Genomic DNA, 61245 nt, shown 5'->3' on the forward strand with positions numbered 1-61245 from the left:
CAAGCCTAGAAGCAAGAAACATTAAAGTGTCTCACGAAATTTTGTATAGTCACGTATTTTTTTTTAAATTCTTTTTCGTGATCGTATAACGAATTCCTGTTTTCATGCGATTATCACGTATTGGTTACTCAACTGTTTGCCTATTTTCTTACCATTGTCGCTTCGGTTTAGATTTACATAAAATTACAATCCTACCCAAACCCAACTCTAACCCTAACGCCAGGCGACATTTAAAATAAATCTGAAGTGACTTTCTAATGCAAGCACCACATCTAACCCTAAAAATAGCAAAAATACTGTGGTGATAGCGCAGTGGATAAGACACTCGCCTTTGGTGCTTGGAGTCATTACAATTGGGCAATACCCTAATATGACTTTTACAATCACTGAGTCTCTCAAGATGCATTCATCTGTAATAAAAACTACAGAATCGATAGAAATGGAATACAGAAGCAAAATAGGAATTGATAAATATTTGAAATAATATAATTCAAATGCAGTATCACTGTTTATTAATCAAACATTGACAATTATAATATTGGCTATTTAGAAAACCTTTCATCCATCACAATTTGTCAAATTTATTTTGTTAACAGTTGTTATCAGTGTTCAAACAGACATTTGATTATCTTTAACATTCAGAACAAAATACATCAAATATAAAACATAATTGCAAGGCTAAACAGAAGTCTAAAAAACACTTGAAATGGTTTAACCCATAGGCCTTAATAGGCAAAGCCTCTTAAAGGGTGGGTGGATTCACTACGGTGGTTCAGGCTGTAGAAACACAGAAATGACTAAGAAACGCTAACAGCAAAACTGTGTATTTCTTGTCAATTACCACCCTTCTGCAACTTTTACCAATGACAAAAATAAGCGCAGTTATGATAGCAAAATATGTGGCAGAGCATTAGAATATAAATATATTTTACTGCAGTCGGTAGCGTTTAAGAATTAACATTAAATCACACTAAACAACAGATTTGTACTGACTTAATTACACTGTAAAAAAAATCAGTAGAAATTGCAGCTGGGTTGCCAGCAACTCACCGCAGATCCAAATCCATGTCACTCACTGGCAACACTTTGTTCAAAGTTAAACGAACATTTAAAATTTACAAGTCTTTGTCTTTACAGAGTAAAACTAAAAAAGCATCAAGCAAAACATTCTGGGAAACAAAATCTGAAGCAAAAAACAGAAAAAGGTTGATGATGATTTCTGGTTCCCAGAATGCTTTGCATACGGCTGTTATTGTGTATTTTTATTCTGTAAAGATAAAGACTTATTAATATTTCAAATGTATTTAACTTTAAACAAACTCTTGCCAGTAAATAACATAAATTTAAATCTACGGTAAATTACCGGCAACCCAGCTGCAACAACATTGTAATTTCTACGAATTTTTTTTACAGTGTACAATTGAAATGGTTACATTATAAATGCATTAAAAAAGTAAATAAAACCTAGTAAAATTAACTGTTTCACTAACACTTTAGTACACTTATTGATTATTAACTGTGACTTTTGCCTCAGTAAACTCCCAATTCACTCCTAATTAAAAGCTGATAGTTGTTAGGCGGTTAGGTTTAGGTATTGGATTGGGTTAAGGGATGTACAATATGGTATGCAGAACAAGGCATTAATATGTTCTTTATAAGCACTTATAAACAGACAATATGTAAACTAATAAGAAACTAGTTAAAAGTGAGAATTTGTCCCTATACTAAAGTGTTACCACTGTTTCCAATGTGTATAAGATAATACCTGATAGTATAGAGAAGAGAGAAAAAAGAAAGTTTAGAAAAAAGAGAGGCACTATTGAGAACTGGAGTCTTGGCCTAATGGTCCAGAGCTCAGGTAAAGAAGAAAAGCATAAAGAGAATGAGCCAAGTCCAAGAGTACTACTTTTTTAAGTTTTGACTTGTGATAAGTTGACCCTATTCCTTAACATACAAATATATGTTGATATGATATGATATAATTTTTACAGCATCAATAGCTATCAAAAAGCTTAACAAGTACCATAATAAATTGATAAAAAAATATAAAGAAAATGAATGCTATAGTTAAACTACAAAATGATAAACTACCAAACAAGAGAATTCTTTTCCATATTCCTTGAGTAGTGCAGTTCTTCTCTCATTCAGACAGCTGATTTGAAAGTTTCTCAAGATCTTCAATCTCTCTGGAAACATCTATAAAAGAACATATTATATATTACTGCATGAACATATCTGAATACTTTGTGGATTTGGATAAAAGAGTTACAATAATTCTTTATATGTATACAGTACTTTTGCCACAATCTACACTCTTTGGTGGATTTCTCTTAACTACCATTGGGAAATCTTCGCCTAAGGATGATACAACATCCACCACACTGTAGTAGAGTAACAGTTTATTAAATGTGAATTGAAAAAGGCCATAGCCGGCAGAAGTTCCTGTGGTGGTTACCCAACGACAAGTCATGAGAAACACTCAGTGATTTTATAATGACAAAGAGTCAGACCTTGGTTTAACCTAAATAGAATTCCTTTATAGGATCATGAGGCATTAGGACTCTTACAGACCACATGGTGAGCATCACCTGCTGGCCTTATAAAGGGCTCATTATAGTTCTGCGTAAGTTCTACAGCGTAGCCTCGAGGGTTAGGCTACGTGACGGTTTTTATTTATACTTCTGCATCATCCTCCGCGCCGAGTGCACTTAAACGTGCAAACTGCTAGTAGGCAGTATCCATGCGTGTACAGTAAAACAGCCAAAGAAGGCGGCGCTTGGCCAGTAACCCTTAAGCAGCAGCAGTTACAATTTTGCAAAGGGTGCACTTTAGGCTACGCAGAGTTACGTTTAGCCTAAGCACAGCCTACAGAATAGATACAGCGTAGAACCTATGCACGACTATAAATCACACTTAAAGGTATAGCGGAAGATTTTCTCTTTGCGGGTGGATCACCAAGATTGGTCATCCCAGTCGTCAATCATTCTGGTGATATGGTGATATGTTGACATAAGGCGTGCTCGTACGTGCTTGTCCCTAGGTTCGCTTTCTGCACATGCGCACTTTCAGGTGTATATGTGTGGTGGGCTACGGTTTCAGCCATTCATTAAGCCATTCATTGAATTCTCATCAGGGTTGTTTTTTCGAAATGTCTGAGGGTAGCAAGAGAATAAGTGTCTATGAATTGTATGACAAAAAGAGAAAGGCCTCTGAAGAAAGAAACAAGACCAGAGGGTTTCAGTCCCGGCGCCATGGGCGGGCTTTAGGGGGCCGGGCCCGCCCTGTGAGTCACTAGTGCCCGCCCTGGACAAGCCTGCGGTCTCCCTTCACCTGTTCACCAGCTCCATGTCCCACCAACCAGTCCTTGCTTTACACCTTTTTTATCAATAGGCTACTGTTATTAATTAAAAGTTATTGTTTTGTATATATATATAACTCCTGAATAAAAATAAAAATGTGTTTGGTCTGATTTAAAAAAGAAAATATTTTAAATGTATTTAATTGGTTTGTCGGTAGTGAGCGTGGAAATGTTTGGTTGTTTGCTAAGCAAAGCGCCACCGCTAACGTTAAGACACGATTGAGTGCTGCCTGCAGTGAGACTGATACGTTATTGTTCTGCTGTTATCTTTCGACTATTTTCATTGCTGAAACAACAAAAACAGTCAACACTGCGTCTAAAATGTAAGTGGCTTAATATTAATTACTTGTTTAGTGAACTGTCATGAAATCTGTCAGATTTCAACGGTGATGTGTGATGCTGCTTAACTGTATCATGTTATTAAAAACTACACATTTTTACCGCAGTATGTTTAACCCACTTTGTTAACTCAGTGTTAACTCACGTTTGCTGCACTTATTTGTTTAACTAAGCGTTATTACATTATGCACTTTCGGTCGCCAATGATACTAAAGGATGCAGAATCATTATCGTGTTTTGGTGATTATTTTAATCAGACTAGGCCAGTGATTCCCAACCGGGGGTACGTGTACCCCAGGGGGTACGTGAAGAGTTTCCAGGGGGTACGCGAAAAGATTTAGATTTTGCTTTGATCTCATTTACTTTTAATAAAAATGTCTTTCGTTTGTCCAGTCATTTATATAAGATTGATTTTTGTGAGGAAAGCATTGTAAAAAGGACAACTTTAGGCCTAAATGTAATTTAAATCTTATCATTAATATTATACGCCGTCGTGAGTAAATGCGCTGCATGCTCCATAACGCAATAGCGATGTCTAACTCAAGAACGATTTGCGTGTGATTTACTACAAAGGGGCAAATAAAATACACAGGCACAATAATGACATAAGCATATTTCCATAATGACCACTGCAATCTACTAAGAGCAGCGCAAATTAGTACAGAAACCTCGGCAGGACATCGCAATGAAAATGCGGACTGCGGAGTGTGAAATTCCACCCAAATAAAAGCACTTGGAGGACGCAAGATGAAGGGTTAAAGAAGTTTTGAAAAACCTGATTTGACTTCTTCTCGTGACTTCTCCTCCTCTTTTCTTCAGCAAATTAAACATAGCATAGGTTTGGCAAAACTATATATTTTTTATATTTGTAAAAAAGTATGTTCCTCTGGCAAAATTTAATACTCTCCTCCCATTGCTTCTAAAAGGAAAACTTCTACAAATGCATATGCAATAAGGTCGCAAAAATAACACCCTTTCAGAGCTAAATATCTACTGCGTGTCTTTAGTAAGTTCAGTCGGCTTTTAACGGCAAAATTATGGTTTGCGCAGCTGGAGCTGTTAGTTAAAGGGGTCATATAATGACATTTTTTTAATTTGTAAAATAAGTCTTTGGCATTCCCAGAGTCCGTATGTGAAGTTAGTAGTTATATGGGACCGGTATATGTCAAAATTTGATTGATTTATGACCCCCTTTGACAGGGGGCGGGACTATCAATCAAAAGCTGTACAATCTGTCTAGGTTTGAGAATCGTATATCAAGGGCTTTAGACAGCGAGTATCCTGTGCGTGTTTTACGATGTGTCAATCAGCTCGTTGTTTTCCTGTGTGTGTGTTTTGTGTCGGGCCTATGCTGTCATGTTTGTTGCTGTCAGGAATGGGGTTTGTGGTTTTGGACTGCGTGGTTTCGCGGGCGGACCTGTGCTGTCGGCGATCTCTCTCTCTCTCTCTCTCTCTCTCTCGCCCCCACTGCGCGTCTCAATACAGCCTGTCACACAGCGATGTGTGTTGTTGAATCTAAAGTTTTGTAACATCAAAAGTTTCTTTAAAGTCGTGCAAGAATCAAATATATATATATATATATATATATATATATATATATATATAGATATTAGATGTATCTGGTTAAACTTAAAGCCGATATTTTCTATCGAACTATTTTCTTTAGTTTCTGATCAGACACAATGTTTCTGATGCTGATATTATATCAGTGTGTTTGTGTGGGGGTCGTGTGATGTAATCTTTGAAAGTTTATGACCGAACCTTTATTGGGGAGCGACAAGAGATCTCCGGGATCAGTTTGGATGGAGCAGTGCTGGTATACTCAAACCTGGTGGTACGTATATGTGTTTTACTGGGGTCATTCCAACATATTGTGTGATTATTTAAAAACTAAAAATTCGATCTCTGGCCTTGCAGCGAAATTGTGTAAACTGGTGTTAACTATTCCTGGTAAATCGCTGAGAAGAGTGGAATGAACAAAAAAAAAAGACTGATCAAACAGGCCGGTACCTTGGAACCTCCCGCTGCGTAGGACAAAGAGACGCCGAGTGACTCGTGCCGACCGGTGTGTATTTATTTAATCCTGTTACATGTGTTTTAAACAAGATGTTTTATTTTAATATTTTCTAATATCAGATGTTATCTGTTAACAGTTTGGATATCGACGGCAAAGTTTGGATATCGTTGCAAGATCTAGAGCGGATCTCCACGGTACGCTTATACTGCATTAGAAAAAGTTTTAAACAAATATGGCTTATTTAGATATTTTTATAATAATATGTTTTATCTGTTTACAGTTTAGGATACAGACCACAACGCTTTGGACGTGTCTTTAAAAAAGAGAAAAATCAGAGACTTTATGGACTTGACTTCGAACATTTTAAACATTTTGTGACATATTGGATTTAAAACATTTCGGATACTGGATACCTGTGTTGATTTGTCCACAGAGCTGGTCGCTTTTTAAAATCACATGGGTAAGTGACTATTATAAATTGTTTTACTGTGGTTTTAAACTTGTGTTCTTAATACATTGTTTTATTTTTCATCGTTTATATAATCCGTTTTTATACTCATTTTGGCTTAGAGTTTTTCATTGTTTTAAATATATTGTTTGTTTTTGATATTTTATACTCGTTATATTTTTTGGTATAGTTTTATTGTGTTTACGTTGTTTGATTATTTGAATATTTTGGGTTTTCACTGTGATTCCGAATATTGTGGTAAATGGCCCAAAAACGTTATTCTGACTCTGGCTGTGACCAGGCGAATAAAATTATAAGGCGCAATGAATCCACGTTTGATATAGTTGATTATGAATTGGGAATGCAAATACTGATAGAAACTGTCAGAGCTATGAATGGAAATCAAAGTAATGTAGACGGATTCGCAGACTTGATAAGTATGGTCGATCCCCGTTCACAGCCCCCTCCAGAGCCGAGTATGGTCTTAGATCCTGATGTTTTAAATACGCATCAGGTTTTTGAGATTCCAGAAGCTGGATTTATAAATCAGCAGATTGAACCTGGGGTTTCAGATACTGCTTTTATCAATAATCAAATTGAACCAGAGGCTCCAGTCGCTGATCTAAACGATCAGCAGGTTCTCGATGGGGCATCCGAGAATTTACATGTTCAACACGGTGGTGAGGGGTCGGACGACCCCCACCACAATTCTGAATTGGATGATATGGGGTTAACGCCCGAAGATGTTGAGAGACTTGTGAGAGACGGGGGTGAATTTAATGGTTATACCGTCGTTCCTCGTACAAGATTTAACAGTGTGGAAATACTTAGGAGTTTAAATCTGAGGTCAATAGCTTCTACAGATATGGCATCGTACGTGCTATTTTTGGATGGTGTTCTGAATGAAATAGTCTCTCTATCTAGAATATTTGCGGGCGATGGGGGAATAATACATGTATTACTAAGTGGAGAAACTTTAACATCCGACGTTAATGCGCTGCTTACGCCAGCCAACGATTATAGCGTCTCTGCCTTCACAGATCAACTTGAAAATATCATGCAAAGCAACGCAGACGTGCGGGTTGATGACAATCTAATGTTAAAGGTGTCTATTGTCAGAAGCAAAAATGGTGGTGTCGGTGATCGCAGGAAATTCCGTGATCTAGCACACAGCGATGTTATAAAAAGAAATAGAATGAATCTTTTTTGCCCCGCTAATATGTCTGACAAGCTATGCTTTGCACTTTGTCTGGCACACTTTTTGAATCCCCAAAAAACAGACCCTGAATTAGTGCCCATAGCTGCTTCCATTCAAAATGCCGCTGGATTTTCAATCCAAGACATGATACGCTTTAATGACGTCGCATTGTTTGAGAGATTGTTAAACATCAAAATTGTAGTTTTCCACAGATCAAGCACCGGTGCATTGGAAAAATACATGACCAAAGATAAGCCCCACTACAAGACGGTGTTTCTCTATCTGTCCGATAGTCATTATTTCATGATAAAAAATTTGAGGGCTTTTATCGGGTGTAAGTACGTCTGCGACTATTGCTACAATGGTTTTTCTAATAAAAGGAATCATAGATGCATTTACGCATGTGACATATGCAATGCCCCCGACTGCTACAAACACCCCGCGAAGACGATACACTGTGGTGATTGTTTGAGGTACTGCAAATCAGAATACTGTTATGAGATGCATAAAAAACCAGCACTGAGTCAGCAGTTTGCCCAGTGTGACGTGACCAAATACTGTCCGACATGTAATCGATGCTATTACATTAGCGGTGATAAACCAAAACCGCACAAATGCATGCCGGAGAAGTGCCTGCATTGTGGCATGGAGATGATACCCGATGGGGATCATCAATGTTTTATTCAGCCCTTAAGGCTCGAGAAACCCAGTGAGAAATATATCTTCTATGATTTCGAGACTCGTTACGAGGGTGGTAAGCATGTTGCAAACTTTGTTTGCGCCATCACTTTTGCGGGTGAAGAATTCACAGCAGAGGGACCCGACTGCGTCGCACAACTCGTACAGAGATTCAGACACCCTAGGTACACCAACTACACATGGATAGCCCACAACGCTTCTGGCTTTGACAATTTTATACTTTTGGAATATTTCACAAAGGTGGGGCTCACTCTTAAAATCACGATGCAAGGATGTCGTTTGATATTAATGTTTGACGAAAGCTACAAGCAAAGATTTCTCGATAGCTTCTCATTCCTCCCAATGCGTCTAGCCAAAACTGCATCTGCCATGAATCTGACCTGTGCAGAAAAGGGCTATTTTCCACATCACTTTAACCGGGTGGAGAATGAAAACTACATAGGTCCATATCCGGACAAAAAAATGTACGGATATGACACAATGTCAGAGAAGGAGAGGGAACAGTTTGATGAATGGTACAAGACCGTAGAGGGTGAAGTCTTTGACTTTAAAAAAGAGCTGGCTCTTTACGGCAAGAACGATGTTGTTTTGTTGAGAGAGGCATGCATGAAATATCGTGATGAGTTTATACAATGCACAGCACTTGACCCCTTCAGATACACAACTCTGGCATCGTGCTGCATGGCAGTGTACAAGACCCATTATCTGGAGAGAGACACACTAGCGTTGACGCACAACGGTGCCTACCTGACTAAAAACAAAGCCTATTCAAACGCCTCCATCGAATGGCTTGAATATGTCAGCCATTCACGAAGCGTCGATGTCCAGCATGCGTTAAATCGTGGCGAGATGTCGTTCGGGTCCTACCATGTCGATGGTGCGTTCCAAAAGGATGGTAAAATTCATATTTTAGAATATTTAGGGTGTTTGTGGCACAGTCACTCTTGCAAATTTAAAGAATATGACATTCATCCTGTGACAAAATTGACGCACGCTGTACACAGAAGACAGCATGAGGCCAAAATGGAGGTTTTGGAGAAGGCGTATGGGTTGAATGTCGAGGTGATGTGGGAGTGTGAATGGAACGCTGCTAAGCGGACTGATCCTGACGTAATCGCCTTTATGGCCACTTACACGCACCCCGAGAGACTGAAACCCCGCGACGCTCTATTTGGCGGTCGTACTAACGCGTACAAACTCTATCATAAAGCCGCTGAAGGTGAGAAAATCAGATATGTTGATTTTACAAGTCTGTACCCCTTCTGTCAGGCCAAGAAGTGTTACCCGATAGGGCATCCACAGATAATTTTAAAGGACTTTGAACCCCTTGAAAATTATTACGGACTTATCAAAGCATCAGTGTTACCCCCAAGAAAACTGCTGCACCCTGTGCTCCCATACAGGGCCAATAATAAACTGAATTTCCCTCTCTGCGCAACCTGCTGTGAGGAGCAGAATCAGACGACCCCCTGCGATCACACAGATGAGAAGCGAATGCTTTCAGGGTGTTGGGTCAGTCTCGAGCTGTTAAAGGCTATCGAGAAGGGTTACGTCGTGACAAAAGTGGATGAAGTGTGGCATTTTCCCCAATCCTCAGAGACCTTGTTTTGTGAATATGTCAAAACATTTTTACAATACAAGCAAGAGGCCAGTGGGTACCCCGCACACGTAGTGACAGATCAGGACAAAGAGGCGTACATTGCTGATTACTTTGAGAAAGAGGGTATACAAATGAATCCTGATAAGATAAGCCTTAACCCCGCGAGGCGTTCTATCAATAAGTTGTTGCTAAACAGCTTGTGGGGTCGTTTTTCTATGCGAGAAAATCTCCCCAACACTGTGTTGCTCTCAGATCCGGAAGAGTTTACGAGATACATTTTTGGCATGGCGTACGAGATTAAACACTTTTCGTTTGTGTCAGACAAGGTAGCTCTAGTGCAATGGATCCATCCGGACGGCAAAGGCGCGCGCACGCGTGACATAAACATATTTCTTGGCGCCTTTACTACAGCCCACGCGCGTCTAGAATTGTATGATCTTATGGACAGGCTCAATGAGCGTGTGCTTTACAGCGATACAGACAGCGTGATTTTCACGTCTAAAGACGGCGACTGGGATCCTCCGTTGGGGCCGTATCTAGGTAATTTGACTGATGAAATTGGGGATGATGATTTTGCGGTCGAGTTTGTGTCGTGCGGGCCAAAAACATACGCCTACCGCACCGCAAAGGGGCGCACGGTCCTAAAGGCCAAAGGCATTGTGCAAAATTATACAAACTCCCAAATTATCACATTAGACACACTGGTTGATCTTGTCCGTGATTATGTTAATGAGGGTGATCCTGACAGACACGTGCTAGCCTCTGCTGACAGCATTGTGAGGAATAAAAGACACCTCACGCTCCACAACAAAACAGTTGTGAAGAAGTTTAAGCTCGTATACAACAAGCGAGTAATAAACAAAAAAGAATTGACAACGTTTCCGTATGGATTTTGATAACGTTTTTGGGCATAAAGGTGTACGGGATGCTAAAGGCCATGACTTTAGGCTACAGCATCCCTTCTCTTTAATTGTAGCAGGACCATCCAACAGTGGGAAATCAATCTTTGTTAAGATGTTGTTGGAAAATGCTGTAAATTTGATTTCTGAAAAGATTGAGAATATTGTAATTATATATGAATGTTGGCAAAAAATGTATGAAGAAATATCAAAAATGTACCAAATTAAATTCATTGAAGGGATACCGCAGACTCTGAATGACGATCATTTGTTTCCTGTTAATAAAACATCTCTGCTAATTCTAGACGATGTCATGCGTGATGCTTCTGGAAACATTGAAGTGGAAAAGGCATTCACTCAGTATGTACACCACAGAAACTTGAGCGTTATTTATATTGTACAGAATTTATTTTGCCAGGGAAAGTCGAGCAGGACAATAGCTTTGAACACAAATTATCTAATTCTTTTTAAAAACCCCAGAGACACAAATCAGGTCATGGTTCTAGCCAGACAGATGTACCCCGGAGAAACAAAATATTTTATGGAGGCTTACAAAGACGCCACCAGTCAGCCTTTTGGTTATCTTATGATTGACTATAAAGCCAAAACACCGGAGCTGTATCGTCTCAGAACAGATTTGCTTTCACCGTATCCAGTGGTGTACGTCCGGAAAAGAAAACAGAGAACGTGAAAATGTCTGATAGACTTTGTAGAAACCTCCCTCTTTTAAAACTTCTATTAAAATCAACACCCAAACAGAGACGCGTTATTCTACAATCTGCTACGGATGATCTCGTGGTGGCATTGTGCGAACTAGCTCTTAATTTATTACACGGTCATATACCCCTAAAACATGTACAATACCAAAAATTGAAAAAGAAGAAACGTGAGCTAAAAATCGTTGCGGACAAGAAGATTAGTGTCGGAAGAAAGAGACGTTTGATAAACCAGCAGGGGGGTTTCCTTCTTCCCCTCCTAAGGGTCGCTATCCCTTTTATTACAAGCCTGATTGCCTCTAGATAAAACCAGAGAATGGAATTTGCGGAGAAAATGTATCTAGTACCGCAGCACCAGCTGGATAAACTAAAGACCGAATCGCCTCGCGAGTCTATTCAACAGAGCGTCGAGAGCGATATGGATGAATCTATACGAAATATTTTGCACAGAAATGATTTGGATGTTTATGAAAAAGCAAAGTTGTACTCGAACGCCTTACAGAGATTTTTAACAATCGCCAAACACAGAGACCGGGAAGTCAACACTTTAACATTAAGCCTTCCCCCATCTGATCACACAGATAAGGAACAAACTACTTTGGATGTTAAGGATAATGCCGCAGACGATGTTGTGGCTGATGTGTTAAACAACGCACCGCAAAAAAGTTTAAAAAACATCAGGTACATTTTAGATAAAATGTCTAAAGCTAAAGATGTAACTTCATGGACAGGTTCAGGGGAATTTGTGTTTAGGGGAAGTCCTATACACGGGTCCCATTTGTTTGATTTGGTGAAAAGCGTTACCGCATCGCATAAGATCAGAGACGAACACAGACCTGTAGGTTGGTCAGAGTTTTTAGAGGCGATCTCGTTGTTGAATTTGCCTTATTCTATACTACCAAACCATGCCGTTAGACAGGCTGTTCAGTCTTTTAAATCGGGGACATCACCTGGTGTGTCGGCTCATTATGGAAAAAGTAAAAAACGCAGATCTCGGGCTCGGGCAGCCATTCTGCCGGATGAACCCCTGTTTAAATCACCCAAACTAGATTATAACAAATGGTTACGTTTCTAATGTTTTACATTGTTGTTGTTGTTGTTGTTGTTGTTGTTGTTGTTGTTGTTGAATGGTTGTATTCATAAATAAAAAAAAAATTCTGAAGAATCTTGTCTTGACTAATAGTGTTTTTATTGATTAAACAAAAACATTACACAAACATGTCACCCGTTTGCACACACTGAACACATTTAAACATATTTTTATAACAATCAGAGGGTTTTAGTTTTTTCACAAAACACGATACCATATTATCGTTTTTAATCAGATCATCTGTATACTTTTTTAAAACATTTTCATATTCACGATCCATGCACATATGATACAGGAAAAAAACACAATGCTGACCACAGGTATCTGCTGAGAAGTCTTGTACTTGCTTGGCAGAGTATTGCATCGTTACAGAATTGAGATTTAAAAAGTCATTGATTTGATGGGGAAAACGGTAATGATCCGGTCTGTTGCCAAAACTGTCAAAAAAACAACCCACACCGTATTTGTTTATGTAAATAGCTAACCAGTGTTCCCCGGGGAGTCCGGACGGGTGGGTGTTGATTATGACCATGGCCGGCAATGTTCTTAAAGGGTCGACTGGTAAATGGTCACACGGCACCACTCCTAGGAAATGTGTGTTGCATGAAATTTTATCCATCAGGCTCGTTAGTTGCAAGGTGTTCATGATTAATAGTAATCAATCATAACCTGCCGACGATTAGATATTTCCAGAATTGAATCATAAATCGCATACACTATCAGCGTTATCGTATTTTGGAGAGGCTGCCTAAAACGAAGTTCTAATCTGATATTGCCGGATTTGACTAGTGACACGTGACGCCCGCATTCTTCATCTGGTGTGAGGTTGAACGCGTAGAGTGTATATCCGTGCAGAAAGGCCTCTCTATCGATAGACAGAGCTTGATTTTTCAAATGTTTTCCCGAAGCCAATGCTAGTTGGTAAAACTCCCTTACAGCAGAACCGCTGCCAAAGTCAGGCTGGAAAGGCTTTGAAGGTGTCTGAACGCCGTCTGTATAGACCGCTAAGAATTCCAGGTCGTAGTTTTTAAATGCAAATGGGTTTTTATTATAAGCGCCTGTAAAGGCGTCATTATCAACCATCGCCAGAACGATGGATTTGGGTAGGGTTCCTAAAAATAAGTTTTCTTGGTTACATACGCGGGAACCAGCGGGTATGGAGAAGTTTTTCAAACACACTCTGTCGATGGGGTATTTTGCTGTTGCTGATAACAGAGCCTGAGCGTGGCCCAGCCTCACAGCTGGTGACACTGATACTTTTTTAACAAACAGAGATGCTGAAACAATGTTTATTCTGTAGTTTACATTATCGTTTCTCATCAAACAAAACTCATCTTTGGCCCTAGTCATACGGATTTTAACATCTACTCCGTTAAGCAACAATTTTTCTTGAAAGAATATATCGCTGTGAATGGGTCCTAATAGCTCTACGATATTGCTGGACTCTGTAAAGGCAGCTCTCTTTGTTAGACCTCTATTTCCGGCAGCTGGATCTGTCGCATCCATATGCCCCGGAGAATCTTTATAATATAGTCCAGAGGAGAACGTCGTCTCGAGAGCGTCTGTTCCATAGTTTAACAGACACTCTATGATGCAACGATAAGGATGCGTGCTGGAACTCTGCGAAATTAATCGGTCCCCGAGCGACACGTCCGTTTGGGCAAACAAACTTCCAATAGGATAATTCACTAACCCAACAGGCGCTCCGGCGGCAATGTCCGTACCGTTAGGATTAGTAATTTTCACCCTCAAAAACAGCAATGTGTTATTTAAATCGATATAATCCTCCCCGGTTCCTGCTATAAAAAATTCCAACGGGGCTGTGTCTGATAGCGCGGATAAAGGAGGTATTTCTACATATGTATTTTTTTCAATAGATGTCTGAGTCAGAGGTACCGTGAATAAATCCAGTTCGGATTTAATACACTCTTCTGACATATTGTGTAGCAGAGCCATGATCTAGAAGATTGTTTTAACTCTCTTTGCCGGTGGTTTTTTTTGCTGGTACCTTGCGCTTACGCTTTGCAACTGATGATTTCTTGACTGTACCATGTGCTTTCTTTGGTTTGTGGCCACTCCTTTTGGCGCCCGGCGGCCTATACGTGCGTTTGCGAGACATAACCATCAAACCCGAACCGTCTTGATCATGGTTGTTGAAAGAGCCTGACATCGTATTGCTAACGACATCACTAAATATGTTTTTCGCAGCAGATTTAAGATGCGGTTTGGCTATGTTAAAACCACGCTTCAACAAGGGTATAGCGAATCTAAACAGTCCTCTGAAAAGACCTCCCAGCCCATTGCCGTACATGACCCCACCACCCGCATACCCAGGCAGTCCATTTCCAGCCTGGTTTGTATAATATGTCACGTAGCGCTCGGGGTTTGCGTTATAATTATTATTAAAATAAGCCATTACTGAATATTAAAAGGATGACTGCTTCACGGGTCTAAAATGTAGTTTAACACACACTTTACCGTAAGAAAACGCAACGTCTTTGTTTTGATCGTCCTTTACTTCAATAGCAATTTCTGTGATAACGGACTTGTTTGTAGGTACGTAATGAGGTTTGTCGTATCTAATACTGACGATGTTGTTGTTTTCACCAGTTATATGTACACATCCTAGGAGCGGTACATATGCATCACCTACTGCCTGATATTCGATAATGTCAGTATAGATATAGAGCGTATAGAAACCACCGTTTATGTCTGCCTGATACGGCGCTCTCGTCACAACATCCTTTATAGGCTCAGGAGGGGCAGGGGCTCGCATTGCTATCCCTATAGGCACATTAGGTCGCAGTCCTAAAATGACAGCCAACTTGCCGCTAAACATTAACGAGATACCGGGCGGTGCTTTTAAAAATACCTTGTTTCTTATGTTATCATACCCCATGAATCCGTTAGGGTTTAGAGCCTTATTTATTTCACTAACCACCGATGTGACATTTTCATAATATCCAGCTTTTATAAAGTGTCGCTTGGTGTCGTTGAAAATATTGGACGCTCCTACTTCTGTATTTAAATCAAAAAATGCGTCTTCGGTACTAAATGTGTACCATGTTCTAGGATATTCAATTTCAACAATCCCCACCTCCCATTTGCCCCTCAGGTTTATAGGATTGCCTAACACGGTCCTATAATTTGAGATAGTATTGTTGGTGTAGACACCAGAAGATGCGTTGCATGGTAATGTAACATAAAAGCCACCCTCACCCATGTCTATTTTTTATTGGACTGCCTTTATTCTACGTGAGTTCCCCCTTTTTAAGGATTCTGTATATCGACCACATCTTTTTCTTCGACCCAACTATTAAATTTATCAGGCCATCCGAGCCATTTCACTAAAACCAGTATTTTTTTGCCACGTTTTTTCTTGTCTAAGATTTTTTCTACCTTAAATGGTTTGTTTTCACACACAGATATTTTTTGTAATTCTTGTTCGTAAAACCGACCATCGATAACATCGTTGTCATAATCATGTAGTTTGTAGACCGGCGGATCCCTGGGTATACACTCTGCGATTGTAAAATACTCTTCTGTGTAATTCTGTTCATAACCTTTCGCGAATGGACCCCTAACTTTGGAGATTCTAACAACATCACCGATCTTGTATTTAAAACACGCGGGTTTGTCTCGTCGCACTCCTGCAGGTCCATACAGATTTTCAAACACAACGTGTTCAATATCTTTGTTGACATCCACGGGTCTCATCTTAATACTCCTGTGATAACTGGTGTTGTAGCCCCGCGTGATATCTTGTAACACGTCAATATATCTCCTGGAGTTTGTGGCTGTTAAAAAACGCCACATCAAGTTTTTGAGGCTACGATTAAACCTTTCAACCACAGAAGCTTTTAAATCCGATGCGACGGCAAAATGATGAATATTATATTTTTTAACAACTTCTTGAAAATGTTTGTTAAAAAATTATTTCCCCTGATCCGTCTGTATTTTTTGAGGCACCCGGCCTTCCCCAAGTATTGACTCAAAAGCCTTAGCGACCTCAAGGCCGCTTTTGTTCTTTAAGACCCGAGTCCATGCATATTTACTAAACACATCTATGCATGTGAGTAAAAATTTTGTGTCGTCATTTTCCTTGGAATATGCAGACATATCGACCAAATCAGCTTGAAACTGCATGTCTATCCCATAAACAATCACTCTGTTTCTTTTGAATTTAAGAGGAGCCTGTCTATGTAACGTGTAGGCATCCTGTGAGGAGACCCATTCTGAAACTTCCTCATCATTTAAACGTACATCGTAATCTTTTAAAACAGCTTGTTTTAAACGATTTTTACCACCTAAGGACCCCGGGTTGGAGGGTGTGTAATAAACCTTACTCATGAGTTCTGCCGACATGATGTCGTCTCATCAGACCACAAATAAGTAATGCGTGAGATTTGGGTAAATAGTCTTTTTTATTTTCACACAACAACGATAATACAGAAAGCCATTACAGGGTGTCTAAATACCATAAAAAGTGTATACATGAAACAATTTTTTTATCAATCATATATTCAGCAGCTGTTGCGACAACTTCACACACATTAAATTGTGGATTCTTTAAAATCACAGCAATGCATAAATCAATTACATATGTAGACATTGTGATTACATCTCCTATGTAAAAATCATCATGACTTTTATACATCAAATCTAGAGTTTTTTTAATAAAAATACAAGGTTGCTCTTCGGCATTAACACACATCTGGACCATGGTATCCCATGACGTAGCAATATCTCGCACATCAGACATTTGTTGTTTGAGACTGGTCACACGTTTGCTGCTTTCACAAGCATCAGGTTTGAAATCAGAGTCAGTTTCTAGAGATATCACGCTACATAAGAGATTAACCAGTTCATGTTTATAATGGTTTTTAAACATATTTTTAATCAGTCCGGTAAAGCACAGGTTCCCCATTTGAAAGGCGATGTCAATTCAAACTCAGCAGATTTTACTCCAGGAGTCCACACAATCGTTGACAAGTTTTTCACAATTATCGTCTACTAGCTCATCTGTGATTTCTTTCAGCTTAGACACAACGTAAGGCTCAGACCTTAATTCACACAGAATAGCGTCCACAGCACCTTGGATCCTCATGGGATGAGATTTCAGGCCGATCTGGTTCAGAGCTTGTACGATGATGTGTTTAAACTCCGGTTTAAACAACGTACTGGTGAGATCTTCATAATTAAATTCAAAGTAATAGGGCGTGGGTTCGTAAAGGCATCCGTGTTGTATTTGGCTTGGGTGGTTCACCTTGCAGCCGTAGCATTCACGTTTCATCTTTGCCCCGACGGCGCTTCCCAGAACGGACGCAACAATGGCCTTTATTAGCTTAAAGCCAGCGACGCCGATACAGCCGTCCACGCCGTCCTCTGATGCTCCGTGCGCGGCTGCGGCGATGTTACAGCTACGCGTAGTGAGGAAAGTCAGGTTGTGATACCCCAGTTCTTTGCAGAACTCATCCAACCAGCTGTTAATAGCCACGGTGTCTTCAGCACTTGGCGGGGGAGCATCCATGGTATCGGGTGTATCTATGACGGTGTGGTAAGGAGTTTCAGAGTCTTGAGACATGTTGAATCAATGTGTCTGGGGTCTGTGGTCCGGGGTCTTTTAATGTTTGTAGTAAGTGGGCGGAGACGGCATCTCGCCGGTCCCCGCCATGCTTCCACGGGGGTCAAACAATTTAACCCTTACGGCATTGTATTGGTCACGCATCTTGCACCATCTAAACATTTTGTCAATGTGTGCAAAAACATCTCCAAGCACACAAACATCGCGCCACTGGAAAATGAATTGCAGATCGTAGTGGTTGTTGTGCTCATCCTCCGGGATAGGCCATGTATACTCAGAAATCTTTGATACGTCTCTACAGGTGAAAATGTAGACACAATCATCAAGTTTCTTTTTACACTGGTTGGCGACAACACGATAGTGCATCCCCCGGGTCACACCATTCCACTCACCAACGTACAACGGTCGATCACAAAACTCTTGCACATCTTTCCAGATACGTTTGTAGAACAAGGACCAGTCTTTAGCAGGGAGAAAAAGGCATGGATCTCCGTATGTTTGTTTCTCACCAGACTCCACACTGTAAAGCTTTACAGTGCGCAATTTCTTGTCAAACTCGTAGTACCCCAAACGCTTGTCCGCCATTAGAAATTCATATTTAACCATGTCTTCCGAATCATGTAAAAACTCTGTCAAACGCACACGATGCCCCACACCCCTCTTGGGCGCAAAAGTCACATCTTCATCCATCTCCATACCAGAAGCCGGAGGGGTATTAAATGCGCCAGCCATTGTTTAACGGTTAAGACAGAACCAAAGTCTTTTCATTCACTGAAAACCTATAACCTGTTTTAAACAAGCCTATCTTATAACACCCATTTATACAACACACACACACACGCTGTGTGACGCGCTGGGGCGAGACGCGCCGTGGGAGCGAGAGAGAGAGAGATCGCTGACAGCACAGGACCGCTTGTGAAACTACGCAGTCTAAAACTATAAACTTTATTTTTGACAGCAATAAACATGACAGCATAGGCTTGACATAAAACACACACACACACACAGGAAAACAACGAGCTGATTGACACATCGTAAAACACGCACAGGATACTCGCTGTCTAAGGCACAACATACGACAGTCCAGAAACTGGACAGATTGTACAGCTTTTGATTGATAGTCCCGCCCCCTGTCAATGGGGGTCATAAATCAATCAAATTTTGACATATACCGGTCCCATATAACTACTGAAGTTTTATCTCAAAACACCATACAGATAATTAATTATAGCATGTCAAAGTTGACATTTTGTAGGCCTGAGCAAAAATTTGCAATTTTTGTGTGTGTCTTTTAAAATGTAAATGAGCTGATTAAATGCAAACACTGATGATGGTGGTTTGTTGAAATAAACTTCATATGTGCTTCATTATTCAGTGATTTTTACTTTAATGTTTAAAATTAATTAGTTAATTAATATGACTAATTATTTGTCTTTAAAACACAACTTTGGTTTAGTTTCGATGAAGGGGTACTTGAGCCTTACTGATAGGGCTGTGGGGGTACTTAGGGATAAAAAGGTTGGGAACCACTGGACTAGGCTACTTGTTCGGTCGAGCAAGTAAAATTCTTTTTCACTTGGCCTTTATAAAAAATCCACTTGCCTCTGATATTAAGCGGACAAGCGTTGAAGTCGAGCACTGCGATGTGTTTTTTTTTGTGTTTAGACTGCTTCAGTAGGCTTATAGGTCCAATCTTTACGACTCCTCTGTTGTATTGCGTTAATGGAGAGGTGTGTTAGTTATTCCTCGCTTTTTTGTCCATTTAATTCATAATTAATGATATCATGCATTTCACCCCATGGCGTCAACACTCGACGACACTCGACCATGCGTCAATATGTTGACCTTTCGCGTCATTTTTTGACGAACTGGGGACTTCAATACTATTACGTCCGTTGCATTCTCTTTTCCTATTTTCTTACCATTTTCGCGTCGGTTTAGGGTTAGATTTACATAATGACATCCCTACCCAAACCTAACTCTAACCCCAATGCTAGGTGAGAACTGTTTAATTTCGCGTACACTGTTTAATTTTGCGTAATCTAACCCTAAACCGACGCGAAAATGGTAGAATGCAACGGACGTAATAGTATTGAAGTCCCCAGTTCGTCAAAAAATGACGCGAAAGGTATACCCTCCGCGTCAACATATTGACGCATGGTCAAGTGTCGTCAAATATTGACGCCATGGGGTGAGACTGTGTTACGCAGTGAGGTTGATATCATTTGTGCCCCCCCTGAAAAATTAAATGCCCGTCCGTGAATTTGTGTCTGACGCCGGGTCTGGAGTGTTTTTGGGAGAATATTTCACACGCTGGCGTGCGCTAAAAGCACAGGTTGGGCTTCCCACGCAAAGTTTCTACTCGACAGGTAAAGTTTGGCATGCTATTTGGAGAAATCCTTTTAAAATCACTGCCAGTAAAAGTTGATGTAAGCTATGATTAGCGATGCTAGCCCTGGCACAAGTCACGAACTGTGGCGACACGGTAAACATGCCAAAAGCAACTTGTAAACAGAGCGAAGAGAAGAACAAGGCTCGTGCATGCTCTCTCTCGTGCTCATGTTTAATAGGCGTTCCGTCTCTGGAGCAGGTAGAGTGTTGCGCATGTGAGTTTAAAAAAAAGTGTAGGGGCGGTTCTTTTAAAAAATTCAGGAGAATCTTCCGCTTTACCTTTAACACTTTAGCTTTTCCAGGAAGTCTCCTATCAAAGTATTGTCCATGCCCATCTCTGCATTGCTTTCATAACAGAGTATGTAATTCAAAACAATACATTTCTCGATTGATAATTGGTTTAGTAAAGCTTCTTACCCAAAAAAGTTGTGTTGGTTGTGAGAAGAAAGAGCTCAATTGATTGGTTCAGCTCAGATTCCATGTAATCTTTTATGTACAGCTTCAGAAAGAAAAAAAAAACATTTTTATTATTTATAGATAAGCTGACCAGGTCTGAGGTTACACTCTTAAAAATAAAGGTGCTTCATGATACAGAAGAACCATTCTTAGCTGAATAGTTCCACTAAGGACCTTTAACATCAGAAGAACATTTTGTTTAGAAAAGTAGTGATAAAAGTTTCATTTAGATTATAAAAATGTATAATAAATGGTTCTTCTTTTGCTAAGGTTCTTTGAGGAACCAAAATGGTTCTTTTATGGCATCAGTAAAGAATCTTTTAAACAGCTTTATTTTTCAGTAGTCTATTTTTTAGATAGCTATCACTCTTAATATAATGCACAAACAAATATATATAAGATATAGCAAGTGAATAAATACCTTCAAGGTTCTGAATTTTTTAAGCACTTCCTCTTTAACTTTACTGAACATTTCTTCTTTTAATGACTCAATTGTTTCTGTGAGAATCTTCTGCATTTTCATGAATGATCCTTTTCCTTTTACATTTGCTGCTTCTAAAATATATAACGCCAATATAAAAACAATACAAATACTAAGATAAAAAATACACAATAAATTACTTAAGCTGTTTTTTTGCAGGCGGGTTCATGTATTGTATTAAAGTATTATGTGTATAAAGAGAAAAAGGTCACAATGCCTGGAACTGTGGGAATTAAAAAACAATAGGAACTGTTGACATTCTTAAAACAGATTTTTTATTAATAAATTATTACTTTATTGTGTATAAATTAACTTCATAAAATGTATTTAATTTAATGCATTTAATTCGTTCAAGGTGAATGTAAGTACTCTTTTATTAATTTATTCATTTATTCATTTAAATGCTGACTTACTTCCATAGCAAGGAGTCATTTTTGTCTGGATAGTAGTTTCGATTAAGGCGTACATTTCCTTCTTTTTCTTAAGGATTTCTCTGCTGCATGATGCCTTCAGTTTGGTTTCCTTTCAGAGGATTGAGGTGGGTAAAGAAATAAAAAACATTTGAGAAATAGTAACTTAAACATGAATTCTGCTTGACCATGAGTTCTGTTATGTGCAGCCTATATTTATTTGGCTGTTTAATCTATTTCATTGAAATAATGCCATAAGGACATGATGTGTGATGGGTATCTGGATTTACCTGAGTTTTGATGAAGTTTTGAATATGATGAAACATTGAAGATCTGGGGTATGTTTTGTTCCTTTGGATTATACTGAATTTATCAAGATGTTCTTGGATTGATTTTTCAGTTTTTTCATTGACACTAAAGACAGAAAAAGTTTGGTTTGAGTACTGTGTATGTTTATCTCATTAAAATGTAAAGTTGTTTAGTTGTTCAGTAACACTTCCTAATGTAGTATTCCAAGATTCAAATGTATATTATAGAGATAAAAACATAGTAGTAACATTCTCATGGCATCAAAAAAACACTTACGGAAATATAATAGAGAACTCTTCATTTATGTTTTTTTTCATGGGACGGGCCAAACAATTGTTGAGATCTAGGATTACTTCCCGGTTTTTTGATTTATAGCTGCCATTATTCTTGCACAAAGCTTGAAGGATTTTATGATATCCTCTATTATCTGTTGTCTTTTAAATCACAACATGACAGTTACAAAACCTATAGAAGATATTGTGAATTTAAATGTCAAAAATGAAGATATATTAATTACACTTACACGTTCAATCACTTCTGTCCTTGCATTCTCAAGAGATTGTTGCACTGACTCTAATACACCATTTGAAAGACATTGATCCAAATTATTTTGAATGATAACAAACTGACAATCCAACTCATTCAGTGCCTCATTCAGATTCTTCTTCAGGTCATCAAGGAATTCTGCTTTTTTCTGAACCTAAAAAGCACATCCAAATATCCTCAGTAGATGACATTAAATTACTAAAACACAGTAAATGATACATGTCTTTTGTGCAATAATTCAGACTCTAGATACCACTGCTTCATCTGTACTTGGTAGGAAACTTTGTATCAAGGACAAAACTCCCTTGGCTTCATTGATATAATCTCTGTCCAGTTCTTGGTTGATGCTCTTGTTATGATTCTTCAAAACATCCTGCAGCTTTGGGATTTCTGCAATTAATTTACAACATTTAAATATTATTTCTTTTTGAAGTATTTTACTGTAGCAGTCTACTTGTATAATAATGCTTTACCTGTGTCAGGTTTTTGCACAACTGGATTCTGCTCGAAGAAAGCCTTGGAGCTTACAGTAAAAACATCCATGCTGAATTTCTCCATCAGTTTCTTTCAAAATTATATTTTAATGGTAAATATGAGATCATATTTCACAGAAATATAATCAAATAATGGTAACATCAGTATTACTTTGAGTCCAGGATTCAAATCTTCAAATTTGTCTTTCATTTTGTTCTTGGTATAGACATTTCTGTGAAGTATGCAGTCTGCTACCGAAATCTGAAAAGATAATCCGCAAACAATGAATTAGAATAAGCCAGAAAATATATAATAAATCAAGAAGAACTAACACTGATCACCATAATGGTGACTTTAAAACCAAAGTTAATAAATAACTCCACAAGTTAGATGTAAAATGCAATTTTAGGTTTCAAACAGAGATGGTGATAGAGAGGACAAAGTCACAGATAGCAGCTTTTAACACTGCTTCAGATTTTAACACTAAGAAGTGTGGACCTAAATAAACACTTAACATTTTTAATTTAACATTGGGGATTTTCATTTGTTCAGAATGATTGGTACTTTGGTAACACACACAATATTTGTTTACATGAGTTAATGCATTAGCATGAACTATGAATGAACCATTCTGTACAACATTTATTAATCTTAACTAATGTTAATTTCACCATACATTTTTTTAAGTCAAAAGTTACTGTTAACATAAGTTAATGCATAATAAGCTAACATGAACAACTGTATTGGCATAAACTAAAACTAACAAAGAGTAATAAATGCTAAAAAATTATATTGTTTATTGTACAAATGTCAGAAAAATTACAAACAATAATCAAGAAATATACTGTATAAGAAAAGAAAAAAATATTTTATGGTTCTACATATAACATACCGTGTCAGGAAGCCGTGCTGATCTAAAAAAAAAAAGAGTTTAAAATCTGAAAATTTTATCCTATGCAATTTTATTTTCTATCATTATTTTTATTGATTTGTATTTCATAACACTAACCTGCAATAGGCTTTTGGATTAATGTCATCAGTCATGGTACAGATGAAGTTTATGCTTTTGCATTCTCCTCCAGGTCCCAGCTCTTCAATGCAGTGCTTTAACATCTCCCATGGACCTTTATCAGTAGTGGCTCGATTGATGACACTTACAACCCAGACAGAAGAGCAATCTCTTAGTTTCTACAGGATTAAAATAAAAACATTTCAATGAAAACATTCACTTCTCAAGTTCTCACCTAACATCTTTTTGTTTACGTCATATTTTATTACAAATGAAATGTGTTATCTTAAATTGGGTGAATTGAAATGAAAAAAGTAGAAAGTAAAATTAATTAGTAAAATTAATTAGTTTTTATTAATCGGTAAAAACATTAAATGGACATAACACATGAATACACATAATTGTATACCATGAGATCATGAAGTAAAAAATTGAATATGATATTAGTTAGAGCATTAGCTAACATGAAGTTTATGGGCAACATATTTTAAATGATTTATTAATCTTTGTTAATCATAATGCTAACAAATAAAATGCATAAATGTATAAATGTAAATGTGAATTTGGATTGTTTTCACTGTGTTGTCAGCTTATATGCAATTTATAAACACAACAAAACATATACTGTTGTATCATTGTAATATTTTTTTAAATAGTGTATTGTTAAAAATATTTTATTAGATGAAAAATTGTGTGGTATTTACAGATCTCCAGAGGTCATCTCTGATCTTGTTGCAGTCTCCACTACCAGGAAGATCAATCAGGACAATGTGCTCCAAGAGTTCACGACAGTTTGGAATCTGAATTTTTACGCTTTTCACAAGCGGCCAGTACCAACCACCAGGACTTGATTCACTATGTTGTATGAAGCATGCAACTTCATCTGCAAATTCAGAGGCCTGTTGAGTAAACACTATTGATTTAAACATGCCTTCATTACATTGCAAAGTTATGTTTACTTTTTGTACATTTTGCAGATTCAGAAATATTTACTTAGATTTCTAAAACTTACATTCAATTTTGAGATGGTTATGTTATTGTTGGTCAAAAGGTTATCAATTTCAACACATATATCCATGATAATGAGCTCTTCTAATGTTTTCTTATGTGCATCTTCTCCATACAGTGCAGTGAGCTTTTCTACAGCACATATCCTCATATTATCATCCCTGTCCTCACTGTCATCCGACAAAACACTGACAAGATCTTGAAGTTCTTTCTCCCATTCCTGCAAATAAACAATGCACCAAAACATTATGCTTTTCTGTTATAGCAGTCTTATTAAAAGAGAAACCAAGATGAACACTGATACAATATACTGAACAACATAAACCTCTTGAGAAATGAATTCGATCTCTGCTGTGTAGTTGGAGTCACTCAGATTTGCTTCCACCTGAGACACAACAGCTGTGCATGCACCAAAATTGCCCGAGGGAAGTAGATCCTCTTTACCCAGGATTGAACTTAATAGAGTGCTCTTTCCTTCTCCTGATTTCCCAAAAATCCCAATAGTTGTTTTTTTCCTGTTTTCAAAAGATATCTTTGAAATGGCCTCTCTGTGCATAATGAGAGAGATAATTAGATGATTATCAAAAAAGCAAGTCATATGAAGAAATATATTTAGTAAGTACTTACACAATGTAGGATTTTAATGTAACCATAGATTGGTCAGTGATCTCTGTTGTTTCAATGCTAGCATTGACACGTTTCATTATCTGCTCTGTTTTCTTCACGATGCCCATATCTGTGTTTAATGAATGAAAACTGTGACTTTAGTGATACTTTTAAAATGAACTGCACAATACATTTTTACATAACATAATTCAAGACACCTTTACAAGGGAGACAAGTGACAAGCCATTATTTAGGAATTTATCTGGAATTACAAATCCTTGGGAACATTTGGGATAGTAGGATGTATTTATCAAACACAAATATTAGCAGTCACTGTTGCTGACATTTTTTCTTGCCTTTTTTCTCAGTTGCTTTGTAAGATAAGATCCATATTTGCAAGACTGTATACAAATCATAAAGTAAACTATTATTTCTCAGCACTAGTTTATTTTAACTTACAGCCAAATACCATATTGCAGGGATTCCCAAAGTGTGGTACGCGCACCCCCAGGGGTACGCAAGCTGCCACCAGGGGGTGCGCGAGAGGAAAAATGTAATGGCGGTCTGTTTCTTTAAGTGGGATTTTTCCATACAATAAATAAATAAAAAAATGAACAGTAAACAGTAAATTTCCTTTGTAATCGCTTTTATTTTAAATTAAAACTTTATTAGTTTTTGAAAGAAACGTAGAAGCCAGCTGCTGTCTTTTTCTACGCACTGCTCTTCTGTTATGCACTGCAGCCGCTATGTGCGTGCTAACTCATTTCATTCATTCCATATATATTATAAATATGCTTAACTGGCTAAAATCAGGAAAACTGTCAAGTGGGATTTCTTATGATAAAGTTGTTAGTCACGAAGGAGGAGAGGGACCAAAAGAGAGAGACTTTTTTATGGCAAAAATAGAAATAATGAAATGTGACGAGACATGGGAGCGTTTAATGCACAGGATACGCGAGCAATGTGTTCCCTATCAAAAGCTTTACTCGATGCTGCGCTGCTAAGCGCTATGGGGAAACGTCTTTATCGTTGACCAGCTGAATATAGTGTGCAAACACGTCAATGAAATTGACCCGGAGGTATATAGCCTCGGTTGATGACGACATCACAGCGTACCCCATGCGAGGCTATAAAATAGATGAGCAACAGCTGTGTCATCAGGTCTTTTTATTTTCAGACCAACTACTGAATGAGTGTGTGCTACACTGAAATGCAAATCTCTCTCTTACCTTTTGAACTTCACTTGAGATCTTTGTTAGGAGTCAGATTCCAACAAGATAGAGTGCAGACTTTCTCTCTTTCCGATTTTAAAGGAGTTTAAGTTAAGGAAAATATGAGTAAGAAGAGTCACGAGCAGTCTAAGTCGTGTTTGTTTTCGCTTTATGGCGAAGGACGACACACACACTTAACTGTTTTGTGTGTTTGGGGGAGGAGCATGCGGTCATGGCTTTGTACAGTCTGATGAGTGCGAGCATTGTGAATCATTCACAATATAAATGATTCGTGCTCGCCGTGATTATTTCTGACCGCAACCTTAAATTAAGTTATATTTCTTCACGTGATTCCGAAGCGCACTCCGGTGTTTCTTCGGGTTATGTGGGGGTAATTATAATAATGACGTTGATGATATCTCTCTCGGTTCTGCGGAGTTTCATAAACCAGCCTCCGAGCGTTTCTCGCGCGATGAAAGTCGGTCGAGGAGCTTCTCGAGGTGGTAACACGCGCCAGGTTGCAAATTGATTGTCCTCGCGAGCCAGAGAACCCCAAACAAAGCAAACTAGCGGATAGGTTTCTATAGTGACAAAGGGAGAGGACGTAACATGAGCCTCTCTCTTTCTTTGAGGATCTCCATGGTGAATTAAATAAATCATGGGAAAGACCATACTCATTGCGTGCTTCATGCCCACGGCGTCAATTTACGACTATCGTGGGTACGAAGACGCGCGGATATACCGAAATGCCACAGGTGGAAGAGACGCACGCGAGTTATCTCTCGCCTGGCTCGGTATCCTCATTAAAGAAGCCTACCCTGCCCACGAAACCGTGTAAAATAACTTCAGCTCTCGTGGGCAAAGCTTATCAAGCCGCAGGTCAGGCTGGTGCTGCGCTGCATACTATGGCAATATTACAGGCATACCAGACTGATCTGTTAAAGGATTTGAGTGCAGGCGAGACGATAGACAAAGAGACATTTGACGAGTTGCGTATGACTACAGATCTGTCTCTTCGTGTCATTAAATAAACGGCTCGCGCTATCGGCCGTACTATGTCTGCTCTGGTTAACACAGAGAGGCATTTATGGCTAAATCTGTCAGGCATAAATGAGAAGGATAAAACTTTTCTTTTAAATGCCCCTGTTTCCCCATTGGGTTTATTTGGTGACACGGTTGACTCCGTTGTCACGAAATTCACTGAAGTTAAAAGCATGAGGGAATATTCCACTCTTTACAGTAGGGCTCGCCGGGGGGCGGGGCATATCATGTTACATCAGATCGCTCCGTCCCGTTGCCTTTACGAAGCCTCTCCACCTCCGCCGCCTCTGGGCTTGCGGGGGGGGGGGGGGGGGGCGGTTTCCAGCATAATGTTAAAGGCCCTCTGTCTTCAATGTTAAAGGCCCCCCGTGCAGGGTTTTTTAGCATTCCCCTAAGAGGAAATAATAAAATTAATACCATTATCAGAGAGTCTGGCAGCGTGGAAACTACTGCCAGCCGTTTCTGCTTGGGTAATAAGCACAGTACACTTAGGATACAGAATCCAGTTTATTCGTCGTCCTCCGCGCTTTAACGGCGTGATATTCACTTCCGTGAGACCGGAGCGAACACAAATACTGTTGCAAGAGATTCAATCTCTGTTGATGAAAGGGGCCATAGAACACGTTCCCCTCCCAGAGAGAGAGTCAGGTTATTACAGCAGATACTTCCTGGTTCCCAAAAAGGATGGGGGGTTGCGTCCAATCTTAGATCTTCGAGCTTTAAACAAAGCAGTGAGAGCTCTCAAGTTCAAGATGCTAGCGGTCAAGACGGTTGTGGCACAAATTCAACATTACGATTGGTTTGTCACAATCGACTTAAAGGACGCATATTTTCACATAGAAATATTGCCACAACACAGGAAGTTCCTGAGGTTCGCTTTTGCAGGCGAAGCATACCAGTTTCTAGTTCTTCCATTCGGCCTAGCCTTATCACCCCGCACATACACAAAATGCATGGATGCAGCACTGGCTCCATTGAGACTCCGGGGCATCCGCATTTTAAATTACATGGATGATTGGCTAATACTAGCAAAATCGCGATAGGTGGCGCTCCAACACAAAAACATTGTGTTAGCACATCTACTTTTTCTAGGGTTGAGACTCAACGCCAAGAAAAGCGTTCTTTTTCATACCCAGAGAATGACTTATTTAGGGATAGTCTGGGATTCGGTTACGATGCGGGCACATTTGTCTCCCGCACGAATCGAGGCCATTCAGCATACCCTGAGCAGAGTCAGGCTAGGCCAGGATCTCACTGTGAAATAATATCAGAGGATATTAGGGTTGATGGCATCAGCATCCACGGTGATTCCTTTGGGGCTGTTGCATATGACGCCGTTTCAGAGCCGGAGGGTTTCATCCAAGGGCCAACCCTCAAAGGCTGATTAAAGTGATGCGCCACGGGCTTCATACACTAACTATGTGGATAAGACCCCGGTTTGTTGCCTTGGGTCCCACGCTATGAGCGACTTGTCATCGCAAACTGCTAATGACAGACGCCTCCCTGACGGGCTGGGGTGCGACCTTAGATGGTCGTCCAGCTCAAGGGGAATGGGAGGGTCATCAGCTCGGTTGGCACATCAATTGCCTAGAGCTGACGGCTGTATTTCTGGCCCTGAAATATTTTCTCCGCCAACTGAGAAGCTGTCATGTCCTAGTGCCGATGGACAACACAGCGACAGTCTCATACTTAAGTCACCAGGGAGGTCGGCGCTCGCGCAATCTGAACAAGATAGCGAGGCAGATTTTTCTCTGGGCTCAGGACAAGTTCCTGTCACTCAGAACAGTGTACATCCCAGAAAACCTATATGTAGGAGCAGATTTACTGTCCAGGCAGACATTATCGACTGGGGATTGGAAACCCCACCCAGACATAGTGTCTCAGATACGGACCTGATTTTACAGAGAGAAAGTGGACCTCTTGGCCTCTTTTCAGATAGCGCAATGTCTCCTTTACTTCTCTCTGAGTTCCCCAGCCCCCCTGGGTCTGGACGCAATGGCGCACACATGGCCGGACAAACGCCTTTATGCGTTTCCTCCAGTGGCGCTGCTCCCGCAGGTTCTAGCCAGAGTTCGCCAGCAAGGCTCTTGCCTCTTTCTGATAGCACCGCGTTGGCTGAACAGAGTATGGTTTTTATAGGGATAATATCTCTCCTCAACGGCTCGCCATGGGCAAGTCTGGAGAGGAGGGGCGTTCTGTCTCATGATAATGCATCTCAGGCCCGACCTGTGGAATCTCCATGTTTGGCTCCTAAGGGTACCAACTGAGGGACACAGGTTTGTCGCCTGATGTTACTGACACTATTTTGAGTGCTAGGGTTCCTTCCACTAGAAAGAATTATGCCTTTAAATAGGGTGTCTGTGAAGCATGGTGCATGACACATAATGCAGATCCTGTTAACTGTCAGTTTGCTACAGTTCTGAGTTTTCTGCAGGAAAAGCTGTCAGCAGCTTATGCCCATCCACTCTCAGGTTTTATGTGGCCGCTTTTTCGGCTTGCCACGCTTTGGTGGACGGGGCGCCGCTCGGGAGGCATCCAACGATTGAGGCCTACAGCAAGAACTAAGATTCCTTCGTGGGACCGAGCTATAGTCCTTGAGGGTCTGGTTCAGACCTCCTTTTGAACCTCTAGAGTCAGCGTCTGATAGACTTCTGACACTAAAGATGGTTGTTCTAATGGCGTTAACTTCTTTAAAAAGAATTGGGGATATGCAGGCTCTGGCGATCTCGCCATCCTGTCTAGATTTTGCCCCAGGAATGGTGAAGTTGATTTTACATCCTTATCTTGATTACCTGCGTAAGGTTCCCTTTTCGACTGCACATCCGGTCATTCTTGAGACTTTCTGCCCTCCGCCGTTCACCACGCCGGAGCAGGAGTTATACCACAGATTGTGTCCAGTCCGTGCTCTTCAGACTTATGTCCACCGCACTAGCCAGTGGCGTAAGTCAGAGCAGTTGTTTGTCTGTTTTGGGGGCCGCAACAGAGGTGCTGCAGCCACCAGGCAGTCCATATCACATTGGGTTAGGGATGCCATTGCTCTTGCCTTTGAGGCGCGCTGTCAAGTCTCGCCAGCAGGTCTGAGAGCTCACTCCACCAGGGGAGTAGCCTCTTCTACTGCTTTAGTAAAAGGGGCCTCCTTGCAGAGCGTTTGTGATGCGGCAGGCTGGTCCTCTCCGCATACATTCATAAGATTTTATAGCTTGGATGCTCATGTCACTCCAGGATCTTCTGTCCTCGAGTCAACATCTCAAGCTGAGGTCTATGCCATTTGTCCATAAGAGGGGTATCCCCCACTGCTATTTATTAGGAAGGGGTGCCTTCTTATAGATGTTTGTGAGGCGGCAGGAGCATCCTTTCCGCACACATCCACTATTTTTAGCTTGGTTGTTTATGTCTGAGATTTCTTTGCGGTCCTTGTGCACACACTTACACATCCGTAAGGGGTCCAGACATCTCCAAGCACGGCAGCGTGGGTATTGTCGTTCCCCATAGCGCTTAGCAGCGCAGCATCGAGTAAAGCTTTTGATAGGGAACGGAGGGGTTACTTGACTGTAACCTTGTTCCCTGAAAAAGCGGAACGAGATGCTGCGCTGTCTTGCCGTACAGTAGATGTCCCAGGACTGGTCTTCAAACAAAAGATCTGATGACACAGCTGTTGCTCATCTATTTTATAGCCTCGCATGGGGTACGCTGTGATGTCGTCATCAACCGAGGCTATATACCTCCGGGTCAATTTCATTGACGTGTTTGCACACTATATTCAGCTGGTCAACGATAAAGACGTTTCCCCATAGCGCTTAGCAGCGCAGCATCTCGTTCCGCTTTTTCAGGGAACAAGGTTACAGTCAAGTAACCCCTCCGTTTTCATGCATGGTTGAGAGACCGCCAATGAATTATATAATAAAATACATAAATACTTACAGACACTGCAGAGAACTTATTAAAAGCTTTCATTTAATTTTGTTTGAAAATTGAGCTGTTATAATGAATCTGCAAACAATTATACACCTTTTGTGCGAACAGTAAAGGCTTTCGTTAAAGTGTTTGATGGGTCTGCACGTGACGCAGGCATGTTGAGGGAGAGCGCTCCGGTAAACATGAGGAAAGCTCTCATATGTCATCTATTAGCTGACGGCAGTAAGTGTAAGTTTTTTACTATAGTAAACTCGAATGGCGTCTAAATATCACAGTGGTTAAACGCATACACGGGGGCGCGCATCATCTACGCTGAGCGTAGCTGCGTCTGGTCGTAGTTTCAGATGGTGCAACAGGCGTAAATATTTTTCACAATGTTGAACTTAGCTAAGCCCGACGTAGGACTTACACCCAACTTCTTAACGCTGGTGCAACCAGCCCCTAGTTATTTGCGCATGATTAAACACGAGTCTTTATGGCGAGAAAACAAAGCTTATTTACGGGTTGTTTTTTTTAGTGGGGATTGGGGGTACGCCAACCAGGTTGGGACATAGAAGGGGGTGCGCAGGAAAAAAAGTTTGGGAACCCCTGCCATATTGCATTAAGCAGCTTGTTCTGGTTTCACCTCACTTCAGTCTAAATTAAATTATTTTATATGAAACACCTTCCAAACAAAAACAAATTTAATGCAGAAAAAACCCTAAACTTGCCTGATGTGGTCAGCAGTGATGGTGCTCCAATATCTGGTGACTCATCACGTTTTCTTTTAAATCCTGTCAGATAATTAATTATCAATAATATATACATATACTTATACATACATACAGCTCTTTAAGAATATATAGAATAATGATAATAATAAAAATAATATATATATATATATATATATATATATATATATATATATATATATATATGTCTAATTCATACTTACTACTACACAACACTTGAGTGTAATATAACAAGCAGAAAGCGGTGAAACGCAATAAAATTCAAGTTTTTATAGACGAAAAATACTTGTTTTGTGCCATACGTAAAGCTGAACACAAAAAAACGAGGCTGCAAACTTTTAAACAAACATGGCTCGGCTAGCTCAAAATATTTTTTTCCCTTACAACATACTGTAGCCTATAACACCTACCTAAATGATGCCGACTCAACAGAAAATGCATGCAGCCCTTTTACTAAAAATGTCGTGATCGATCTATCACACAGTCACTCATCAGTTTATTCCTGTGTTTGCCTTCCTTTCAAAACGAGGGAGACGGGGGTTTCACATGTAGCATGTGCCGGCGAAGAATAGCACTTAGCAGAGTTGGCACTCAGGATGTGCAGCGCATCAAACAGGGTGCATTCTTTTAATTCGATACGATGAACCAACAACAGAGGCTTTGCCATATTGCTGGTGACACCAATCTTGCAACATAATAGTTTGTCACAATAATTACATTTAGCTTAGATTTTTTTCTGATTTTACAAAATGCAGCCACACTTTAGAACGCCTCATCGTGCAAACTGACTTTTAGTATTTGAGCAGATGGTCCTGTGCACTGTGCAGATGACGTGAAAATTATGTGACCGTGCGGTTCGTAATTAAGTGGAATTGAAATTGTAATTAAGGATGCGATTCCTTTCTTATGGATCAATTCCAGAACTGGAATAGAAATTTGATTGCCAACACTACTTAAGTGTCTTCATAGCACGCTAATAGACAACGTTATCAGGAAACCCAGCCCTGATTTGTACTCTGGTCAAAAAACATTTACATCTCAAATTCATAAAAAATTTAGACTACAGAAAGGAAAAAGAGATTTTTCCTGAGATCTGTTTTGTGACTAGTTCTGAGATATTGAGCTTCCAAGTTTTTACACTCCATATAGCAAATATTTTATAGGGAACAAGTCTCTTTAAAACATGAAAATGACAGAGACCCTTAAATGTACAATATCAAAATGCTCTCATTTGTAAACTTGTAAATGGGTATTGTTGGATCAGGTCAACTTCCTATTTTAAAAATCACTTTCTGCGTGAAATTATACAGTTACACAGGATGGGTCAAAGTTCAAACATAATTGGTTGTCTTGTCTGAATTTCGAAATGCTGATTCACTCACAAATAGAACCTTTTAAAACCAATTTACAGTTAAATAAACCTTTTTGTTTCCTAATTAGAAATTCTCAAACTGTACACAACTTGGGGAAAAATCATGTAAATAAGCTGTCACAGAATTTGTGAATAACTCAAATTGGAAAAAAATGTCAGATAGAAAATTATAATTCAAAAAGGTGAAGATTTATATTAGGTCAAACTAATGTAACTTGTAGGGGCAGTTTCCCAGACAGGGATCAGCTTAAGCTAGGACTAAGCCTTAGTTTAATTAAGAAAAATAACTCGTTTTAATAAACATGCCTTACTAAAAGCATTACTTGTGTGCATTTTGAGGCAAAACAAAGGGTACTGATGTATTTTTAGATGTGTCAGTACAAGTTGTTTTCAGTTTGGACAGCTTTTAAAAGTGTTTTAGTCTAGGACTAGTATAAACCCTGTCGGGAAACCGCACCTAAGTTGTCTTACCAATACTTTGAGTGGACGGTGACATCAGTTGAGACTTTGGGATTTGGGGTTTTCGTTTTTCAGAAAATCTTAAAGAGGTGGATTGTCTAAATAAATGAATATACACATATACACACATATCTGTAGCATGTCATATGTATTATTAAATTATATAATTTTGAGCAGTTCTACACAATGAATATAATATACTTAAAGTGACATCTCACTTTAAGTATATTTTACAGTTTTGGAATCCATTCAGCTGATCTCCGGGTCTGGCGGTAGCACTTTTATCATAGCTTAGCATAATCCATTGAATCTGATTAGACCATTAGCATCATGCTCCAAAATAACCAAAGAGTTTCAATATTTTTCCTGTTTAAAACTAGACTCTTCTGTAGTTACATTGTGTACTAAGACCAACGGAAAATTAAGATAATGATAGTATAGTTCCTAGCCATATCTGCCTAGAAAATTGCAACTTTTAGAGCTCTATCTTACCCCCGGGGCAATGCAGCGCAATGCGCGACGCAAGTGTCTTTTGCTAGTTTCCACCCTGCGCAATTATCATTTTCACGTTTAGCGCCACGTTGTTTAAATAGCAAATGCATTTGCGCCCCCTTTTGCGCCCATGGGCGTTCTGGTCTAAAAACGTCTCGGTTACATATGTAACCCTCGTTCCCTGAAGAAAGGGAACGGAGACGTCACGTCGTGACCGACGAATTGGGAACCGCTTCGCGGGTGACCTATCTGCTTCGAGAAACCTTTAAAACGCCAATGAACTTGGCATGCAGATAATTGCATCTGCCGGCGCCGCCCCGCCACACAGCTATTTAATGAGCGGCAGGTGCAGTTATCAAATCAGCTATTTTTTGCTGAGAAAGCTGGACAGAAGGAAAGGGTCCGGCCGATATCAGCAGTGGAACAGCAAACTGTGGCGACGGGACGTGACGTCTCCGTTCCCTTCCTTCAGGGAACGAGGGTTACATATGTAACCGAGACGTTCCCTTTCAGTCGGTCACTACGACGTCACGTCGTGACCGACGAATTGGGAATCCCTACCAAAGCGCCACTGAAGCTGACCCTTCCAGTGCCTGCATAAACCCTCCGACTCTCCTCTTTAAGGGAACGGAAATGGGGTTGAAGCAGAGGCCGGTCACTACTTGTTCATTAACCCACGATAGTGACTAGGCGAACTGGGACGCGAACTCGTCAGGCGGGACTAAGATCGCTGTGGAAGAAAAACCCTCTAGGGGTCTACCACTAAGGTGATGGATAAAAAGACACGAGGTCTATAAAAATACACTCTCTTAGCAACACTAGAGAGGCGCGGAACGAACTCCGCTAAGGGAAACGTGGTAAATCATAAACTTTCCACGGAAATACTCACAAAGAAACCACTAGGGGGCGCAATGTGGGCGCTAGCCTCACCCAGATAGTCAAGAATACATCTAGTGAGAGGCTGGCAGCCGATGCTCCGCAACATCGGTCACCAAGCGGTGGAAAAGACAAAAAACATTTTTTGTAACGTTTTTGCCTTAATGGCCTTCCATAATGGTGCGGTTTCTGCGCAGCCAAAAAGAAAGGCTCCAAGCCGACACAGGAGCCGTTCCTCGATGTTCTCACTGATCTGACGAGAGAACTCGAGAGGATACCGGCTCAACACGAACACTGTAGAATCTAGTGAACGTATTAGGTGTCACCCAGCCAGCAGCTCTACAAATATCTGAAAGCGAGGAACCACGAGCCAAAGCCCAAGATGAAGCCACGCTTCTGGTTGAATGGGCTCTCAAACCAAAATGGCAAGGAATGCCCTGTTTCTCATATTTCAGGGCGATTGTGTCTACAATCCAATGAGACATCCTCTGTTTAGTGACAGCTTTCCCTTTCTGCTGACCACCGTAACAGACAAAGAGCTGTTCTGAGGTCCGAAAGCTTTGAGTGCGATCCACATACACACGTAGTGCACGTACAGAACATAAAGCCATAGCTGGGTCTGCCTTCGAAGGCAGCGCTTGAAAAGTCCCCCACCCGATCTCTAAAGGGAGTGGTGGGAACTTTAGGCACGTAGCCCGGCCGGGGTCTCAGTTTAACGCTGGATTCAGCCGGCCCGAACTGAAGGCACGAACCGTTGACCGAAAATGCATGAAAATCCCCTATCCTTTTAATAGAAGCCAAAGCGAGGAGCGTCAAAGTTTTCATAGTGAGAAACCTGACGCTCACCGTCAGCAGAGGCTCGAAAGGGCAGTGCTGAACTTTCAGCACCATGGACAAGTCCCAAGGAGGAATAGAGGGAGGCGCGAAGGATTCAGCCTCTGTGCCCCTGTTAAAAACCTAATGACCAGATCGTGCTGACCCACAGATCTACCGTCTATGGGTGCGTGATGCGCGGATATTGCCGCGATATCTACTTTAATAGTAGATGGTGACAGCCTCTTCTCCAAGCGGTGCTGGAGATATGAAAGCACAATACTGATCGAGCATTCTCGGGGGTCCTCTCGCTGAGAGGTACACCAAACAACAAACAGGTTCCATTTCAGCGTATACGCCTGTCTCATAGACGGTGCTCGCGCTGCAGCGATGGTGTTAGATACCGCCTGGGGTAAACCACCTAAAACCTCCGCGCCCCGTCCAAAGACCACACATGGGGGTTCCACAGATCGGGGCGAGGGTGCCATAATGTGCCAAGGAGTCAGCCAGGGAGGGACTGTCGCGAGGAGAGTGAACTCTGTAAGACCAATTCCTAGTTGTCCGGTACGGCGCAACTAATAGAATGCGCTCCTCGTCCTCCCTGACTTTGCACAGTGTCTGCGCAATAAAGCTTACTGGGGAAAACCCCGCGGCCAGCTGTGTGCCAGTGCATCCACGCCGAGTGTTCCTTCGGATAATGAATAAAACAGGCGACAATGGGTTGTCTCTGAAGAAGCAAACAGATCTAACTGCGCTCTGCCGAAACATTTCCAAATCAGCTGAACCGACTGGGGGTGGAGTTGCCACTCGCCGGAGCGCGCTGCTCGTGAGAGCGCGACTGCCGCTGTGTTCAGCGACCCCGACATGTGAATGGCACGAAGAGACCTCAGATACTTCTGACTCCAGAGGAGGAGAGACGGGCGAGATGCGACAGGTGACGAGAGCGCAGACCGCCTTGGCGATAGATATACGCTACAGCCGCAGTGTTGTCGGTGCGCACTACATCTTAAGCATCAAATCACGTTGACGAAACGGACGAGCGCAAGATATACAGTGCACAGCTCGAGGCAATTTATGCTAATGTCGCTGGAATGTCGAACAGACCCCCGAAGCGACGAGCCCGCCGTACGTGGCTGCCCTCTCAGTGGCACCCGCACCCTGAGAAACGCTGGGTCTGACCACGGGGTGAAAGTGTGACGGCATCTCGATGTAATTATAATACTGTGAAAGCCGGTGAGCCACGCTCTCCTCGGGACTCGTCATAAAGCCAACACTGAAGCGGTCTCATATGGAACAGCCCGAGCGGTGTCACGGCCGCGGCTGCTGTCATATGCCCCAGAACTTTCTAAAATTATTTCAGTGGAACCGCAACCCTGCCTTTAAATGTTGAGGCAAGCCAGAATTGACTGAACACGCGCTTCTATGAGACGTGTTGTTAAATCGACCAAATCCCGTTACTTTCCGAGAAAAGAGATTCTCTGCACGGGGCAAAGTTTACTCTTTCCCCAGTTGGCCTGAAGACCGAGACGAGCGAGGTGTTTAATTACACGATCTATGTGTGTGCACAGCATCTGACGAAACTGAGCTATTATGAGCCAATACGCCAAAACGCAAACACCACTCTCTCTCTCAGGGGCTGCAGTGCGCCATCCGCAACTTTCATGAAGACACAGGGAGAGAGAGAGAGAGAGAGAAAGCCCGAACAGTGAGACTTTGTACTGATATGCCCTCCCCTCGAACACAAAGCGGAGAAACGGCCTGTGTTGAGGGAGTATGGAGACATGAAAGTACGCGTCCTTCAGGTTGAAGGCGGATGCATTAAAATATGCTCCTCTGCGTAAACATTTTGAACAGCATTCTGTGAATGTGAATTCTGTGAATTCTCGATTCAGTACGCGCAGATCTAGGATCGGACGCAACCCGCCACTCTTCTTGGGTACAATGAAGGGCTGTAAAGCCCCGAATTTATCTCGGCTGGAGGGACCGGCTGGATCGCGTCCTTTCGCCAATAGGACAGCAATCTCCGCACGCAGTACGTGCGCATCGACAGCCTTCACCGTGGTGAAGCGAATGCCTGAATATTTGTAAGGTAGCCGGGCAAATTGAATGCGTAACCGAGACGGATCGTGCGTAAAAGCCAACGCGACGGGCTGGGAAGCTCTTCCCAGGCCCCCAGATACCGAGCGAGAGGAAATTAACGGCACGATGTGTGTACCCGTGGCGAGCGGAGACGGGGAACTCAACGACGCGTGCTCTTTGGCCGCATTGTGAGATGTTGTGTGTAATGAAACACTCACCCGAAACCGCTGATGGATGCTGAGCAAAGGCTCCTTTGTAGATGTCCCGCTCGATACATCCGCTGGCGAAAGAGGAAGAGGAGAACTTAGGGTTTTGAGCCCGTCCGAAACTCCTATATGCCTCCGGTGATCTGGAGAAAGAAGAGGAATTCGCTCTTTGAGGTTAGTGGGTGCCGATTGAAGTCTGCGGAACACAAAACGAAACCAAGGATTCCCCACCCGGCCCTCCTCCGGGGTGGGGGGGAGAATGATGCTTTCACCATCTCATGAAGAGCGATCCGCTCAATCTTCAGATCGCCCGACTCAGAGCCGCTAAGTTTCATTTTCCACCTCTGTAGCGGGCTGAGTGGGCGGGTGTTCTGCTTACGACAGGTTCCTCAGAGCTGCCGGGATGAAGGAACAAAAAAGCCGTAGCAGGACGCCCTCGGCGAAAAGCAGACCAATATACTGACGTAACGGAGGGGGCAGCTAGGCTCCGACGTGGCATGATGCCTCAGTCTGCTCTAAAGCGGCCGATCATTGTTGGACACTCTCAGCCGCGTCGCCGAAATGGCTGGTCTAAAATGGAACATTTAGGACGATTATTAACGACCTACTTAATGCCCGCAAGACGCAACCAGAGATGGCGTTCCTGGACCACCGGGGGTGGGCATAGCACGTCCGGCGGCCTGTGGGGTGAACCCAGTCGCACGTAGCGCCAGGTCAGAGCCACACAGGATTCTTTAGTTGCCGGACCGTGACCTCACCTGTGCAGATCCTTCAGTGCCTTAGCCTGGCGGACCTGCATCACGCCATGGTGCGCACGGCAGAGGCCGCCTCTCACAAGCCCGTGGGTCTGTGAGGGGAGGGAGGCTGGTCTCTTGGAGCAGCAACCTTAGCGGCCCCGCCGTCAGGAGAGGTGAGAGGTGATGGCTGAATGATCGGTTCCGGGAGGAAAACGAGTTTTCCACGACCGTGTCAACCAACATGCACCCCGGGAAGAAAGGCACAGAAGGTCGGGGCTGTTCTTGCAGTCCTGAAGTGCCAATCATCTAGGCGGGACGGTGCGGTGGGGGCGGAGCTCTCCGCTCCACGCAGACCGTCTCCGCGCTCCCGAGCGTCCATGGCCGCCACTCGGGGTCGAGCACGGAAGCCCCTCCCCAACCCGACGGCGGGAGTGGGTCCGAGTCGGCGACCGAATAGACGACCCCCTCTCCGATGCTGTGACAGACATAGAATCCTCGTGAGGACTGAAAGAGGACGAGAGCGCGTAGAACACGCGCCACCCGTCTCTTACGGCACCTCTGGCTGTGGATGGGGGTGCTGAGAGTCACTGGACGAACCAGCTAACCGATTCAGCACCGTTTATACGGAGATAAGATTTCCGGAGTTTTGCCACCGCACCTTTAACGGGGCTCCGCAACGGAAAAACGGGGGTAACGTTCCCGGATGTACGAAACCCGTCTCCGCCATCCAAGAGGTTCATGCTCTCTTAGGAGTATGAACCCTTCACGATCGCAGCCTCAGCATGCACTCTTGCGCACGAGAGAAAACGATCGTGGCCACCCGGGGACCCATACATTTGCCGCATCCAGAAACACGGACGGAAAGACATCTTTAAAAAGACGCTCCCGTCTCAGTGCAAGTGAAATGCTGTCTTTAAAAAGACGCAGAACACCGCAATACTCTTTTAGAGGAAATACTCTTTTAACGTGCTGATGTTGATGAAGCACACAGGGGAACGGCTACGCACACACTCAACTAAGAGTGAGAAAAAAGTCAAAAAATTAAAAAGAGAGGTGGAACACCCGCGAGCCTCCGCTGAAATGCCTTTGCCCAACCAAATCGAACACGCAGAGTTCTCCAAAGAGCAGAGAGTAGCTTCTCGTGAGCAGTCAGTCTGCCAGCTTTCGAAGCTAAAAAGCTGATTTGATAACTGCACCTGCCGCTCATTAAATAGCTGTGCGGCGGGGCGGCGCCGGCAGATGCAATTATCTGCATGCCAAGTTCATTGGCGTTTTAAAGGTTTCTCGAAGCAGATAGGTCACCCGCGAAGCGGTTCCCAATTCGTCGGTCACGACGTGACGTCGTAGTGACCGACTGAAAGGGAACGAGGTGTGTTTAGGCGCATTGTTGGCGCGTTGCTATTTTGAGGCAACTGAAATAGACTAAGCCATTGTTTGCAATATCTTTTTTGTTATTTAAAGAGCGCATTAGTAATATGTGCCTATAAACGGGAGGACAACGCGGGTTTGCTTATCATACACATGAATGCACAGCAGCACAAAAATGTTTTCAAATATGAAAGATTAAAGGATTGAATGTAAAAGATTATTATTGAGTCTTTTGGACATAAATGAGGACTAATTATGAGACGTTAGAAGGCACAAAGAGCTGCTTCACCTGCAGCCTGGTAAGTAAATAAATGCTTTGCTTTAAACAAATGCATCTATTTTTAAATGTTTTCACTGATTTATTGTATATGATGACTCTGTGGATATGGTGAGATGAGAAAGATTTTAAGTAATGCTTAAAAAAACTGACGCTGTCCAAGTGCTGAAACGTGCAGAGAGCCGCTTGTAAATTCTTTATCTCCTGTTTGTAACAAATAAAGTATTTTTAGAGTACAAAACTTTTCTTACATACTTGTAAATTATTTTTTGATGATATTGGATAGCCATACATTTAAAGCAATTAAAAGCCTGCTTTTTTACTTCCATGACTAAAAGAAAACGGGTTTTAAATGTTTTAATGAAAAAAATAACAATTTCAATACAAGTGGAAAAACAACACAATTATTTAACATTAATCTTAAACTGGGGATCTTCTTCATTCGCTTAGTTTTTCAGTTTACAATGAAGCTGAGACTCTCGTTGGTTTATTGCACGTTACACCCAAAATACTCCCATTACTCATTAAAAAAATAGGACCAACCCTTTTCGACCGTGCGCTTGGAACACAAACCATTTTTCCCATCGTTAAATTAGCAAAAGTGGATTCGGACACGCCTATTTAGACGTTGCGCTGTGCACTTTAGACAATGCACTTAGATCGTTAAAATACGGCCCTTCATTTTCCATCAGTCTTAGTACACAATTTAACTACTGAAGAGTCAAGTTGTTTAACTCTAACGGAGCTGGAAAATGAGAATATTTAATAAAAAAAAGTGAAATGTCCCTTTAAAGAATCATTACTTACTGTTCTTTCTGGTCACTAACTGTTGCATGTTTCTCTTTTGTCTCCTCATAGGTAGCTATAACAACACATGAAAATATTTTTAATGAGTACTACTTAATGGATAAAGAAGCCATAAGTGAGTTGTTGAACATTCCTTGACCGTCAAAATGAACCCCACACCATTGATAAGTACAATATACTAGCATATGAAGAGTCATTTTTAATCTTTAACATATGCTTTATGAAAGACAATATTTAGCATCTCCCAAGGTTTTTCTCCTCTTTCAGGTTCATGTCGCTTCTGTACAGCTTCTAAGAACTTCTCTGGTGACTTGAATGGAGGCCAGTAACATTGTGTCTTTTCTTCATTTAACCAGCTTGTTGGTACCACAGTCAGCTCTTCTGATTCTTGAAGAGTTATCGCTGCAAACATACTGTGAATAACAGAAAGAATATTTCTTGAAACTACCCATTTCTAATTTTGCATTAATGAGTATCATATTAGAAAATCATATGAAATAAAAAATAAGTTCAACTAATGTTTTAGTTAAATTTCTTAAAATGAAAGAGATAATGATTGCCATACACAATTTAAACATAACTTTGCCAAGGGATTTCAAAGTAATTATTTCTAAAATAACAATAAAATTACAATAACTATGTCTTTAATAACTGTAAAGTTACAGCAGACTTTTTGGAAATTAGGTTTTAGCATCCGAAACCACTTCAAGTCTATTATGACTCTATAATCCTTATTTATAACCAGCATATCTGTTTATAATTAGAAGGTTATCATTTTATATAGCTGCATTACAGTTTTTCTCAGTTGCTTAAAGTGTATGTTGCAGGTTAACCACCACTGTCGATTAATGGGTACATAAATCACTCAAGATATGTGTATAATTTTTAAAATGTCTCAAAAATGGGCTTAAAGACCACTTTTTTTACGTTTTTGGTATTAACGGTTTTTTTAACGCAATTCTGCGATGACGTCACGTTGGGGAGAAGTGGAGAAAGACTCAGCCAGAGCCATAGAGATAGATGAGACATTTATTGCTGTTTAATACTTACGTATATAATTTGGAAATCATATATACAGTCTTGTTCAAAATAATAGCAGTACAATGTGACTAACCAGAATAATCAAGGTTTTTAGTATCTTTTTTTATTGCTACGTGGCAAACAAGTTACCAGTAGGTTCAGTAGATTCTCAGAAAACAAACAAGACCCAGCATTCATGATATGCACGCTCTTAAGGCTGTGCAATTGGGCAATTAGTTGAAAGGGGTGTGTTGGAAAAAATGGCAGTGTCTACCTTTGACTGTACAAACTCAAAACTATTTTGTACAAACATTTTTTTTCTGGGATTTAGCAATGCTGTGAATCACTAAACTAAAATTTAGTTGTATCACCACAGTTTTTTAAAACTGCTTGACATCTGTGTGGCATGGAGTCAACCAACTTGTGGCACCTTTCAGCTGTTATTCCACTCTATGATTCTTTAACAACATTCCACAATTCATTCACATTTCTTGGTTTTGCTTCAGAAACAGCATTTTTGATATCACCCCACAAGTTCTCAATTGGATTAAGGTCTGGAGATTGGGCTGGCCACTCCATAACATTAATTTTGTTGGTTTGGAACCAAGACTTTGCCCGTTTACTAGTGTGTTTTGGGTCATTGTCTTGTTGAAACAACCATTTCAAGGGCATGTCCTCTTCAGCATAGGGCAACATGACCTCTTCAAGTATTTTAACATATGCAAACTGATCCATGATCCCTGGTATGCGATAAATAGGCCCAACACCATAGTAGGAGAAACATGCCCATATCATGATGCTTGCACCTCCATGCTTCACTGTATTCACTGTGTACTGTGGCTTGAATTCAGAGTTTGGGGGTCGTCTCACAAACTGCCTGTGGCCCTTGGACCCAAAAAGAACAATTTACTCTCATCAGTCCACAAAATGTTCCTCCATTTCTCTTTAGGCCAGTTGATGTGTTCTTTGGCAAATTGTAACCTCTTCTGCACATGCCTTTTTTTTAACAGAGGGACTTTGCGGGGGATTCTTGAAAATAGATTAGCTTCACACAGACGTCTTCTAACTGTCACAGTACTTACAGGTAACTCCAGACTGTCTTTGATCATCCTGGAGGTGATCATTGGCTGAGCCTTTGCCATTCTGGTTATTCTTCTATCCATTTGGATGGTTGTCTTCCGTTTTCTTCCACGTCTCTCTGGTTTTGCTCTCCATTTTAAGGCATTGGAGATCATTTTAGCTGAACAGCCTATCATTTTTTGCACCTCTTTATAGGTTTTCCCCTCTCCAATCAACTTTTTAATCAAAGTACGCTGTTCTTCTGAACAATGTCTTGAACGACCCATTTTCCTCAGCTTTCAAATGCATGTTCAACAAGTGTTGGCTTCATCCTTAAATAGGGGCCATCTGATTCACACCTGTTTCTTCACAAAATTGATGACCTCAGTGATTGAATGCCACACTGCTGTTTTTTTGAACACACCCCTTTCAACTAATTCAACTAATTGCCCAATTGCACAGCCTTGGGAGCGTGCATGTCATGAATGCTGGGCCTCATCCGTTCTCCGAGAATCCACCGAACCCACTGGCAACCTGTTTGCCACGTAGCAGTAAAAAAACACACCAAAAACCCTGACCATTCCGGTTAGTCACATTGTACCGCTATTATTTTGAACAAGACTGTACATCGTAGGAAATATATAATGTGTTATACTGCAAAGTTACCATGCTAATTATTATTTATGATATATGTGGGGATAAATAAAACTTCGCAAATCTGCTGATTTGATCCATTCATGTCCTGACCACCAGGCTAGAGATTTTTAAACATCCTTAATCCACACTTACTAGTCTATCAAATAATATCTCAAATATATTGTTTTGTGAAATAAAAGAATGCTTTGTTATATTGTTTATGCGTTTATAACAAATCACACGATCATTTTATGCAGCAGCAGTCAGCAGCTGCAGCATACTCGGATCCGACCGCATACATACTGTAATAAACAGGCGTTCGGCGGCTTTTTACATCACGACAGGCTAAGCCATTTGAGGAGGAACCGCTCATTGATCACCGTATTTTTATAAATCCGGGAACAGGTTGAGCACTTTTATATACTTTATTGAGCAGAGAGGCTGCCTGCACAGTTTGACCAGCGGGCTGCGGGAACCGGCGCACATCACGCCGCCAGACGGTGTTGCTAATATAACTCGATATGTATAACTATTATCAGATCGGCCCGGGAAAGTCCCGACTCTCTCGATTGCCATTCCGCTACTGGCTGTAAGAAAGTGAGTGCGTTTGGGTCGCTGGTCCCCGCGAACAGACGTGACGTGCTTCACTCACCTTCCAGGATTAGAGACATGCTGCCAAAATCGTTTGTGCTGAAGATCGCATAAAGTTACACCCATTTCAGGCAGGATCATGGACCCCCTCAAGCCAGCATGCACGAGTATGTTAATTGTTTGTTTACTTTCTACACGAAGATATGTTAACCTTATGCTATCTGGCTGTCTGCCTACACAGCAAAATCACCAGTGTTAAATTTTCAGGGATGGTGTTAAATACAGAGTGTTGATGCTGTTTTAACACTATCTGGTAATAAAATAACACTGCCATTGCTAGGCCAGTGTTATATCCACGACAGTGTCGGTGTAAAACAAGGGTGTTACCAGATTTCACACTGAGCGGTGTAAATCAAGCCACGCCTCCACTAAACATATCTGTCAGGGATTTTACCGCCATTTTCTTTCAAAGGAGGACTGAAGAGAGCAGGTAAATCTCATAATATTCACATGGTTTAGCTGAATTAAACTGTTATTTCTCTGTCTGACTCTACGCAGCCATTTGCCAAAAAACCTAAATAAGATATTTTTCCTATTTTATTTCCCCTTTGTTCGTTATTTGGTTCAGTTTAATCAGAGCTACCTTGTGTTACGTTGTTCCCTTGTTAGTTTGGTATAAAGTTAAACTTCTAGCTAAAAGTTTTAACCAAGAAGGATAATATTAACAGGAGATATGAATGAATGTAAGAATTGAACCCTGATAAAACGCGACATGCACTACAAATTGAAGGTATGAAATTAAGTTAACTTAAATGAAAGCTCGTTTATTCACCATATGATGCTCGTTATGAGGTAATCATATAGGCTAGATACCGTGAGTTAACGAGGTCGTTTACATGCACGTGAGTGCACGGATATCGGTTAATTATTCAGATTACTGAAAAACACGGAGAAAACCGCAACCGCATCGTCATGTGTTTTTTTTTTTTTTTTTAGATGTATGCAAACAGGGAAAATATCGCCAAACCAACAATTCATTTTACCTCAGAATATGCACAGATTGGATGCATTGTGTGTTGTAAGCTTTTCGTGGCGCTAGATGTCAGACAGATGCAAATAGCAAATACATACGAAAGTGTAAAACGTGTATGGCGAACATTTGTTTTTCTGTCATTATAGATGCTAGTTTGGTGAAAGTACACACTGAGTGCTTCACATCATTCAAAAGAGATGCTGTTTTTAGGGCAGTTTATTAAAGAAGACCTGACATGGATGACTTCCAATGAGAAACGACTGCTAATACTTACATAAATTCATTACAGAAGGTAAGTTTCATTTATACATATAAATCATTTTATTTGACATAACTGAACAGTTAACCAATCTTTTTAGTATATGTAGTTTTGTACATATTATGGTTATTAATCAGGCAAGAAAGTGACATGACCTGCTGCCAACTTTAATAAAAATATATTATCTTCTCATACATCGTTTTGCTATTGATATCATATTAAATAGCAATCAAATTGATTACTATTTTGAAAATGTATAATTGAAGATTCATATTGTCTTGAGTGCTGTTTTTAATATAAAAAGAATGTTGAGTTTTCAGAGTCTTTATTGTCATTTTTTTGTGATAGGACCCTACCAGACTATATGTGAATACGGCATACCCATGAATTCTGGAACTTTTATTTCTTAACCCAGTTTGGAGGATAAGAGCTTACCAACTATGTGAGTACACACAGTACTTTAGTACTGTACACTGTCTCTAACATGATTATACTGAGATGATTTTGATTCAAATAACGGCTAAAACTGCACCCTTTTTGGTATTTTCTTGACCCTTTTTGTCTTTGAAAATCTGCAGAAATATGCTGAGGTGATGTATTGCAAAATAGCCAACATACAACAATTAAAGGATAATTGCAGCCTATATCCTGATGAAGATATGGATGACCCTCTGTCTGGTCAACAGGAGTTTAAATATGGTAAGTGTAAGTGGGTTTGCTACTTTTACGGTTTTAAAGTTTAACTGTATACTCATGGTGTTTAAATTCTGTTTTGCTAGGACGGGACAGTTATGTGGCAGCTCTTCCCTGACTCATTCACCTCTTGCCTTCATTTGTGAAAGGAAGAAAGACTGGAGAGGGTCAATGAAGCTACTGATGATTGTGCTGTGTAAGTTTTTTGGTATTTTGTTCTAGTTATTTATTCAGCAGTTAGTTTGCTTGCATTGTTCACCCCATGTAAATGCATACAAGTTCATAAATACACATCAAATACATTCATCAAATACACTCTTTTAAAACACTTAGGTGATGAGCATCAATCCATGCTTTGAGGGGGATGAATCAGCACAGCCCTGCCTGCTCTGCGTTGGGAACAAAAGTTGCATCCAGAATTTTTGCATCATTCTGGACCAAAAAGCCATTCCCTCCATGATGAAGACCACTGATGCAGCCTTCCACTACATCATGAGTAAAACAACTACAGAACTAAATACCAGGTTGGAACGTGTTTAAGAAAAATGAAACGTCTTTTGAATTGAAATGTCTGTTTTGTTATGGAAAAATCTTTAGTATTGTTAAGGATAATCATTTCTGCCTGCCAGTAAGGTAATTGCATGTATTTTTATGTTCAAGTTTTGAGTAGGGTGGCTAATTTTTTTAACTCTTATTTGATTTATTAAAGACGTTTATAATAAGTGGTTTTTATGTCACTGCGCTGTGGTATAAGATAACTTTCATTATTCCATACTGTATTCTGTTTCTAATTGTAGCTGAGGTATTTAAAAAAGCAGTGTTAAATGCAAAGTGTTGTGTGTATCAATGTAAATATTAAATGTGATTTACTTTAATAAAAAGAGGTTTTGCAATATTTCTTGTCATTTTTCTTTTATAGAAACAACCCATTAGCAACAAAAGTGGCTATTACTCAGTATTTTAACACTTAACATTGTTGAATTCACATTACACTGGGGTTGACCTTAAATTAGGAGTGTTAATTTTTAACACTGTATTTCTGTGCCAACACCAGTGTAGTGTGGAAACAACAATGAATAGTGTTGAACAAAGTGTAAAATTTAACAATATTGAGTGTTAAATTAACATATAATGGGTGTTGTTAAATTAACACTACACTTTTGACTAAATTAACACAGTGTAGTGTGGACACATATACACACTTTGCCGGTGTTAAATTTGACACCGTGGGTGTTATTTTAACACCAGTGATTTTGCTGTGTATCTCTCTATACTAGCCTATCCATCTGTCTGTCTGTCTATCTATCTGTCTATCTATCTTATCTATCTATCTATCTATGTATCTATCTATCTATCTATCTATGTATGTATGTATGTATGTATGTATGTATGTATGTATTTATCTATTATCTGCGCTATCAGAACTGTAGTTTACTCGTCTTTCTATAGTCATTCTCAATGCTCTCAAGGCGGCTTTGGTCAATTCTCTCCCCAGCGTGACGTCATACAGTGCGTTGTGAGGGAAAGGAGAATCATTGCAAATTGCTGTACTTTTTCATACTTTTTCGGGTTTTGTGATACCCAACAACATAAAATACAATGGATAACAGTTTAAATGTTTATTATCAACAAGCAACTTGCACAAATTCGTTGAAAAATTTTACCTGCAAAACGCCCTTTAAACACATTTCTTGAAACTATGCCTCATCAAAACAGTAAACACAATTCCATAACGTCTCACACAATTCTCCAAACATCATATTTTCAGGTCAAAATAAAGCTCTACACTCAAAACCATTCACTCTTTCTGAAAAAAAAGACTCACTCAGACTTCACACACACAAGCTTTCAAAAACACACACACTACACACATAGGATTACACACTGGTGCAATAAATTCAAAACAATATATCCAAAACTGGTAAGTTGCTTGTGGTTCTCCCCCTCAAAAACCTTTTCACATGACCAAAAAAACACAACCAATGTATGCATTAGCACATTTTTATCCATTCATGTGCTACACAGCACAACTCTAAATAAAAAGAAAATATTATTCCGCCTCATTATTATTCCGTCTTTGTTCTGGGTCAGGCCAGAGAATCTCATCCACATCACAGACTATATTGGTCCTAGCCAAACAGCTAGGATAAAATCCTTGTGCATCCTTTATACACTCCTGGCATTCATCTACTGATATGTCTATCTGTATGAAAGGCAATTTGATTCATTTCTTTATTCCAGTAGCATAGTCCAACAGTGTATACACACTACAGTTACTGTACAGAGCAGTCTTACTGTAAGTACATCTATCTGTTTTCCTCCCTGAAGGCTCTGAAGATGGAGGCAGAAATGAAGCGACTCAAATTAGGCTTTACTCGTTGCTCAGCCTCCCTCATAGTCATCCTCCTCCTTCACCATGTTCTCTTCCTCCTCTTCACCATGTCCTCTTCCTCCTCCTTCACCATGTCTTCCTCCTTTACCACATCCTCCTTCTTTCTTTCCTCCTCTGCCTCCTCCTCTTCCTCTATGTCCTCTTCCTTCTTCTTCTCCTCAACCTATTCCTTCATATCTCTGTAAATCCATTGTTTCAAAGCTCAGTGAACTGATTCGGGCCCTTTTATCTATCTATTGAACAATCTGATTGATGTTTGTTAAATTTTTACTCTTAGTGTTTCCACCCTTAGTGTTTGCTAATTGAGCCTAAGCTGTGCTGACCAGTGTTGTTTTCAATGTTGACGATAATGTAATGATTTCGTTGATGTACCTTTTTTTATGACGCTAACGACTAGCTAAAAATGGTGATGAAAACATGACGAGACGCTTTCGAGTTTTCGTTGACGATACGGAACAAAATTGATTATAAGTCTGACGTTCACAATGCATGTCATTTCTGCCTATTTTGCGTGAAATCTGTCTGTTTTTACCTAAAAAGTATCCTTGTTATGGGTACGCCCATCACCCGGCTGCCACCATTCCGCGCACGCGCACCAGATTTCTCACAACAACAACACACCTGCAGCTGTGGCGAGTTGAAAGGACCGTGGCGGTGACGCCAATAAATGGAAACGACGAGATGATTTATGGACGTACTTTCAGTATAATCCATCAGAAAGAAAGCGGAATGCATATTGGGAGACGACGGTAAATGTGGCCACAAACTAGGTGGGAAGAATACCACCAACTTCAAGCGACACCTGAAGGCTCATCACGCTAATCTTTTTTTAAAGGTAATTAACAAGTCACGCTGTTAACATATCATATACATTCGATTTTACTCAACAATCGGCTTGTGACACATTTCATGATAAGCTTAAGGTTTTACATGTATCTACTTGTCAAACCTAAGCCCATTTCCAATACTTTTTGTGGTGTATTTAAAGAAACAGTATGTAAGAAATTTATCTCAATGAATCATAAAATGGCCCTGATATGTCACTAGACATTAAGAAATCATTTTCATTTAAAATACTTATATCACTGACAACAGTGGTCTGGCCAGGATATTGTCATTTAAAAAGTACAGTCAGGGCTTCTAATTGGAAAACACTCCACTTGCATTCCTTATAACACTATGTCTCGTGCATTAAAACCCTCATATACTTACAAAAATCTAGAAAGAAACATATTAAAAATACATTATCTTGCCAAACCGAATGTGTTTTTGTGTTTGTTTTGGTGGTTTGAAACAGAGAGCCGTGCAAACTTTAGGAAAACTTTGGCTAATAAACACCTAAAGTTGGCTTTATACTTCTGTACAAAAGGGCCGGATTATCCATAGGCTGGATTGGGCGAGTGGCCTGGGGCACCAGCCAATGGGGGGCACGAAGGGGTCCAGACTGTGACCAAGTTTTTGAGACAGCGCGAGCAGTTCTACAATTCCTTGCGCATGTCCTACCTACAAATTTGGAATTTCTTATAGTTGTTTTTTCATGTTAAGTAGATCACGAGCCCACCAAGCGTGCAGTGGTGGATTTAGGCATGGGCAGCATGGGCAACACAGAAATATAAATCCAGTTTAACTGCCACAGGTCCAGAACAAGGAAGTGATGTGGGAATTGTCTGAATGTTTGCAAATAGTTTACTGTTGCTTAAGCTGTATCAAACTTCTTTCTACCTCAGAACAAACAAGACATTGATGATAGTGGTGTCTTTTAGGTGCATGCTTACCCATATTTCTGTGCTTGTACAAGTTCCTCTTGTTTGTTTATAGCCTCTTCATAAGTCTCTGCAGAAAGATATCTGTTGTTATGCATTAAGAATTATGAAGCATGAATGAGTTTTATGTATAATGCTAAAACAGACAGTGTTACCATATTCTTCATGAAAGTGAATATTTAACAGTTCCCATGCTGCTGAAGGCTCAATTCTGTTTCTAACAGCTTGCATGAGCTTCTCAGTTGATCTGAATGGGGGCCATTGACATTGTGTCTTGTCTGTGTTCAACCATTCTGATGATGCCACCATGACTTCATCTGTATCTTGCAAGGTTACAACAGCAAAATTCACTCTACAAACAAAAAAAAGAACATTTAGCTCTGATTACAAACTCTTGATTTTTTTCAGCTTTCAGTTTTCAAAAAAAAAATTTATTTAATTTATTTAAGTGTTTTGTCAAAAAAATACTTCAAAAGGCTTTTATTACAAGAATTAATTGAACACTCAGCGCTTGTGTGCTTTGATAGCTCAACCATCTTATATTGTTTTAACCATCCATAATAACAGGTTATAGCATTCACAGCTCATGATCTGGTGAATGCTAAACTTATATTTTGCTATTCAGATTTTATAAAGAAACTTAATCTGTTGTTTGCAAATAAAATCTCTGTTTATCTAGAAATTACTTTATTTTCCGTGTAGATTGGAAGCTCTGTTATGCTGAAACCTCAACATAAGACTACCATTACCATTTTTTAAACCTTGAAGATCTCAAAAACAATGCAACATGCTTCATTTATGAGGAAATTGTATAACTTTCCCATTTCTTATGGCCCCTTTTAAAAGGGGGGGGGGGGGGGGCGACATATTAAACAATTGTATTTCCTAATCTAAACCCTTAAAACCTCTCGACGCGCACTAGCTCGGGGGCGGAAATACATCAGTTTTTTTATTGACTGTATGCATGTAAACAAAAGACTTTTATTTTGGGGCTGACTGGCACTTAGAAAAGGCATTTGTCTTACAAAAACTCTTGCACGAATCTCATTTTTGGGTCTATTGACCTTAAACGTGAAAGATAAACCAATTTTCATCTGAGCAAGACTAAAGAGTGCACTATATGCCAATATTCATTATATGACTGTAATTGTAATGCATTTGATAAATAGCTAAAATAACACAAAATGTGCCTCTATCCAAATATTTATAGAGCTAACTTTATTATATTATTAAAGACCCCAGCACACTAAACTACTGACTTTTTTTAATGGAATGTCTATGTAAAGAGTCATTTATTAAATACTGGTGTGATTCTCACGGCATTTCAATTGAACTCCTGTCGTCTTCACTATCACTGTCTTCTTTAATGTCAGACATTATGAAGGCTTAATGAAGGTCTGAAGCAAGCCACCAAAAGACTGCTGCCAGATTTTAAACAGGGAGAAAAGAGAGAGGTACATTTTAGCATATTTGGAAATAATAACAAAAATATTAAAATAGTCATGATAAATAGATTATTTCAATCTACATACTCAAAAGGCACTTCTGCAGTTGGTTAATCTTCTTATTTATTATCTCAGAGTTCTGTAAGGAATATAAAGAAAAAAAGAGAGAATATTTTACTGTCCATCAAAACTAAATACTGTAAATTTAATTATATGGGACTTTTGTATAGGCAGCAGACTTTTTACAGTTAAGAAAAAGTCATTAGCTGACCTTCCCAGGCAATGAGCATTTAAAGGTATAGTTCACATAAAAAGGAAAACTCCCCATGATTTACAAAAGCCATCCTCGATATATGTTATCTTTTTCAGACAATCACAGTCTGAGTTATTTTAAAAGATGTCCTGGCTGTTCCAAGTTTTAATATTGTAGTAAATGGCGCTTTTCAATTTGAAGCCCAAAAAGTCCATACATCCTTCAAATAAGTAGTCTACAAATCCAGGGGGATAATAAAGGCCTTCTGAGGGCAATCAATCAATGCAATTTTGTAAGAAAAATATCAATATTTAAAACTTTACAAAGCGATGCATGTTCACAAGAGATACGTTTCCAGTGATTTTCTTCTTTTATTGGCGGGTAGCACCAACGTTAAAGGACAAGTTCGGTATTTTACATTTAAAGCCCTGTTTTCAGATTGTTTATGATGAAATAGAACGGTTTTGACTGAAATTTCGACATATGTGGCTGCCCCGAGAATTTTTGGGTGTTTCTTGTATCACCTCCCACCTCTACAATGGCTTTATAGGTGCACTGGAACAATCCTTCCTAAAATGCATTAAACTTTCATTTACAAAGACGTGAAACTCACCGAGTGGTCAGGGGTGTTCACTGATATGCTCACACAAAAATCGCTGCAAATTACTCATTCCAACAGGTTTTATTGTAGTTTTATCCAATTCTATTGACTTGTAGTAGATGTGCTGTGAGGTACGGTATTATTCCGCACCGGGAACCTCGTTTGTATTCTTGCAATTGGCCATGGCGGATTATCGCCACCTACTGAGCTGGAGTGTCTATTACTAAAACTTTCAACTGAAGAATATAAGGGTGTGAGGAGTTTGGTATAATTGGTCCAGAAGTTTACAACGAATGCTAAAACACCTGTTGGAAAGCATCCTTTGCAGCGATTCCTGTGTGAGCACACCAGTGAACACCCCCGACCACTCGGTGAGTTTCACGTCTTTGTAAATGAAAGTTTAATGCATTTAAGAAGGATTGTTCCAGTGCACCTATAAAGCCATTATAGAGGTGGGAGGTGATACAAGAACAACCGGATCTCACGAATTTCCGTGGCATAGTCACGGAATTTTGTGCTCATTTTTCCGTGGCATTCTCACGGATCTCCGCATTTTTCCGTGGCCCTGCTACGGACTGTCTTTTTCCGTGGCATTCTCACGGATTGGTTACTCAACTGTTTTGTCCTATTTTCTTACCATTTTCGCTTCGGTTTAGGGTTAGATTTACATGAAATGACATCCCTACCCAAACCCAACTCTAACTCCAACGCCAGGCGACAATTGTTTAAAGTTTAGAAAATATAAAAGAATAAATCCGAAAAAATAGTATAAACCAATAGTTAAAGTGACATACTAATGCAAACACCAAATCTAACCCTAAACCAGTGCTTCTCAAATAGTGGGGCGGGACCCCCAGGGGGGGCTTGAAGCGACACCAGGGGGGGCGCATGAGACCCAGGGGAAAATACTTTTTCAGGAAGTGATTTTTTTGCACCGTCACTTAAAGATATTACACCCCAAACACGCTGATAAGCCGATTGAGTTTTTTATTATTATTTATTGATTATGTTTAATTTAATTTTTCAGTATCAAATGGTCAAAAAATATACTGTAAATAATTTTTTTATTTCAGGCAAATTGATGCATTTTAAGTCTTTTCTGTTACAGACTAAAAAACAATGTTAATAAAGTTATTCTTTGTTGTAAGTTGATTGATATTTATTTTTTTGTGTTTTCTTTAATGTTAATAAGGATACAATGCTTTGCAGATTTTATAGACAAATTATACTATTTACAGTCGCGGCGGACAGTTGGGGGGGCGCGAAATGTTTACTTTTTCCTAGGGGGGGCGTGACAGAAAATAATTGAGAAGCACTGCCCTAAACCGAAGCGAAAATGGTTTGAAAATAGGAAAAAGCAGTTGAGTAACCAATCCGTGAGAATGCCACGGAAAAAGACAGTCCGTAGCAGGGCCACGGAAAAATGCGGAGATCCGTGAGAATGCCACGGAAAAATGAGCACAAAATTCCGTGACTATCCCACGGACTTTTGTGAGATCATGTTGTTCAAGAAACACCCGAATATTCTCGGGGCAGCCGCATATGTCGAAATTTCAGTCAAAACCGTTCTATTTCATCATAAACAATCTGAAAACAGGGCTTTTAGTGTAAAATACCGAAATTGTCCTTTAAGGTGCTGGTGGTGTTGTTCTGTCTGGCCAGTACTGATTTGCACCGTTTACAGGACATTTACAATTTTAGGACAGATGAAGAAAAGTAGCAGATCCGCCATTCCAAACAAAGTTTAGAACTAACAACAACAAAGCAAAGAACAGGAAAAAAACATTATGGTAAAGGAAATGCTGCCTAAGTCAAAAGTATCAGAATAAAATTAAATCAAAAGAAAAGAGAACAAACCTGGGTGCAAACGCTGTCTATTGCCATTGTGCCTGTTGTTTATAGTGGAGTGTTCATTCTCAATATTTTTCTTGCACATATACACTCTCAGAAATAAAGGTACAAAACTGTACATTTTCTGTCACTGGGGATGTACCCTTTCAAAAAGTACAGCTTTGCACCTAAGGATTTCATTTTAGTACCTCAGAGGTACATACTGGAACCAAAGAGAGCTTATACCTCAAAAATACATATTAGTATTTCAAAGGTACTAAATGTTTACATATCTGTACCTAAGTTTGGCCCATGATACCCTGTGCTATGCCCTTAAAGTCGAATGGCATTTTCTTATCGGTGATTTTAGTGAATATTTTAGATTCAGAATCTGAAGTTTATAGAAATTTCAGTTCCTTTAAAAGAAGCAAATATTTGTATTGATGACTGTTGATTATTTTATGTGTGTTATTTGTGTTTTGATAGATTTTCAGTCTCAATATTCTACATTAAAAGTAATGTCTCTTATTCTGGCTACTTGCATTCATTTTGGGCTACCAAAAATGAGTGCTTGCCCGAAGGGCTATTGCCAAGGATTTCGAAATTTTGCGTGCCCTGGACTATAAGTCGCTTTGGATAAAAGCGTCTGCCGATAGCATTAATGTAAATGTAGCTCAGTGGTAGATCATTGCGTTAGCAGTGCAAAAGATCACAGGTTTGAACTCAGGGAACACACATACGAATAAAAATGTATACCTTGTAATGCATTGTATTTTACTTTGGATTAAAGTAAGTAAATCTGCCAAATTCATAAATGTAAAATGATTAAAGTTTCAATAAAAAGATTAAGATATTATACCACAAGAAAACCTGATTTTCTAGAAGGCCTCGGGTTGTGCATACATACACATAATATAAAATATATGTTAACATTTTACAATAAGGTTGTATAAGTAAACATTAATAAAGACATTAACTAACATGAATAAACAGTGAAAAATATAGTTTTTCAGCATTAATCAATGCCCTTGTTAATGTCCATATACAGTTATTCATGATAGTTCATCATGGTGCATGTTACAAGAAACAACTCTTGATTTTATAAATGTATAAATGCAAAAATGAACATTAACTAAGATGAATTAATGCTGTAGTATTATTGTTCGTGTTAGCTAATGCGTCAACTAATTGTTAACAAATACAACCTTATTGTAAAGTGTTACAAAATACACAAACCTTCAATGCAACAATATTCATATTAACTATTCAAAAAGCACTAAAATTAAATTTGAATTGAACTGCTAGAGCCTTTTATGTAGCTAGCTACTTTTTCATAGTTGCTTGTAGTGTAGCTAACAACTTTTTAGATGGGCTGTAACTACTTTTAATGATAAGTATCTTATCTAACTACAGTTTAAGAAGCTTCTCCAACCATGCTTTTCAGATAGGATATCAAATGGGTAAAACAAACATTTTAACAAACAAAAAACCCACATCTTAACGCTAACTCAAAACATGCATACACGAGGTGACCCCTTACGTGAGATTTGAGCAACCACTCACGCCCATATTGATAAATGTTTAATAATACATAAATAGTACATTTTAGTAAAACATGTACACTTACTTTTAATTTAACTGCAAGCACAATAATAATTTGATTTTACCTTGTCTGTGTAGTATTGTCTGTGGGGAAAGTACGCAGATTAAATTGTCAAGCTAACAAGTGAAAGTAGAAAGCACCAGGCAGCTTTGTCTGTAGGAGCGTGACGTGGAGAACACGTAAAAGCTGGGGCACGTTCAAGCTCAAATAGGTGTGCAATGTTTTGCTATGGTTCCCAGGTTCAACGGCATGTTTTTTTTTTTTGGAAACAGTATGCACCATTGTGCAACAACACAACTTTTTCTAAACAGAAAGGACCACCAACAATCAAGAATGCATGATTATGTCATGGCTTTGCAATCAAAAACATTTTTAATGGAGGTCAATGGGGCAAAAACATTAAATGAGGGAGAAAAAAATCAGATGCTGCAAAAAACAAAAACAAAAAATGCAACAAAGCCAATGTTTTTACCAAACTTTGACATGCCCAAGACTTTGAAAGAGGTAAAAAAATCCAGTCCACAATCACTTTTTATATTGAAAATCAGTCATTTTGTGTTTTTCACTTATCACTTAACTTGGCAATTAAAATTTTTGTAAACATTTTAATAGTATTGATGTATGGATAAATAAATAAATTGGAAAAATATTCATCTGATACATTTTTACAGTTGTTTAATTTAGTGGATGTTTTCATCCACTAACAACTCGAAAGGGTCGAAAATTTGAACAATGCACAAGAGTTAAAGGCGGAGTCCATGATGTTTCAAAGCCAATGTTGATATTTGAAATCACCTAAACATACACGCCCCTACCCCAATAGAATCTAGACCTTCTGTTGATAGACCCGCCCCACACATACGCAACCCGGCATTTGATTTTATTTGATTTGATTGGCTATAAGTGTGTTTTGGTAGTCGGCCCGTCTCCTTTTCCAACGCGTTTTTCAAACATCGTGGACTCCGCCTTTAATAGAATTCTTTTAATGTAGCAGTCATTTTTATTTACTCTGGTAAACTTGTACTACACTAGTCAACATTTGAAGTGGATCAAAACCTTTCATAAAAGATGTCCAAAATATTCTTGTCATAGGACAACTTTGATAAACTTTTTTGATCCACTTCAAATGTTGACTAGTATATTTTGCCACTATGGTAAATGGGCTGCATTTATATAGCGCTTTCATAGACCAATGGCCATCCAAAGCGCTTTACATTTTTCCATACATTCACCCACCAACGGCAGTGTCAGCCATGCAAGGCACCATCCAGCTCGTTGGGAGCATCTGGGGTTAAGTGTCTTGCTCAAGGACATCTCGACACTTGGTCAGGTGAAGCCGGGGATTGAACCACCAACTTTCCAATTTGTAGACAACCTACATGAACCACTGAGAGACTGCCACTACTTTTTGACCTCATTAGCAGTACACTTTCTCACCTGCTCTTGAAGCTCTATCTCTGTGCTCTCTCTCCCCACCCTCCTCACTCCCTCTTTGCACTGACAATTATCACACATAAGCATATTGTAATGTAGGGCCGGACAATAATTCAATATCAATGTATTTCACGATATAGTTTTCCCGATAACAGTGATATGGTTTCTAAACACATTTCTGATATTTCGATATACATTTCTGCATCACGTGGCCGTTCATTTAAAAACGTGTGTTAAATGCAGGTCAAGGCACGTCTTTCTTCCATAGCGTTTCCGTGGCGTGTTTCGGTACATTCACATGGGGTGTAAGCATTGGCAGCTGGTGACTTCTTTTTCGTGGGTGCATGATGCAAAGCTCTCACGCCCATCATGTGTGTGGTTCGTCATTTCAAAATATGTGTTCAGCGTGTCATGTAAACCATGTGCATAATGTGTCTTGTCAAAATAAGTGCATGCTGCCCATTTGCTTAGTTTTCAGCTGTTGTCATGGCTTTTTTATGCCTTTTTGCACCTCCCTTTCTTCATGTGTTCAATAATTTTTCCCTGTATCATTTCACATTATTACACATAACGCCTCGTTTCCATGGTAACTCCCAGTGTTTTAAAGGGGCACAAATGTTCAGCACATACAGCACACCAATAATGCAAAATTAACATACATAAACATCTTAGAAAACTATAAGCCATTTCAATTATTATTATTAAAAGGGATTTGAATTTCATTTGGTTGTTCTGTCCTATAGAACAATTAAATTTTTCTATTTAATCTGAAAATGTTCTTTTAAATGTTCTATTTACCAATCATAAATATAACACAACGTGTTATAATAACATAATTTCATATATACAATGTTTTATATATAATATTTTATTTAAAATTAATAAGGAACATAAAGTGGGTTGAATCCAAGTTCTAATAGGTATTTAAAAAGCAGTATTTTACATGCGTAGTGTTGTGTGTATCAATGTAAATTTTAAATGTGATCTACCTTAATAAAAAGAGGTTTTGCAATATTTCTTGTCATTTGTCTTTTATGGAAACAACCCAATAGCAACAAAAGTGCTAATAAAAATAACCAAAAGTGTGACTATTAATCAGTATTTTAACACGTAACATTACACTCGTGTTGACCTTAAATTAGGAGTGTTCATTTTTAACACTGTTTTTGTGTGCCAACACCAGTGTAGTTTGGACACAACAATGAATAGTGTTGAACAAGTGTAATATTTAACAATATTGAGTGTTGAATTAACATATAATCGGTGTTGTTAAATTAACACTACACTTTGACTAAATTAACACAGTATAGTGTGGACACATATACACACTTTGCCGGTGTTAAATTTGACACCTTGGGTGTTATTTTAACACCAGTGATTTTGCTTTGTACTATTCATTATACATTCACCTGTTTTGATTGTTTTCATGCCATCTGTGAAAATGCGACCTGGAATCTGACAGGGAAGGTTCCCTGCTAAAGTCATGTAAACAGTCTCAATGGGCTACGGAAAGTGCATCAATGTTTACCACAATGAAATCAAAAGTGAGAATCAATAAAAATGGAATACAGAAGCAAAATAGGAATCCTAACTGATAAAATTTTGAAATAATAAAATTCAAATGCAGTATCACTCTTCACTGTTTATTAATCAAACATTGACAACTATAATATTGGCTATTCAGAAAACCTTTCACATTTGTTCAAATGTATTTTGTTAACAGTTGTTATCAATGTTCAAAAACATTTGATTATCTTTAACATTCAGAACAAAATACATCAAAATAAATCATGATTGCAAGGCTAAACAGAAGTCTAAAAAACACGTGAAGTGGTTTAACCCTTATAGGCCTGAATGAGCCAAAGCCTCTCTAAGGGTGGTGGTTCAGGCTGTAGAAACACCGAAATTACTAAGAAACGCTAACAGCACAATTGTGTAAAACTGTGTATTTCTTGTCAATTACCACCCTTCTGCAACTTATACCAATAAGAAAATAAGCGCAGTTATGATAGCAAAATACAACCCTATTTCACGAAACTGCGTGACTATTTCACGCATGGACCAGCGTGACAATGTCACGCTTTGCCGCGTTTGAGCATGTGCATGTCACGCTTTCTGTTTGTGTCGCTGTCACGTATTGGTTACTCAACTTTTTTGTCCTATTTTCAAACCATTGTCGCTTCGGTTTAGGGTTAGATTTGGTGCTTGTGTTATATGTCACTTTAAGTATTTGTCACTTTAAGTATTGGTTTATAAAATAAAAAGATACAATACTTATTATTTTATATAATTTCTAAACTTTAACCAATTGTCACCTGACGTTGGGGTTAGAGTTTGTTTAGGTAAGGGTGTCATTTTATGTAAATCTAACCCTAAACCGAAGCGACAATGGTAAGAAATTAGGACAAAAAAGTTGAGTAACCAATACGTGACAGCGACACAAACAGAAAGCGTGACATGCTCACGCTCAAACGCGGCAAAGCGTGACATTGTCACGCTGGTCCATGCGTGAAATAGTCACGCAATTTCGTGATACTGGGTTGGCAAAATATGTGGCAGAGCATTGCTAGAATATGAATATATTTTATTGCAATCGGTAGCGTTTAAACAT

At 39.8% G+C, this 61245-nt stretch overlaps 3 protein-coding genes and 1 long non-coding RNA gene across 6 annotated transcripts; 2 read left to right on the plus strand and 2 right to left on the minus strand.

Annotated features, from left to right (window-relative positions):
- Positions 1-1763: 1763 nt before the first annotated feature.
- On the minus strand, positions 1764-34419 carry LOC129456055 (nuclear GTPase SLIP-GC). Its single transcript, XM_073858145.1, has 18 exons — positions 34380-34419; positions 32516-32578; positions 25660-25768; positions 25358-25580; positions 25037-25252; positions 24729-24923; positions 24025-24203; positions 23908-23929; positions 23187-23276; positions 23015-23105; positions 22795-22931; positions 22519-22695; positions 22272-22429; positions 21977-22100; positions 21690-21798; positions 21217-21350; positions 20757-20838; positions 1764-2196 (listed from the first exon to the last, which is right to left on the minus strand). Exons 1-18 carry the CDS (start codon positions 34402-34404, stop codon positions 2141-2143), a joined length of 2190 nt encoding a protein of 729 aa, XP_073714246.1. The 5' UTR covers positions 34405-34419; the 3' UTR covers positions 1764-2140.
- Positions 5312-12653, plus strand: LOC129421151 (uncharacterized). The gene is made up of 4 exons (XM_055176472.2): positions 5312-5531; positions 5615-5762; positions 5851-5908; positions 5995-12653. The coding sequence occupies exon 4, from the start codon at positions 6425-6427 to the stop codon at positions 10553-10555; it is 4131 nt and encodes a 1376-aa protein (XP_055032447.2). The 5' UTR covers positions 5312-5531; positions 5615-5762; positions 5851-5908; positions 5995-6424; the 3' UTR covers positions 10556-12653.
- A 5457-nt stretch (positions 34420-39876) lies between the features above and the next one.
- LOC129456042 (uncharacterized) lies at positions 39877-57356 on the minus strand. Its single transcript, XM_073858148.1, has 7 exons — positions 57265-57356; positions 53001-53052; positions 52787-52889; positions 51624-51820; positions 51481-51538; positions 42234-42435; positions 39877-40170 (listed from the first exon to the last, which is right to left on the minus strand). The coding sequence occupies exons 3-7, from the start codon at positions 52843-52845 to the stop codon at positions 39877-39879; spliced, it is 810 nt and encodes a 269-aa protein (XP_073714249.1). The 5' UTR covers positions 52846-52889; positions 53001-53052; positions 57265-57356.
- LOC129426444 (uncharacterized) lies at positions 45767-48208 on the plus strand. 3 transcript variants are annotated; one of them, XR_008638443.2, is made up of 5 exons: positions 45767-45818; positions 46508-46653; positions 46969-47062; positions 47199-47319; positions 47400-48208. It is a non-coding gene; the product is annotated as an uncharacterized lncRNA (long non-coding RNA). The 3 variants fall into 3 exon arrangements; XR_012359792.1 differs by lacking the exon at positions 45767-45818 and having other exon boundaries at positions 45857-46653; positions 47400-47509; positions 47647-48208; XR_012359791.1 differs by lacking the exon at positions 45767-45818 and having other exon boundaries at positions 45858-46653.
- Positions 57357-61245: the final 3889 nt, after the last annotated feature.

This window comes from Misgurnus anguillicaudatus, chromosome 20 (assembly GCF_027580225.2).
Source record: "Misgurnus anguillicaudatus chromosome 20, ASM2758022v2, whole genome shotgun sequence".
Lineage (NCBI taxonomy): Eukaryota > Metazoa > Chordata > Actinopteri > Cypriniformes > Cobitidae > Misgurnus > Misgurnus anguillicaudatus.

Coding starts and splice junctions, on each gene's coding strand:
- LOC129421151 (XM_055176472.2), top strand. CDS start 6,425: ATGGCCCAAAAACGTTATTCTGACTCTGGCTGTGACCAGGCGAATAAA.
- LOC129456055 (XM_073858145.1), bottom strand. CDS start 34,404: ATGTCACCGTCCACTCAAAGTATTG. Junction 25,581..25,659: donor ACATTAAAATCCTACATTGT/GTAAGTACTTAC, acceptor CATTATGCACAG/AGAGGCCATTTCAAAGATAT. Junction 23,277..23,907: donor CAGCACGGCTTCCTGACACG/GTATGTTATATG, acceptor TTATCTTTTCAG/ATTTCGGTAGCAGACTGCAT.
- LOC129456042 (XM_073858148.1), bottom strand. CDS start 52,845: ATGTCTGACATTAAAGAAGACAGTGATAGTGAAGACGACAGGAGTTCA. Junction 51,821..52,786: donor AGGAGTTCAATTGAAATGCC/GTGAGAATCACA, acceptor TTTTGTTTGTAG/AGTGAATTTTGCTGTTGTAA. Junction 42,436..51,480: donor GTACAAGCACAGAAATATGG/GTAAGCATGCAC, acceptor TGTTATTCACAG/TATGTTTGCAGCGATAACTC.